The sequence below is a fragment of the Talpa occidentalis genome, unplaced genomic scaffold (assembly GCF_014898055.3).
Source record: "Talpa occidentalis isolate TD23 unplaced genomic scaffold, MPIMG_talOcc4v2.1 talOcc4.18, whole genome shotgun sequence".
NCBI lineage: Eukaryota > Metazoa > Chordata > Mammalia > Eulipotyphla > Talpidae > Talpa > Talpa occidentalis.
In genome coordinates, this window is record NW_023601851.1 from 12,152,954 (window position 1) to 12,225,042 (window position 72,089).

At 38.5% G+C, this 72,089-nt stretch overlaps 2 protein-coding genes and 2 pseudogenes across 7 annotated transcripts; 2 read left to right on the forward strand and 2 right to left on the reverse strand.

Annotated features, from left to right (window-relative positions):
• Positions 1-1,724: 1,724 nt before the first annotated feature.
• On the reverse strand, positions 1,725-22,424 carry LOC119250709 (interferon-inducible double-stranded RNA-dependent protein kinase activator A-like; annotated as a pseudogene).
• Positions 22,425-24,050: 1,626 nt separating this feature from the next.
• LOC119250783 (endogenous retrovirus group K member 13-1 Env polyprotein-like) lies at positions 24,051-27,034 on the forward strand. 4 transcript variants are annotated; one of them, XM_054697688.1, is made up of 2 exons: positions 24,051-24,807; positions 25,030-27,034. In XM_054697688.1, exons 1-2 carry the CDS (start codon positions 24,226-24,228, stop codon positions 25,348-25,350), a joined length of 903 nt encoding a protein of 300 aa, XP_054553663.1. In that variant the 5' UTR covers positions 24,051-24,225; the 3' UTR covers positions 25,351-27,034. The 4 variants fall into 4 exon arrangements, with proteins under 4 accessions (XP_054553663.1, XP_054553661.1, XP_037374287.1 ...); XM_054697686.1 differs by having other exon boundaries at positions 24,051-24,331; positions 24,661-27,033; XM_037518390.2 differs by having other exon boundaries at positions 24,051-24,331; positions 25,030-27,033.
• A 1,759-nt stretch (positions 27,035-28,793) lies between these two features.
• On the forward strand, positions 28,794-33,933 carry LOC119250784 (pejvakin-like; annotated as a pseudogene).
• A 2,159-nt stretch (positions 33,934-36,092) lies between these two features.
• On the reverse strand, positions 36,093-51,012 carry LOC119250710 (peptidyl-prolyl cis-trans isomerase FKBP7-like). Of its 3 annotated transcripts, none has more exons than XM_037518350.2 (4): positions 50,756-51,012; positions 48,931-49,082; positions 46,006-46,139; positions 36,093-36,375 (listed from the first exon to the last, which is right to left on the reverse strand). In XM_037518350.2, exons 1-4 carry the CDS (start codon positions 50,950-50,952, stop codon positions 36,214-36,216), a joined length of 645 nt encoding a protein of 214 aa, XP_037374247.1. In that variant the 5' UTR covers positions 50,953-51,012; the 3' UTR covers positions 36,093-36,213. The 3 variants fall into 3 exon arrangements, with proteins under 3 accessions (XP_037374247.1, XP_054553665.1, XP_054553664.1); XM_054697690.1 differs by lacking the exons at positions 36,093-36,375; positions 46,006-46,139 and adding exons at positions 47,312-47,324; positions 47,437-47,467; XM_054697689.1 differs by lacking the exons at positions 36,093-36,375; positions 46,006-46,139 and adding an exon at positions 47,426-47,467.
• Between the last annotated feature and the right edge of the window lie 21,077 nt (positions 51,013-72,089).

Here is a 72,089-nt window from a genome sequence, read left to right on the forward strand (position 1 = left end):
GAATCACTGCCCCTGGTGGGCCATTGCGACTGAGCCACTGCGTGGCTGATGGGTTTCCTTGAGGAATGGGTGCTCAGCATTTATCTTTGTTGCTGGCAGGCTGAACCATTAGCTGTGGGTATAACTGGATCAGTTGTTAATGTGGAGGTCCAACCCATGAGGCCAGTCCTTAGCCTGTAAGCCCGTCACAGTGGCTATCAAATGCCAGATGCTAGATGATGTCAGCAAGCCAAGTCACTTCATCAACTTGGTTGTTTAGGGGCTCTCCCAGCATGGGTGTTTAATGGTTGGATCAGCATATAATGTGAAGCTCTCCACACTTTGTACCCATTTGCGTATCATTATTTCAATTCTTCTTGTCCTTATTCATCTGGTCTATTCTTCTCAGGTCCCTAACCTCCTGACCAAGTCGGTTGCCAAGTACCATCTGACTTTGGGCCACTTTCTACACAAACAGTACTTCTGTGTGTATTGTTACCATATATTTACGTGTGTGTGTGTGTGTGTGTGTGTGTATGTGGAATCAAACTGCTCTCTTGGAGGATTTCCCCTCATCACTAGCTTTCATGGTACACTTAGTGGGGTTGTGATCTTGTCATCTATTTTCAGGTTGCACCCTTGTATTGGCCTTACCCGCCTGAGTCAAGTTCAGGCCTTTTCACATCCATGAATAACTGGCCACACAGGATCAGTGGTGATAGGTGTGAGCTCAGGAAAAGGCAGTGGTACAACACTGGTGGCTGACACATGAATCTGGGCTCCCTGCCGAAGTAGCATAGTGTCCTCTATCCACTGTTTGGTCCCACACGTAGCCTTCATCTTACAAAGGATTTCTGCACAACTTACCCACCCTTCTCGCTTGATGGGACCATTAGAATCCAGTTCCTAATAGTTTTCGCAACAAGGCCATGGAATGTTCCATTGTTAGGTGCTACATCTCTACCAAGGTCCAGCAGCATAGCAGGAGCTATTTATAGAAAGGTATTTATTTTTCTGTTACAGATGGCAAGGCCTTATTCCAGAGTCCTTTAAGCACTAATTGCCCCATTGAAACTTGTCATAAATGTCATATAGCATTTTTTCCTACCACTGATGCATCTAAAACAGGCATAGTTGCCTGTTCAGCCTACTGGGGAATTAACCTAACAAAGTTAATAGGTACAACCCACTAGATTAAGAGCCTCAACAAAAGGGTAAACAAAATGCTGCACCTGATGATACAGTCAACTTCCTTGAAAATATGGACAATCTGACAGGAGTTGAACTGTATCTTTAGAATGCATGCTTCCTAACTGATAGAACCAGAAGCAGAGAAAGCATAGGCGTGACTTGGGGGTACCTTAAACTCAGTTATCGTCAAGAATAGCCAAAAGAATGGAGCCACTGTCAAGCCAGTAACATATAAAATGAGCAGAACCCATTATAACAACAGCTCTTTATTACATGGATTCAAATACACAGCAGACTAATCATGTTCCCTGAAATTTAATAATCACATTCAGCAAGAGCCTGTTACTGTGTTCATCAACATTCTTTAATTCCTTAGAATTCATTTTACAGAGCCTTGCGCAATAAAGAGGTTAAGCACCAGTAAGAAAGACTGTTGCTAGCAGTTTTATTTTTTCACCTTAATTACCATCATCATCATCAATAATCATGCAGTTTCTTCCTTCTATGTACATGGCATTGTAAAATGGGTGCTACACTCTGCCTATTGTACAAAGTTTATAAATACAATATACCAATACAAAGTTGAAGCCATTAAAAAGAGCTTAACACAACTACTAGGAGATAATTAAATGTGGAATGTGGATGGACTCTGAAGAGAGAGAAACAACACACAAACTCAGACTTTATAGTAAATGTTTTACTTGGGAAGGAGAGAAAGGGAAACTATGTGCTACTGAAGGGTTTTCCGTGTTTCTCAAGTTTACTTTCTTTCTGCTATTATCTTCAAATATTGCAGAGCGTTGTGAGCGGCATCACTCTGTGCGTTACCACAGGAGATCCCCGAGCCATGGCAGACTGTGATGGGGCTGGTGGACTATTCAGCAAGACACTGATACTGCCCATTGGCACTCAGTTCTTCTGCAAGGACATATTTAGACATGATTGTAAATGCCAAGGGAAAAGAGAGCAGATCCTTTATAAATAAACAGCTTTTATTATCATAATATTTTATGTTCATCCTTCCATAAGTATTCATGATCTAATAACCTAATCATTATCTTTGTTATCCTTGTACAAATGAAATGAAAACCAAAGTACAATGCTCAGTTATAGCTATTCTCTAACACAGCTGAGCTTCATAATCACTTGACAGAACTTTAAAGAAATAAAGGCTGAGGTTGCATTGAACTGCTCAATCAAAAACAAAATGCAAAATTGGGGATGCAGTGGCCAGTCTTGCATTTAAAAAAAAAAAAAAAACTCCAAAGACAACTCCAAACCTCTCCCTTGGAGAACACCTAGGTTCTTTGGAAGGTAATTGCATAGAAGTTTGCCAAAATAACTGAATGTGGTTTTTAGACAACTGTTCTGAATTTATAATCACTATTTTGTTCTCGAAATTAAGAAGTATTTCAAAGACATCATTAATTCATAATTAAAAAATCACCTCAGGTTTCCTATTTTCTGGGATTCAAAATCTTCCTTAGTCCTATTCATGACAAGACATTCAGTTCTGGGTCTTAAACATCCAAAAGTATGGACACTTAATAAATACTTACTGGATGAATAGTCTCTCATGAGCTACCTTTGCTAATTTTCTGTCTGCATGCAATTCCTAGGTTCTACATCAATCTCAGTATACCTATCACACACAAACACAAATTGCTCAGCTTTTTAAACTGAATTTTAAAAATCCATCTGACTTGTTTTCCAATCTGTCTGCAGTTGTCTTATCTAAGACTAAGAGCTAGAGAAAATATAGATGACAGTTGGGCTGGGATAATCTTATACATTGAATTGTCACCATTTATCTCAGAATAGATTCGACGTGACAAATTGAAGAGACTGGGACTCATAAATTTGCTACTTGCTCTAGAAATGTGGTTGTCTTTTGGTTATGCTGCCTAATCAGGACTAGTTCAACAGTCAATCTATTGAGATTCTTTACCTAATCTGGATCTACACTGACTAGATAAGTAGCCTTGGATGAGTTTCTCAAAGGTATCTTACCTTATTTTACACACATACACACATAAATATATGGTAACAGAACTCATTTCACAAAGGTTACTCTGAGACTGCAGTAAGTTGATATAGAACAGGGCCTGGCACAGAGCAAAACTATACATCTTAGCTATTGCTGCTGTTACTATTGTAACTATATAGATATTAGCTATTTTCCATAAGAATGGGACATATTGGTTATAGATGTTACTGCTCTGGTAGTTATATGTAGTCAGAATTTCTGATGAATGAAATAAACTATGAAATAAGTTTTTATTTCTCAAACATATTTTAAAAATAAACTTGCTAAATAAATAAGATGCAGAATAGTTTTTAAAAAACATTATTTTTCTTATTAACTGTCAGTATTGTTTGTATTTCTTATTCTGATTGTATATACTTAGAAATTTAATTAGTTATCGAACATTAAAAATTGGTTCAGTAAACTAGTACTTCTCTCAGAAAAAAAAGGAAACTTGTTTTGAGATAATCCAAAAGAAAAATAAATCATACCTATATCCAAATATGTTATATTAAATCCTTGTTCCTTGGCAATTTCACTAAGCAGCTGGATATAATCTGTATTTGGAATACTAAGGAGGCTTCTTTTCAGCAAGTTGATCTTTTCACCTGGAGAATTCCTCAAGAAATGCCAAGTACATCCTAAAGAATGTCCTACTACATTTGTCTGAAAAACAGAAATATAGATTAACACTCTTAACTAGGATTGGGTTCCAACGCTGTTATTAAAAGTATATGTCCACCTACAGAGCATTTTTTTCTGTAAAGCAGTCAAAAATCCATTAAAAGTACCAAGTTTTACAGGAAATAATTTTTTTTCAATTTAATTTTTTTGTTGTTGTTGGAAAATTCTACAATAGGGCATTAGCAGAAGCAATTTTAAAGGAAATGAAAGTTTTAGGGTAAATTTTAAGTTTGTACTGAGAAGTCTGGAGGTGTGTGGTGTTTGAGTTGACTGGACATATTCAGGTTAATTACAGACACATTAATTCTGAGGAAGGAACTGTGGTTGAGCCTCATGGTGATGGGGGAGTATCTGTTTTGAGACCTCAGTTGCCTATCATTTTGGTTGTTTTGAAGCAGTAATATTTTTCTCAGTGCACATGAAATTTAGATGTTAAAGAGAGGATAGCTACCAGTTGGCTTAGACATTTTAAACTTTTGTTTCCTTAGCCTACTGTTCCTGGCTGAGTTTATTCAACAGTACATAGCTTTAGCAACCATAAAATATTTGATTGATTAAGCAAATAGTTTCAAAAATAAATGTCAATGTTAATTTTTCTTACCCTGCCCTTCTCCACAGAGCAAGGATACAAATCTAAAAGATTTCTGATTTTTTGTCACTATGCAACATGAAACACACTTGAGAGAGAAGTCCTAACTCCAAATTAGGGAGCCCTACTCTAAGTTCAGTCTACTGGCATTGTGCTAAAATGCACTCTATTAGAAAGTATACACTACTCACCTTTTTCTCCTTTACAAACTGAGTCATATGTATATAATCTAGATTTTTGTTTTCACACTTTTGCACTTTTACACTTTTTGCAGATTAACCCATATGCAAGATGACTGACTTGATCTTTGCCTAATCTGATGAATGTTACAGAGCACTTGCTGTCACTATAAATGTAAATCTTAAAAGGGGATACATGAAAATAAAGGGCTGACATTTAAAGTCATATTTTAAAAATATCACCAAATCTATTTGAAAACAAATCGATTCATGTTATACTACAATTTGGGGGGCTTTCTGGTTTCTCCTTTCAAAACACATTTCTGGAGGGGGCGGAGCAACATGGCGGTGAGGAGACGCTGCAAGTAAGATCTCCCATTAAAAAAAGTTAATAGGGAGGAAAAGCGGCAGGTCCCAGTGAGAACTGGGACACGGAAGATAAACGGGTGACGCCAGCAAACTGCCCGAAGAAGAAAGTGGCCATAAAAGAGGACCAGAAGGGAGGGAAGTGCAGAACCCTGCTCTCCTCCCCCGCCCACAGAGGCGGCACTCTCCGACCTACCTGCAGAGAGGAGGAAAACAACAAACTAAAACGACCCACAAGAACAAACGACTCAGCAAGCGGGACTGTGAGTGGAAAGGAACTATTGCAGCCACCACACCCTGTGAACAGGAGCTGAGAAGAACCCTGCAGGATCCGCCACTGCGGTGAGCGAACGGCTCCAGGCGCCATTAGAGAAGAACAACGACCCCGGGAGACGCGCACACAGCCCGGGCTGCCGGTAAGCTTGCGCGGAAACGCAGCGCACTCCACGAGCTTGAAAAGCAAGTGCAGACCTGGATCGCGGCTGCCCAGGTCCCCGAGCCTGCAACATAGGATTGTGGGGAGACGCGCGGAGGCCCTCACGGGGGTGAAAGTCCCTCACTGAGTGAGCAGGAACCAGGCGCCCAGGCACGGGAGCAGTGCAAAAGGCGCCATTCCCGCGCCACTGAACTGGGCTACAGCCCGCGTCCTGGACCTGAGGGCTTTGAACTGAGACCCGGGCCACGAAAATTCGGGGCGTGGGTTCTCCACTACGGTGGGGCACAAGGCAGACACAGCACCCCAAAGCTGTTGAGGTGTACCCTACCATTCCCGCTCTGTTCCCTGTCCCACGGGGTGGGGGGGCCGAAAAACAGCCCCCCAAGGACAATAAGAGAGATCTCTGGCGCCACCTAGCGACCAGGAAAAAAAAGTCACTAACACCCCATAGAACAGGAAATTTCTTAAGACTGCTTGAAAAGGGCAGAAGGCCTCTGGAGGACCCAGTGGCCAGCCGGGAAGTTAGCCCACCCCACGCCAGGCCCCTTCTGACCAGCAGTCTGAGCCCACAGAGGGAGCAGTCACCCACGTCCGGGGTAGACCGGGGGCGCAGAAGAGTGTGCCTGAAACCGGAGGCGCAGGGACTGCATCCCGCTTCGCCATTTTAGAACAGGGACATGTCTTCAGTAAAAACTGCCTAAAACCAGCAGAAAGCTTCCCCAGAAGACAGAGATGGCTCCTGGAAGACCCAGAGGGGAGCGGAGAAGTTCACCCAAAATGCCAGTCAGTCCGAGCAACACAGTGTCCCAACGCATACGACAAATTAGAAAACAGACAGTAGGGAGTAGAAGAACCACACGCAACCTAACAACTCCTCAGGAAAGAAGCACACCACAAAAAGAAAACCACTCCCCAGATTGCAGCGACAGCAACTTGGAAGAACTTCTGAGCCTTCCAGAAAGAGAATTTAAAATTGCCATGATTAAAAAAGTGATAGATCAGAAGAAGGAAATAGAGTCCCTAAAGAGGGAAGTAAAATAAATGCAGGAGATCAAAGAATTAATGGAGGAACTAAAGAACTCTGGGAAAAGCAATGAAAGCAGAATAGATGAAATGGAAGAACGAATAAGAACTCTTGAAGACACAGAAATAAAAAGAACCAAAACAGAAAAGGAAAGAGAAATACGAAGGAAAAAGAATGAAGAAAGACTTCGGGAACTATCTGACTCCATGAGGAAAGGAAATGTAAGAGTTATAGGAATTCCAGAAGGAGAGGAGAGAGATGTAGGAACAGAGAAAATATTCCAGGAGATAATTGAAGAGAACTTCCCAAATGCGAAGAAGGAGCTGAAAATTGATATACAAGAAGCAAGAAGAACACTAAACTTCCAGGACGAAAGGAAAAACACAGCAAGACACATAATAGTAAAGCTCCCAAGAATCCAGGACAAGGAAAAAATAATGAAGCTGACAAGAGGGAAGAAACAGATAACATTCAAAGGAAAACCAATCAGGCTGACATCAGACTTCTCTGAAGAAACACTACAGGCAAGAGAGAGTGGAGGGACATAGTCAACAGACTCCAAGAAAACAGATGCCAACCAAGAATACTCTATCCCGCAAAGCTCTCTTTCCTCCATGAAGAAAGAATATGGACCTTCCCAGACAAAGAGAAACTCCGGAATTTCATTACGAATAAACCCCCACTCCAAAAAATACTACAAGGAATCCTAAAGCCAGAACCTCAGAGGGACGAATAACAACGAAAGAAGACCAAAAAAAAAAAGTTATTAAAAGAATAAATAAATAAAATCAAAGGAAAGACAAACATAATGGCAAATACAGATGCTAACATATCAATATTAACTCTAAATGTAAATGGACTAAACTCTTCAATAAAAAGACACAGAGTTGCAGCCTGGATTAAGAAACAAAACCCAACCTTTTGCTGTCTCCAGGAAACACATTTAGCTACAAAAGATAAAAATAGGCTCAAAGTCAAAGGATGGAAAACAATCCTACAAGCAAATGGGCCAAAAAAGAAAGCAGGAACAGCTATACTTATATCAGATAAAACAGACTTCAAACTCAAAAAAATAAAAAGAGACCCCAATGGTCACTACATTATGATTAAGGGGACAATACTTCAAGAAGAAATAACACTCATTAACATATACTCACCAAACGAAAGATCACCAAAATATATCAGACAACTGTTGTCCTCTCTGAAAACAGACATCAGAGAAAACACATACGTCGTGGGAGACTTCAACACACCACTATCAACAATGGATAGATCAACAAGACAAAAAATAAGTAAAGAAACTAAAGCTCTAAATAAGGACCTAGAGCATTTGGGCTTAACAGACATCTATAGAACACTAAACCCAAAAAAAAACGAGTACACATTTTTCTCAAGCGCACACGGATCATTCTCCAGGATCGATCACATACTGGGGCACAAGACAAACATCAACAGATACACCAAGATTGAAATCATACCAACCATCTTTTCTGACCACGAAGGCATCAAACTAGAAATAAATCATAAAAAGAAGGCAAGGAACTATCCTACCTCATGGAGATTAAAAACCACACTACTGGAAGACCACTGGACTAACGAGGAGATCAAAAAAGAAATTAAAAAATTCTTTGAATTGAATGACAAGGAGGACACCAATATCCTAAATGTATGGGATGCAGCAAAAGCAGTAATAAGAGGAAAATATATAGCAATAGAAGCTCACATCAAAAAACAAGAAAGAACTCAAAGAAACAACCTAATCTCGAAGCTCAAAGATCTAGAAAAAGAACAACAAAAAAACCCCAAAACCAGTAGAAGAAAAGAAATAATAAAAACCAAAGCAGAAATAAATGAAATTGAAACTAAAAAAACAATCGAAAAGATCAATGAAACCAAGAGCTGGTTATTTGAAAAAATAAATAAAATAGACAAACCCCTAGCCAGGCTCACAAAGGAAAAAAGAGAGAAAGCACAAATACACAGAATCATAAATGAAAGAGGAGAAATCACAACGGACACAACAGAAATCAAAAGAATAATCAGTAACTACTATGAACAGTTATATGGAAACAAGTTCAACAATCTAGAGGAGATGGACAAATTCCTACAACTCTACAATCACCCAAAGCTAGATAAAGAAGAAATAGAACACCTAAACAGACCAATTACAAGCAGCAAAATTGAAATGGTAATCAAAAACCTCCCCAAAAACAAAAGCCCAGGACCTGATTGATTTACAAATGAATTCTACCAAACATTCAGAGACGAATTAGTGCCTATCCTTCACAAACTCTTCCAAAAAATTGAGAAGGAAGGGACAATACCAAACACATTCTATGAAGCCAATATTACACTAATACCAAAACTGAATAAGGACAACACAAAAAAGGAAAACTATAGGCCAATCTCCCTAATGAACACTGATGCAAAAATCCTCAATAAAATTTAGCTATCAGAATCCAACAATGTATCCATAAGATAATTCACCACGACCAAGTAGGATTCATTCCAGGGACACAAGGATGGTTTAACATCCGAAAATCAATCAACGTTATCCAACACATCAACAAAAAGAAATATAAAAACCATATGATAATATCAATAGATGCTGAGAAAGCTTTCAACAAAGTGCAACACCCATTCATGATAAAAGCCCTTGAAATTCTTGGGATACAAGGAACATACCTCAACATCATAAAGGCCATCTATGACAAGCCAACAGCCAGTATCATTTTCAATGGTGAAAAGCTGAAAGCAATTCCATTAAGATCTGGAACAAGACAAGGATGTCCACTCTCACCACTGCTTTTCAATATAATACTGGAAGTCCTAGCCAGAGCAATAAGACAAGAGAAAGACATCCAAGGAATCCAAATAGGAAACGAAGAAGTCAAACTATCACTATTTGCAGATGATATGATAATATACATAGAGAACCCCAAAATCTCCACAGAAAAACTAATTCAACTCATCAATCAATTCAGTAAAGTGGCAGGATACAAAATCAACACGCAAAAGTCAGTAGCTTTCCTATACACAAACAATAAATCTGAAGAAGAAGAAATCAAAAAAAAACATCCCTTTTATTATTGAAACAAAAAAAATCAAATATTTGGGAATAAATCTAACAAAAGAGGTAAAGGACCTATACAAAGAAAATTATAAAACACTGTTAAAAGAAATAGAAGAAGACACAAAGAAATGGAAAGACATCCCCTGCTCATGGATTGGAAGAATAAACATTATTAAAATGGCCATCCTACCAAAAGCAATATACAGATTCAATGCTATTCCAATCAAAATCTCAATGGCATTCTTTAAAGAAATAGAACAATTATTGATGAAATTCATATGGAATCACCAAAAACCCCGAATAGCCAAAGCTCTACTGAAAAAAAAAAAAGAAGGAAATGGAGGCATCACACTCCCAGACTTCAAACTATACTACAAAGCCATAATCATCAAAACTGCATGGTATTGGAACAAGAACAGACATACAGACCAATGGAATCGAATAGAAAATCCAGAAATAAACCCACAGATTTATGGTCAACTAATCTTTGACAAAGGAGCAAAGACACTGCATTGGAGCAAAGAAAGTTTGTTCAATAAATGGTGCTGGGAAAACTGGGTCGCTACATGCAAAAGAATGAAGCTTGACCACTACCTCACACCATACACAAAAATCAACTCAAAATGGATTAAAGAACTAGACATAAGACCTGAAACCATAAAATACATAGAAGGAAATATAGGTGAAACACTACGGGATTTGCACATCAAAGACATCTTTACAGACACATCACCCAAAGCAGTGATAGTGAAGGCAAAGATAAACAGCTGGGACTACATCAAATTAAAGAGCTTCTGCACAGCAAAAGAGACAATAACAAAAACAAGGAGAAACCCCACCAACTGGGACAACATTTTTGCACCCAACACTAATGATAAAGGACTGTTCACAAAAATCTGCAAAGAGCTGATGAGACTCAGCAACAACAAAGAAAATAATCCAGTCAAAAAATGGGCAGAAGATGCACTGTTGGTGGGAGTGCAAACTGGTCCAACCACTGTGGAAAGCTGTGTGGAGATTTCTGGACCTACTAAACATAGAGCTTCCATTTGACCCAGCAATTCCACTCCTTGGTATTTACCCAAAGGACACAGAAACATCAATTCCAAAGAACACCTGCACCCCTATGTTTATAGCAGCACTGTTTACAATAGCTAAGCTTTGGAAACAACCCAAATGCCCAAAAATAGATGACTGGATCAAGAAGATGTGGTACATATATACCATGGAATATTACTCAGCATTCAAAAAAGATAAACACATGCAATTTGCTGCAACATGGATGGCGCTGGAAGGGATCATGCTCAGCGAAATAAGCCAAAAAGAAAAAGAAAAATACCGGATGGTCTCACTCATAGCAGGAATCTAGAAAACTTAAATAATGGACCAGGAAAATAAATAACTATAAGAAAGTGAAAATCAAAATCAACAAAAAACTATGAACCAGAGACACTTTTAGGGGGCGGGGCGGGAGGGGAGGGATTGGGGTCAGAATGGGGGGCTGCAATTGTATGGGGAATATAACAATAAAATTTATAAAAAAAAAAAAAAAACATATGGCAACAAGCACAAAAAAAAAAAAAAAAAAAAAAATAAAACTTGAGTTCTACAACTGGCCTACTCTTCCTCTAATAAACCTGTAGCAGTAATTTTTAAAAATAAATTGCATAGTTATGTTGTGATTAGTACATTACATTGTGTTAAATATTTGTGTGCATTTTTGACCTCTACATATAGCAAGTTCACATTGTTCAACATATTATTTGAAGAATATCTACTTTCAACTACAAACATTAAAAGTATATGCAACTAAAAAAAAAAAAAAATGGGCAGAAGAGCTAAAAAGAAACTTCTCTGAAAAGGAAATGCAAATGGCCAACAGACATATGAAAAAATGTTCAACATCACTTGTAATCAGGGAAATGCAAATCAAAACTACCATGAGATACCATCTCACACCAGTGAGAATGGCACATATTAAAAAAAACTAGCAACAACAAATGTTGGCGAGGGTGTGGAGAAAAAGGAACTCTTGTGCACTGTTGGTGGGACTGCAAACTGGTCCAACCACTATGGAGAGCTGTGTGGAGATTTCTGGACCTACTAAACATAGAGCTTCCATATGATCCAGCAATTCCACTCCTAGGTATTTTTTTTTTTTTTTTTTTTTTTAAAGATTTTTTTTATAGAGGCATGCTTTATTTATTTATTTGTTTGTTTGTTTTGTTTATACAAGCACTGGGTACAGTCGGAAGCGCGGGAGGGTGAGAGAATTCACCAGAGCCAGAGCGGGGAGCAGAGCAGGCAGAAGGACCGAAATACACTGCTGAGGGGAGCAGCGGGCGGCAGGAGAGGTCTGCGCGCCATGTGGGACCCTCCTCCGGTGGCCGGGGAGCAGCCGGGGATTGAACGCGCAGCAGAGCTGCGGGCAGCGTCGCAACCCAGCGCTCAACCGCTGCGCCATCGGGGAGGCCCCACCACTCCTAGGTATTTACCCAAAGGACACAGAAACATCAATTCCAAAGAGCACCTGCACCCCTATGTTTATAGCAGCACTGTTTACAATAGCTAAGCTTTGGAAACAACCCAAATGCCCAAAAATAGATGACTGGATCAAGAAGATGTGGTACATATATACCATGGAATATTACTCAGCATTCAAAAAAGATAAACACATGCAATTTGCAGCAACATGGATGGCGCTGGAAGGGATCATGCTCAGCGAAATAAGCCAAAATGAAAAAGAAAAATACCGGATGGTCTCACTCATAGCAGGAATCTAGAAATCTTAAATAAGGGACCAAGAAAATGAATATAAGAAAGTGAAAATCAAAATCAACAAAAACTATGAACCAGAGACACTTTTTGGGGGGTGGGGGTGGGAGGGGAAGGATTGGGGTCAGAATGGGGCGTTTGCAATTGTATGGGGGAATATAAAAATAAAATTTATTATTTAAAAAAAATAAATAAAATAAATTAACTTGGGAAAAAAAAACACATTTCTGAATATATGAAAATTATCAGGTATTTTCCCCCCCACAATAGTGTGTTTTTTTTGCCTATCAATAGTAACTATTTGGATACTTCTGGTTGTGCATGACTTTTTCTTTGAGACAACAGCACAATAATGGTGCAATCCATTTGGTTTATGTAAATATTTCATTCCTGTTTAATTGTTGTTACTCAAATTTTCACACAACAGACATTACTTGTTTCATTTATGATATATTGCAGCTTAAAGTTATGTTACTATATATGGACATAACTATAGATTTGGTGCTTTGCAAAAAAGCACTTTAACTTTAAAATTTTAACTAGGTAACACAAGTACACACTTAAAAAAAGTCACAAGAAAATATAGAATCATGTGCAATAATATACTAGAAGTGTTTAAAAATACTTTTCTATAGTACAAAAGTCTCTCGGTTGAATTTTGTGATGATCACATTAAGACATAAGATATATAAGAGCACTGTAAACAAATCTGCAAAGAATTAAATCTAATGGAACAATTAAAATACAGAGCAATTTTCATCACTTTATTATTTTAATATTAAATTTCAATCATTATAAAGCAGAACATATACTATAAAAAGTTGAAAAGATTTAAAAAAAGGTATTAGTGGATATCTTTATTTTATTTCTGAAATTAATGGGGATGAATGTAATATGTAAACAAGTGCTTGATTTTTTAAAGCATATATTTTGATCAAAACAGGGATAATTTAGAAGTGTTTCTCTGTGGGGCCTCCCCTGGTGGCTCAGCAGTTGAGCGCTTGGCTGCGAGGCTGCCCGCATCCTCTGCAGTGCCAGTTCGTTCCCCGGCCACCGGTGAGGGTCCCACAAAAAAAAAAAAAAAAAAAAAAAAAAAGGAGTGTTTCTCTGTGATGAGTGCTGAGTTCTGTCATATATATTCTTGGCATCCGTTAAAAGGATTGTTTTTTTCTTCTTTAATCCTTTAATGTGTGGTTAATTAGAGTTACAGATTTACTAATCTTGAAATATCCATGCACTACTGAAATAAAGCTTCCTTGCCGGGTTGACATATTATTCTTTTAATTTCTTTTTTTTTAAAGATTTATTTTATTTATACAAGAACTGGGGTGCAGGCCAGAGGGTGGGAGTGTGAGAGAATTCACCAGAGACAGAGCGGGGAGCAGAACAGGCAGACAGACCGAAAACACTACTTAAGGGGAGCAGCGGGTGAGACAGGAGAGGTCTGCCGCGCTATGGGAGAATCCTGGCCAGCCGGGAATTGAACTTGTGCTGCAGTGGCTGCAGACAGCTTCACAGCGCTGCGCTCAACCCGCTACGCTACCAGGGAGGCCCCTTATTCTTTTAATTTCTATTGAATATTAAGGTGTTTCAACATAAGGGAGATTAATCCATAATTTTTTCCAATGGGATTTGAAATTGTCAGGTCTTGGTGTAAGTGTTATATTTGTTTTTGAGAGTATAAAAGCTTTCCTTAATGTTGTGTATATTGCCTGGAAGAGCTTAAATGGCATTGGAAATGATCTCTTCCTTGATTTAACAGAATTTAATGTAAACTTAACGAGCTTTGTGATTTTGGTGTCATTTGATTTAATTTTACAAGAAGTGAGTGTGAAGTTTTTTTTTTTTTTTTTACTAAGGTAAAACTAAAATTCTATTATTTATTTGTGTATAGTCTGATTTGTCTACAGAAGGAGCCCTTATTTTATCATAAACTCAGAGAAGACACTGCTGAAGTCCTTACTTCTCATTTCCTAGTTAATACACTTCTTTCAAATAATGTATTTCCCAAGCTCACTTACCTGGTCACACCCATGTCCCTGGCTTACAAATAGGATGCAACAAGGGTAGCATACAACAGAACAATGAAGAGACTAAAAAGAAAACTGCAACTGCGAAGCATCTATACACGAAATCAAGGGAAGTTTCCTACAGCAAGAGATGCTTAATCACATTAGCATCATAGCTGTAAGATCACTACTCACTAAAGAAATGTGGTTCTCTGGAGAAATATTACTGAATTTGGCAAGAAATTTCTCAGCAGCATTTCTCTTGGCTTGTTTTTTTGATGCCCCCTTCCCTAAATAAAGAAATACAAATGATAGATTTAGAAAAGGAGTTTGTGACTATAAAGGATGATAAAAGCATAAAGTATTGGGTTTAATTAGAGAACAACCTCTTGATTTTATTTCCTGATTTTATGCTCATGGTTTTCTGATGACATATTTTCTTGCTGTGCTTCATACAATTATTAATACTTACATTTCTGAAGGCATTTCTTTTAACAGTTTTCTTTAGTAATAAGTCATAATTTCTGTTTTTCTCTGACAGTTATACTTCCCTATATCCGACTTAGTGAGCTATATTTAGTTTTATTAGGACCAAATATTAAATTTAATCAAGGTACATTTGAATTACTCCCTTATCTCTCAATTCCTATTTCTTATTTACCATCTCTTAAAACTGACTACCATGTGGAATTTCTTTGTTTAACATGAATAAGGGCTTAGAAGATGGTAAAATAAAAAGCCATCTATTTCCATGCCTTTGTTTTAAAGCTTTAAAAATTGAGGCTCGACGAGGCTAAGTAATTTATCTAACCTTGCCAATAAAAGACTGTATCAAAAATGGAAATTGAGGTCCCTGCTTCTGCACCAGCCCAGGCTACCTTTCAGGGGCAAACTATTGCTTATTATTTGAAACTAATATCTAACCAAGGTACAGTTACATTTCAAGCCACTGTAAAGATGATAAAAAGATGTGAGAGAAGTTAAAATAGGAATTCTCACTAGTTCTTTTTCAAGTACCTATTTTTCCTCAAAGTTTATGGTCTTTAAAACAGAAAACATGCTATAATTCAAAAGGATAATTTCTACCTTATTTTTCTCTTACTGCATTTTTTTTGTCATTTAGCCTCTTATTAATCATTTTGTTTTCAAATGTAATCTTCTGTTCCTATTTTTACAATAGCTACAAGAATCTAAGTGATTTACTAATTTTTCCAAAACATGTTTTTTAAAAGTCAATTATCCATCAATGAAGACTTTTAAAGGTCCATTATTTGTTTTCTTATTAACAACCATGATGATTTTTATAAATATCAAATTACAAAGTAAAAGTATCTTAAGCCAAATATTTACACTTAAATTCAATTGCAGAAAAGTGAGAGACAGTAGAGTAGCAGAGTGTCATTTTTTTTCCCACAGAAATATTTGAAAAAATAGCACAACAGATATTTCTGTGGTGATACATCATATGAAAATATTTCCAATGTCTTCAACTGTGTGAGAGTAAAAAGAAGTAAGTACCCGTCTCCATAAATGACTCTAGCCTGCAAATTGTAGTATATTCTCTCTTATGAGCAGGTCCTACCTCCTGGGAAAGGGCATATTCAGGAAGTCTCCAGCCGTGATTAATAGCCAGTTCCTATGAAATCAACAGTGATTTTTAATAGTAATTAGCAGTCATTTTTATTATATATTGGTTCAATCACATAAATGATATTCCTTCATGACTTTGATTTCCTTTCTAATTATATATTTGAAAAGAATGATATTCTGCAAAGAAAAAATGAGGACTGAACCTCATTTGTTTCCCAAAGATATGCTTGCATTTTACATTTTATAAGACTACAGTACTGAAGTTGACATTGTTTTCTGCTCTAAGTGCTGTTCTTCCATTAAGCCACAGTAAACTGATATCAATCAAAAGGGTTCAAAAAGAAAGGCAAGTTACTATCACCCTTTTTTGGGAACATCATAGAAATCCACATGTCTCACTACCCTCAGTTCCTAAAGCCTTTGCCCTCCTAGCTTTTTTTTTTTTAAGATTTATTTATGCATACAAGAGCTGGGGTACAGGCCAGAGTTGGGGGGGGGAGTGAGAGGATTCACCAGAGATAGAGTGGGGAGCAGAACAGGCAGAGTGACTGAAATACACTGCTGAGGGGAGCAGCGGGCAAGTCAGGAGAGGTCTGCTGCCCCATGTGGGTTGCTCCCTGGCCAGCTGGGGGATAGAACTCATGCTGCAGAGGCTGCGGATAGCTTCATAGATTGTGTCTTAACCCCTTGTGCCACCAGGGAGGCCCCTCCCCTCCCAGTTTTATACTTCCACATCTATAGCTGGCCAACCACTGCATTTAGTCAAAAGCAGATGACAGCAGAGACAGCAACCAAATAGACTTGGATGCTGTTAAAGAATAAGGGGAAGAAAGCTACAGAAGAAGTCACATAGCAAAAAAGAGACCAAAGGACTAGTTGGATAACAGGTAGGGGAATTGTCCAACAGAGCACATGGATAATTTGCAAGGAGGATATTCTGCATGCTGAAATTCAAAGCTGAATATATTTTTTTGGTAGAATAAGCAAATAAACAGACTACTTCCCTTTTCTTGAGTTAGGTTACCCGGCTCGGGTCCTTTTTAAAGTCTTCTGTTTCAACAAAAGTAGAAAGGTTTGTCATAGCGTGGCAAGAAATATTCTTAAAGTATAAAACACTCTACCCATGTGCACTGAGGTCCTCTTGATCTCAAATGAGAATTCCACAAACCAAAGGCAGATACTGTATATGGAAGAATATCCAAAATGTAAATAAATAGAAAAAATAACTTCAAGTTAGCACTGTAATAACTAATGATAATTTGAAAAGAAAATATACTATCTTATCTTTAAAATATTAATTCATTGTTTCATCCCCATGTGATACTATCAATTTATGACATCTTTTTTCAGTAGACAAAATGTTAAGTGTGAAAAGTCTAAGAACTTACCTGTAATGAACCAATAGGATTAAGCTGGTTCTTTGGTTGCTTGGAAGGATCAGGCATTAGGGGGTCAAGAACTGCAAAGCTAAACATTTTTTTAAAGTATTATAAAGCAAGATAATTTCTCCAAAGTATTAAACAAATAGCAAGCATTTCCATTTAACCCTCTATGCCTTGCTGCTCATTTCCCAAGGAAAGTCCTTTCCTCTCATCTCTTCTATGATCTGATCTGTCTATGACCCAAGGTATATTTCAAATGCTACTTCAGCTAAAAAGGCTATCCTTTCACCCAAGTGGTACAGAATTTCTCCCTCCTTTATGCAATTTAAATACTGGGTTTAACACTTTCTTCAGAAATCATTTTACCATGAATTATATATCCTTACAAATATATCCCTCACCCAAACTCACCCTTCCCCACCCCTGTTCAGATGGTTAAATCCTTGATGGGGATTTTAAGATCTATGAATTACTTACCTTTATATGCCCTGTAGTATTTTGTATAAGGTAGGGGTTCAATTAAAATGTATTTAAATAAAGTATACTATGTTTACAACTACACAAGAAAGGGAAGACTAGCCAGGAAATTTAGCCTGGCAATGTGTGTGATACAAATCATAAATGTGTTACATCCAGGAACTATGGAAGAAAGATCTGTTTGACCTATTATCTGCTCAATGCTAGGATAATCCTCCTAATGTTTATAGGTATCCTGCATAAAATAGATAGCCTGCATGGATCTGGTTTCAGCATGTGAGGATATGATTGCAGGAAAAGAGAACAATCTCTTCTAAGTAGTTGGAAATTACTAGTTATTTGGGAGTTCAGTGCTTAACACTAAATAAGCTATATTCCAAGGTTACTACTACCAAGGCAACTGAAGAGTCATTTCTTCCCTGATTAATGAGGTCTAGTTACTGCCAATTCCTCAAGTTTCTTATCCAAGTGCCAGAATTTGAAACTTTACATAGACTGATGAAATATGAATATTCACTTACAATGAGGCACGCTGAATTGAAGCTACCCAAATAATTGTGATGAAGTGAGAAAGTCTCTGTATTAATTAAATCAGGCCACTTTAGGCCTGATTACAGCTTAGTGTTCCCATCTTATCTATCAAGAAGCACAAATATATAGTAGTTAGCCTTTTTTGCTGACAAAGTGAAGTGCCCAAGTGCATAAAGGACATTCTGCACACTCATTTTTACAAATATATGCAACACTTTGGGCTGCACAGAAATAGCGTGGCCATCAACAGCAAGGGGAAAATCTAACACCTGCCACACCATTTAACATGTCATGAAAGCTAGCATAAATCAATTATAATTGATGACCTGCAGAATCAAGCATCATTTTGTGAGATCCAAAGCTTGTCACTGGTTACTTCTAAACTTCTCAAATGGTTCAGAGTGACTAAGAAAAAGGGAGGAGTGCTGCATGAGAACCTCAATAATCTCTAAGCTATAAGTCCTGCTATGACCAAGAACAAAAACACATAGTCTATATTCCCAGGAAACTCTCCTATAGGCTATGAGCAGATTATATCAGATTGAACTCCAAGATATTTGAGTGCATGTGGAGAAGAACTTGAAGGCATGCCAGGCCCCAGGGCATACCTCTCAGGAAACAAAGGATGCCACTTTATGATACATGAAATGCTTTAGAACTGACACACCATCAGAAAGCACCTAAAGTGAAATAAATTTAATTTGGATAGATATATCAAGAATTAACATCTCACTTCACTATCCTCTTATATTTGTATATATTCTATCATGTGAAGAAATACCTTTGTCTCCTTCTTCTAAACTGGAATTCCTTAAAGAATACTTTTAGATTATCCATTGCTACCGCACAGTTTGATTTTGTCAGTGTAGAAAAAACACAATCTTTTTTTTTTTAAAGTCTGCATTTTTTTTAATATTTATCTATTTATACAAGCACTAGGTACAGTCAGAAGCACGGGAGGGTGAGAGAATTCACCAGAGCCAGAGTGGGGAGCAGAGCAGGCAGAAGGAACGAAGTACACTGCTGAGGGGAGCAGGGGGCTGCAGTAGAGGTCTGCATGTGGGACCCTCCTCCAGTGGCCGGGGAGCAGCTGGGGATCGAACCGGCGCCGCAGAGGCTGCGGGCAGCTTTGCAACCCAGCACTCAACTGCTGCGCCACTGGGGAGGCCCAGAAACAACACAAAGAGAGTTGTCAGAAAAACCCTGGCTTTGTACTACTGTACCCTATAAGGGGGGCTAATTCATGAGAATCTTCATTTCATAGTTAATTGCTGGTTTTAATTTTTAAGAATAAACTTGCCTTTAATGGATAACAGGTCTTTACAAAGAACAGAATTTTAGAGCTAGACACGAACAACTGTTTACTTTGTTGCTTTTGTGAGCATGTCCAAACTTTTAATCTTACCTCAGCCATGATATTTTTGAGCTGCAGAATACAAAGAAATTTAGCTCACCAAATACTTGCATTGGCTTTCAAAATGTTTATGGCAGCCTCTGCAGCTCTATGTTTTGCCAACTTCTTACTTGTACCTTCACCTGAATTAAGATGAAAAAAAAAATTGTATAGACTATATGTTGTGAAAATATGAAGCATATATAGATGATTTTATAATACAAAGTCACTACAGAATTTATATACTTAATAGACTAGATAAATACAAATATAAAGTCATAGTTACTAGGTAAATACAAATACACACTCATAGTTACACACTATAATAAAATAGTCCCCACATGAAATTAATACATTAAAAATCATGATTTAATGTTTCATATATTTAAGTATATGCATGTTCACATAAAAATCCTTATTATTTCTACTTAATGTGTGTCCATTACATAAAATGGTAATGAAGTAGACCATGGCATATACACCTTTGGAAAAAATGCAACTTAGTATTTTACTCTTCCCTTATTCCTAGAGGAAGAAAATTCTTCTGTAGCAAAAAGTTTTCTTTAAGGGAGTTACTTACAGCAATAGTCACTGAAAAAGGTGCACAACTGTACTCAAATGGCCCATCCTATACTAGATAAAATCTATTTGCTTGGCTAAGCTGTCACTGACTTCAAGTTAAGTGGAGAATGTTTCAGTAGGGAAGATTGTAACAGCTTCTGTTATGTGTGTTCCACATCCCTACGTGGGTAGCTAAGAGGGATAATGGACAAACCTGACTAATCACTTAGACTGGTATCTAAATTTCAGTGACCAGTCACACATGGCATTTTTCTTTCTGATTTCAAATTAGGTATTGAGAACCCTGTGGAAGTGGTATCAGAATCCAGATGTCCATTGCTCTGTGTGGAAGAAACAAAAGGCACATGGATTAAGTTTCAAGTGTGACCCTCAAGTATCAGAGGACACACATTTATCAAAGGATACTCGAGGATATTCTTTTACCCATTAACATAGGTGTTAGGGATACAGCAGAGAACAGAGTCTCTGCCTTGAAAGAGCACACAGCCTAGTGTGGGATTTTGTCTATAAAGAAGCTTCAAGGTAAATAATGGACTTCAGATTTCCAGGGATATAAACAAATGCCTTCAGGTTGCCATGGTGGACGTTCAGCCTTCCTGAATATTTTTCTTGCTAGTATTCCAAATTAAATTTAGTACCCACTATTTCTTATGCTTGTGATTAATAGATAAGGAATACAATATCTACATTTACAAAGGGGCAGTTCAGTTATTTTCTTAAACTTACAGAACATAATAAGCTATGAGTATGAACTCTGAAATGTAATTTATGAGCTCTCCAAATCTGTTCCCTCATGTATAAGAAAGGGGATAATGTCTTATTAAAATACCCGTACAGTTTCAGAAACTGTAGACTCTAGACTCTACTAAGCAATACATTGTATTTGAGCCTTCTGGACCCCTCATTTTGCTTAGATACAGAATACAGTGTTGTATAATGGGCCCAACGGGCCAAATTGTGTATTCACAGAGTGGAGAGACTCTGAAAGTTCTCAAATCATGCCTCCTGACCCAGATTTAGCCATCTGTGTTTACAAAAAAACTATGAAATCTGATAGCCCCTACTGATCCAGTACTGCTCCAAGAACAACTTCTGCTTCTCCTTGAATCTTGGAAGTATCCTACCATCCCTAGGTTATGTTTCTGAGCTTCTCTTGGTATCTAGGGAAGAGAAAATTCCAATGAAGTTGGTCTCAGTGACCTGAGATCAGACATCTCAGTTTCAAGTGCCAGCTCCCCACAAGCTACCTCTGGTGAAAAAAAAAAAAAAAAAAAAGGCACTTCTCTGAACAGAAAAGTAATGTCAAGTCTTGACAGCCAACTCTGCATGGTCATGTGGTTAACTGTGCATACAGACCTGTGCAGGTTATGTCACCAACGGTTACTCTGAAGGTGAAAGTGGGCACGTGTATTTGCACATCGGATCATTCACACTCATAGGCAGGGATGTTCTTGGTCTTCATGCTATATTCGTGTAATACCTGAATCGGCGTTTTCCCTGGTTTAGCTGTAATCAACTTCCCCAAACTGCAAGAACCAGAAAGAGGTGTGCTTTGTGTGCATGCCAAAGCGGGAAGGAACAGGATCTCAGAAGCCAGTTTTGACAGCTGCCAAGGGCGCCAAGGAGGTACTCAAAGCTCCCCAGTGGCCAGGGCCAGAACTGGCAAAGGACACCATCTACCTGCCCCAATGCGGCGGGGCTGGGGAGTGTGCGGGGGTCTTTAGGGTGATAACTTAAACGCAGGCAGGAAGGCTTCCCAGAACAGGGAGGTCACCCGTGCAGCTATCTCTCTGGACCAAGTCCACAGAGCTCTTTCCCACGGACTCGCCACCTCCGCGCACCCCACCCCTAGTCAGAAAGAGGGGCGGGGCCAGGCCAGATCCCCGCCGGCGGCGGCCGGGAGGGCAGGGCCGAGACCCACGGTCCCCCGCAGCTGCGGGGGCGGGGACGCCCCGAAGGGGCTTTACCCAGAATGCCGCGTGAGAGCCGGCTCCCGCTCCCGCGCCCCCGCCTCCCCGGCCCCGCGTCTCCGGGCCCCGCCGGGGCCGCCCCTGCTGCCCGAGGCTGACCTGAAGTTCCCGCTGTCCTCGCGCTCCAGTGGCGGGGCCACGACGCGATGCCTGCTCTGGGACATGGCGAGAAGGGACGGCTCGGCGCGGGAGGAAGGGCTGTGAGGAGCGACGTCTTCGCTCCCCGTGTTTGATGTGTTAAAAGGTGATTCTAACCCTAACCCCCCTAGGCAATTAACACCTGAGGCTACACTAGCCTTACAAAAGGTCAATGATGCCCTCAACAATCAACTGTTGCGGCTAGATTATACTAAGCCTTGGGAGTTCATAATTTTGGCCACCCCACACAGGCCAACAGGTGTTTTGTGGCAAAAGGGGCCACTGGAATGGTTACATTTACCAGTTACTGCAAAGAAGGTTGTTTGTCCCTATGCTTCCCAAGTGGCTGCGTTAATTGTTAAAGGAAGGCATAGGAGCGTTGACCTTTTTGGCCGAGAATTTCCTGTTCTTGTTTTACCTTACAAGAAAGAACAACTTAATGACTTGCTTAGTTTAAGTGATGACTGGCAAATAGCCCTGCAATCTTTTTCGGGTGAAATAAAGTTTCATTTGCCTCCCGACCCTGTGCTTCATTTCTTTAAGAAACAGGCTTTTATTTTTCCAACCATTGTTAGCGCTGTGCCTTTGCCAGAACCTGCTGCACTTGTGTTTACGGATGGCTCCTCCAACGGTAGAGCTGCTTTCGTTATCAATGACAAACCAGAGTCCATCCAGACAACAGAAACCTCAGCCCAAAAAACTGAATTATTTGCAGTTCTCACAGTATTTAAAATTTTACAAAATCAGCCATTTAACCTTTTTACTGATTCCCAATATGTAACCAGTTTATTTCCTGATATTGAGACTGCTGTAATTGCTGATGCTAAGACTACCATTGCTCCACAGCTATTGGAGCTGCAAACTTTAATAAGATCTAGGACATCCAGAGTGTATGTTGGCCATATTCGTGGTCATTCTAAATTACCAGGTCCTCTAGCTGGAGGGAATGAACTGGCCGATTTGTTGACTCGAGCAGCACTATTCACAGTACAGGAGGCAATTAATGATCATGCCCTTCATCACCAAAATGCCGCTTCATTGCGGAAACAATTTCATCTGACTCGAGAAACAGCCCGAGAAATTGTTCGCAAATGCTCGGCTTGCCCCACCACTCACCCTTCACTTCCGATGGGGGTGAACCCACGAGGCCTCAGACCAAATGATCTCTGGCAAATGGATGTCACTCATGTTACTAGTTTTGGGAGACTCAGTTTTGTCCATGTTTCCATAGATACATTTTATCATGTTATTATGGCTACTGCCCAGACAGGAGAAGCTTTTGAAGATGTCTCTCAACACCTAATGTTTTGTTTTGCCTACGCAGGCAAACCTCGTACTATTAAAACTGACAATGCTCCTGTATATACATCCTCTGCCTTTAACAAATTTTGTGCTTCATTTCAAATTGATCATTCTACAGTAATTCCTTATAATCCACAAGGGCAAGCTATTGTTGAAAGAGCCCACCAGACTTTAAAGTCTCAGATATATAAACTACAACAATCTGATTTTAAACATAGTTCGGCTCATCATATTTTAACTCATGCAATGTTTGTCATCAATTATTTAAATCGTGATTCTCAAGGATTGTCACCAGTTAATAGACATTGGGGCTCTGACCAAGTGGCCCCCAAACCTCAAGTTATGTGGAAAGATCTCCTTTCCAGAACATGGAAAGGCCCTGATGTGTTATTAGCAAATGGGAGAGGGTATGCTTGTATCTTTCCACAGGATTCGGACAGCCCGATTTGGATTCCTGACAGACTGATCCGACATCATGTCTCAAAAGCCTTCACCGACACGCCCCCCGTCAGACAACTGACGCTCCAAGATGCATAGGTGCAGCCCTCTGGGACACCACCCACCTCCTCCAAGATGTCATCGCTCCAGATCCCCTGTTGGAAGATTGTCCTCTTCCCTGCACCACCTTCGAGTTCGTAAGACGTCTTATCATGACAATTGGAATTTGCTCAAAAATCTGGCCTCTAATTCTGAACAGCTACTTATGCAGCAAAATGCACGCATCACCCTGGAGACTATGTTCCTTGCTGTGCTAGCAATCTTCTCATACAGCATATCACCAGCTTCTCCTGCTTCTCTCATGCCTTCTGTTTCCTATTGGGCTTACATCCCAGATCCCCCCTTTCTCCATCCCACTCCTTGGGGATTTCCCTCACCCCGTGTGTTCACTAATTATTCTGATTTACTAGGTGGAGATTCAGACTCTTTTGTTTTATTTAAAAGCACTAATAACTTTTCTTTTCAGGGACACATGGATTCGCCTCCTATGTGTTTTACATCCAATCCTGTCCATATGAAGTCTCAACTACCTGGCTGCCTACCTATTAATGATAAATATTTTTTGACAGTAACTTCAAAGCCTTCCTCCTCCGGACCTAACCGTGATTTATGGGTACTGCTTATATCTCTCCTTGGTCCTTGCAGCACTAATGAAAACATAGCTCGAGTTTCAGTATCCTCCACTCTCCCAGCCTGTTCAATTTATAACTCAGATAATTCCCAGAATATTATTAACACAAATCACAGATTTCCCACCTGGCATAATTGTAGGTTTCCCTCTGCAGGAATTCGTTACCAGCCTTACCAACTAATCTTTCTATTTATGATTTTTCAGTTTTTGGAGCAGTTACATCTGCCACTAATGTCCCCAAGGATTGTAGGTTTCTTCTGCAGGACGCGCTCATCTACAACCGGTCAAATCGCCTCATCCCACCCCTTGAACCTATCACTCGATGGTATTCAGCGGGATGGATTACTCCCACCTACATCATCAACACTTCGAATGGTTCCCGTGCATACCCGGACTTATTTTGCCTCCTTGCCGCCACTTCACCTGTGCTTTTTCGCTGACCTGGACATTCTGTTCATGCTGTCACCATGCGGGCTTGTGTGGGCCCCCCTCATGCCCTCCTCATTGAGGGCCCCGGACATTTAACCATTACTTATCATCACCATACTTTTCATGTTAATTGTACTGGCTGTATTCTCACCAACTGTATTACCTCTGTTGGCTCATTGTCTAAAGCTACTTTTGTTATCTTACATCAACCTCCTTATGTCATGCTCCCTGTAAGCTTACAACAGCCGTGGTATGATGACATTGGACTGTATACTCTTCAGCTTGTGGGACAGGGACTGCGTCGCTCCAAAAGGTTTGTAGCGGCACTTATACTGGGTATTACGGCACTTATTGCTATTATTAGTTCTGTTGCTGTTTCTACTACTGCTCTCGTGCAACAAGTTCACACTGCCTCCCATGTTAATGATTTGTCTCGTAACATCACACACGCTTTGATTATCCAAGACCACATTGATAATGAGTTTGAAGCTCGTTTAAATGTTCTTGAGGAATCACTTTTACATATTGGCAATCAAATTCAACACATAAAAACGCATTTGACAACCAAATGTCATTCTGATTACAAATGGATTTGTGTCACTCCACATGTTTATAACTCTTCTTCTGTTTCTTGGAATAATGTCAAAAATCATTTACTGGGTGTTTGGAATAATACAAATGTTTCCCTGGACCTTACTGCTCTGCAGAAAGATATTAAGGCAATTAGTTTAGCTCATTCCCCCTCCTCCACACCTGCAGAAGTTGCTGCTTCCTTCCTGGCTTCCTTGCAACATTATACCACTAAGGCTGCCTGGTTCCCATCATTTATTACTTTAGGTGTTGTTTTGCTTGTCACCATAATTATATTGATACTCTTCCCATTGTTTATTAAATTGCTTTTCCATGCTATCAATAAGACACATGTTGAGTTGCAAACTATGTGAATGATGGCCAAAAACAAAAAAGGGGGAGGTGCTGCAGGAGGCCTTGATGCCCCAGCCAGATAAGACACTGGCAAGCAGCGAAGCCCAAAGGGCCTCACACTGTGGGGCCGAAGCCAAAGGGCCTCACACCGTGGGGCCGAAGCTAAAGGGCCTCACACCGTGGGGCTGAAGATTCCTTGTGCCTCACACCGTGAGGTTGAAAATCTAACATTCCTTCACTTTTTGTTCTTGGTCATAAATAAGAAAAAATTTCCCAAAAAAAGTACATTAGGCACTATATTATATGCATCAGTATATTGCAAGTAAATGGCATGGAAAATTAGAAACTAATTATTAAACGATTTGGCCTACTTGACAATGGAAGACAACTTATTGAGCATGCCTGACAAGCATTACAATACAATAATCATAGTAGGTCCTTCTATTTTGTTTTCTCTTGAAGTTTCTTGGGAAAGTTTTTAATATGAAGCTATTTGAGTTAAGGAGTTTCTAGGTAGAAAAAGTTCTGATAGCTGAACAGCAGCTGGTCTCCGGCTGAAGGTCATGTGAATAGAATAGTCCTTTGATGCTTAGGCTTTAGCTGATAGGTATGCACTGGCGGTTTTTCACTGTTTTAAATAATTGTCTAAATGAAAAAATAAGTAGCTTTAATGTTAGGTTTGGTTTATTATCTGTTAACCTTGAAAGCTGCCGTCTAGCTGAGACCTGTAGGGGCCAGTAGTCTATGGGAAACATAATATACTAATTGTTTATGCTTTACACATGATAATGTATTTTGTTATTATTATTACTAATAATGAATAAATAAAGACCTGCTGAGTCTTTCGGCAGAAGATACTAACACCTCACCAAGTGTCAGTGTCTCCTCATTCCCTTTCCCTCAGCCCTTTCGTTTTTGCCGATGCCGTCTCATCCTTTCAGGAACCCCTGACACGACATTTTGCCGGAGGCTGGTCCTCGGCAAAGAGGCTTGTAGGGCAGGCATGAATCTGTGAGCCCTGACTGAGCCTCACATTTTTATTTGTTGTTGGTGCTGATGGTGGTGTTAGGGAGGGGGCTGCGTCACTTAAGAGAAAGATTTAAAGATTCCTAACGCAAAATTGCTAAAGAGCCTCCTAGGGCTCCGAAGTTGGAGGCTCCGGGGACAGTCGTCCCTGAAGGCTGCAGTGGGCTTTGCTCCACGAGCCCAGCCTGTAGGAACTCGCGGCGACGTCCGGGGTTCCCCCTCCTGTCCTGGCAGCTGGGTCCATTGTCTTCGAGGCTGTGCGACAGGGTGAATGCTGGGCCCGCCAACCCCAGGCAGGCACGATAGGTTGTAAAGGAAGGCTTGTCTGTGGACCGGTTGCCGTTGAAATGCGTCTACACACCTGTGTTGCGGGCTGTAATGGCGTTTGAGATGCACCCCCTTTGGTGGGGATCAAAAAGAGAGATTGGATGTGTCGCTTCTCGAGCCACTTGTAAAAATGACTCCTGTGCTTTCTTCGTGTTCTGGGAGATTGCGCAATACTACTATGCGTACCTAGGGGCATTATTTAAAACCATGGTTACTCACGAACCCTGATGGTACTTAAACCCCGGTACTTAAAAGCAAATGAAAAAAAATATATTATTTGGATCTTGAATTAAGTCTATGCTTTTCCTCCTACTCCCTCTACAAATGTATGCATATTAATTACTATGGGCGATGTTGTTACGTTGCTGAAAGTACCATGTAACCACTCTTTCAAAATATTAACAACCACATAACTATATATAGCAATACACTATTTCATCACTCACATTTGTTTGCTAAAATCTATTTTAGCCGCAGAATTCATTAAAAAGAAGGCAGAACCTTACATAGCTCTCTTTAAAGGTTGAGTAAGTCAGATAATGAAACAAAAACAAAATAAATGCAAGCATGACTCTATCTCAAAGAAATGTCTGTGTATCGGCTTCAGAGTAAGAAACTCCTAAGTCATAGTAAACAGTATATATAATTTGACTTTTATTCCGTATTTTCTAAAAATCTGCATGTAGTTTTAAAAAATGCTGTGAAATTACATTTTACATTAATTTTGTGCATACAAGGAAAATGAAAGAAATGTTCAATGAACTGTATATCAGAAGTATTCAAAACCACACTTCTTGTTGCTAAAATTAGCATGACTGGTTAAAGAAGGAATTCCCTTTGGGCTTAGGTCCAAGGTAGCATGATGTCCAGGGCTAACATTAATCCCTAAATTGCATTGTGCCCTCAAAACTGGCAAACCACTATCAACAGGGACACTCTCAAGGACAGTGGTAGTATTTTAGAATTATTACTTTTCTCTTTATACCTTTGTGCTATAGACTGAAATTCCAAATTGAAGTTTTTTTTTTTTTTATCAATAGTATATCATTTTACATCGTTCATCTATAATTCATTACCTGAGTGCAGCAAGGGAGGCAGTGTTGTGAATTGTACACTGGTAAACTACTTGGTGGAACCATGCTTTCTTTTAAGGTGTATAATTATATTTAAAATCAACATTTAGTTTTGTGCCTAATTTTCTTTGAAAATATGGATTTATTATCTGAGGGTTGCAGTTGATGACGTTTTGATACCATATTAATATGTTTGCTGCCGCTACCAAGAGCTTTGTCAACCAAGTTGGAGATGGAGGGAGATTAGTTCCTGTTCCAAGTCTCAGTGAGGCTGACAGATACCAACCTCTAAGTCTGGTGGTAAAAAAGAAGTGGTGCTTTCTGCTTCCTAGATATAAATTTACTTCCACGCCTTTTACACTGAAAGATATTCTTCTAGGAGACAGAGAAATTTCAACTGGTAAGTTTAAATATCTGCTTGGTAGTAACTATTCATTCAGCTCTTTGTTATAATCTAAACATAGCTGTGTAAACACTACTTATGTTTGTGATATTGTATCTCACTTATAAAACCAACTTTTGTTACAATAGTAGTGTAATATTAATAATGCCTAACGTTTATATAGTATTAAATCTTATTGGTTGAATAATCTTCAAACCTATTTTATAAGATAATTCATTGTATAGTTTTATTTCAGTTGTTTTATAAATTGTATTAGCCAAATGAACTGAGAATATGAATTGATGTATTTCTTCATCTGTAAGATAGGGGTATCATTTAGTCTTACCTATCTCATTGAGTCAAATGATATGAAAATAATGTGTTTATTTTTATGATTCAGCTATTACAATTGGTAAACTGAAATGTATTTTCAGGATAGTTAGAGATAAGTGGGCATTTTGACAAATTATTTCTCTTAAACATTTGTTTTTCTTTCAACCCACCAGTGGATCTTGATGCTTAAAAAGTTGTTGAGTGAATTTTAGTTTAAGTATTCCAGGTATTTATTTTTGTTGTTAAATTAGTTGATTTGCTATTTTGATCTTGGTTTGAAGTGGTATCTTTTCATTAATATTTAGGTAATCAAGTCTTGCATAGTAAATTAACATGCTATTTTATATGATCTACACTAGAAAATTCAAGACATTTAAAAATATTAATTTCATTTTCTGAAAGGTATTTCATCTTATCAATTACTGAATTATGAAGATGAATGAGATGTGTCTCTTTATGGAAGGCGAGGCAACCATATTGTCAATGATGTTGGGATTAATGTTTCTGGATCAGATTCCTTTGCAGTAAAAGCTTCATTTGGTGTAGTAAACAAATATGAAGTAGAAGTACCAAATTACTCAAGGAAATTACTACCCGGTCAGTATAATTGTACTTAATGTATTCCAATGTTTTCATTAACTATTTTAATTACATAAATTATATCAACTTTATTACAAAGAATGAAATGTTCTCTGTAAATAAAACATTCAGGTTATATTTAATAGAGTAATTTGTTTTGATTTGTTTGAAATACTACAAATTATATCCAAACTTTGGATAAAGGTAGAAGTCTAAAATCATTTGGTTTAAGCAGAAATTTTAATTATTCCACACAATCGCTCTGGCTCTGAATACATTTGCTGAATTATTTGATTGCTGAATTATTTGATTAAAAGAATATAGGAATCTGCTGCAGCAGACATGCTGAATGCAAAGTCCTGTAATAAACATGTTTTTAAGAAATAGAGAGGAAGATTATTAAATGTCTTTGGAATATACTTTCTAATTTGTATTAGGCCTGCCTTGATTTACTTTTAGTTAAGATGGACCATGACCAAGTTAACACATTATATCAAATATGTACTTAATTATAACTGTAATTAGATGTCATAGATTCTTGTGAATGACTCTTTATTTTAGAAAAATTAATTTTGACCACAGCTTAATACGTCAGTCAAGGAGCAACAGAAAGGCAGTATTATGCGTGGTCATGGAGAGCATTCGAACCACACGACAGTGCTCACTGTCTGTGCATGCTGGAATTCGTGGAGAAGCTATGAGGGTACATAAACCACACTCATTAATTTATTTTACTAAAAAGCTGCAATGGGAATTTTTCAAAAGTACTTTTCAGTGAGAGTTGTGCATTTTGTCAAATGTTGAGATAATGGAGTTGTAATACTATTGAGAAGCATCTAGGATTTTGTACAGAAATGGTTTCGTTTTAGATATGAAAGAACATTTATATAAAATACATATATATTTATATATATTATTTATATATTTATATTATATTATGTAATATAAGCAAAACACTAATCTTCGTGAATTAGTGTGCATACTGGAGTCCCTTCTATTGCTATTCAAGTACTGTTTTAAGCAAAAAATCAGAGGGTGATGTTGAATTCTTTGATTTTATTTTTAAGTGATGTGGTTTATACCTGTATTTTGGAAAGTTGAATTTATATTTTTACATTAATTTTTCTAAAATAATATTGTCTTTAAAAAATAATATTGTCAATCACCAAACATATTTCATTCAGCATTAAATCCTTTAAAAAATTTTGAGATTTAATTTTTATTTCAATTATATTATTTGTCCTTGTCATTCGGTGACACATAATAATGACTTGGTTTTATGAAAACCAATTGTTAGAAAGAGAGTTCAGCGGTAATCTTTGCAAATAAAGGATTCTGTTCAGTGGCTACATTCAGCTGCCCACCAAATTGATTACCTTTGAATCATTTGGGGGGCAGGAACTGAAATTTTTCCTTAATTTTTGGTGATTGCTTTGGAAAATAAGCTGAAGATTGCTTGAGAAAGCTTTGGAAAGCTTGGGGGGCCTTGAAACAAAAGTCCAAAGTTTTAGTTCAAGATTTGTAGTCCAAAGCAAAATACTGCTAGAGTATTACTGTTTGAAGCACTAATCATTGATTGCAATACAATGCAAATGATAAAGTGGTTGAGGTTTTTCTTAACAGAGATTATGAGTCCAATGGGACTATTTGTACCTTTGCTAATAAACAGTTTAATTCAAGTACGATAATTCTTTAAATGAGGGGCTGTGTGTGTGTGGTTGGAGAATAGTAGGAAATGTTTTTCCTGTTCCACAAAGCTATCCTTATATAACATGTACATTAATATTATTATTTATTTAATATAGTTTCATTTTATGGATGAACAGAATCCCAAGGGAAGGAAAAAAGCTATTGTTTTTCCAGCACACACAACCATAGCTTTCAGTGTTTCTGAACTCTTCATCTACTTGGATGGTGCCTTTGGTAAGTGAATGATTGCATGAAACACTCAAATGATTTTACTTTTAAGAAGAATTTAATGACAAGCTCTCTCTTCTAATGATTATAGAATCCTGTGCTAGAGTGAAGTGCCTGGGAAAGATCCTCTTGTCCCTATTTTCTTCAGTTTTGCTCATTGTGGAACACCCCTCCCCCCACCTCTCCTTATGAAATAACTTTAAAAGAACAAATACTTCTGACGTCATCACCTGGCTTAGCACCTCAGTGTAGCTTTAGACTTCCACATTTCATGTCTTTAAGATTAGGAAGCCAGTTGCTCAAGTCTAGGTTAGCCCAAAGAAAATGCAGGGAGCCCCTAGCCAGGGTAATTTATAAACATCTTTAAACCTCATTTAGTTTGCTTCTGCAGTTCTGTGGAAGGAAGGATTAGGGAGTCCAGAAACAAAACTACATGCCAAAGAAATTCTGTTTGGAAAACTTTAGGTATAGGTTTTTACCATGGTACTGATTGTTGGCAGAAGTGTAAACTGACATATAGATACATCCATCAAAATTTATCATGTATGTATACTGTAGTCTCACACTTTTAGGAATTTATCCTGCAGGTACACTCAGGAAATAACCTTAATATCTATTATTAGCAAATGGTTAAAAATGGTGCATCCACACAACAGAATACTATGAAGACAGTACTATGAAGACAGTAAGAATGAGGAAGCACCATAGATCTTGACATGGGAGAGTCTCTAAGAGATATTTCAAAGAAATGTGTACAGTACATAATATTTGGACCTAAAGAATTTGGTATACATTCATACATATCCCTTTATGCTGCAAAAGATATGGACCTCCCTGGTGGCACAAGGGGTTAAGCACAGCGCTGTGAAGCTGTCCACAGCCTCTGCAGCGTGGGTTTGATCCCCAGCCAGCCGGAGAGCTACCCACATGGTGCAGCAGACCTCTCCTGCCTTGCCCAATGTTGCCCTCAGCAGCGTACTTCAGTCTATCTGCCTGTTCTGTTCCCCGCTCTGTATCTGGTGGATCCTCTCACCTCCCACACCTCTGGCCTGTTCCCCAGTTCTTGTATGCATAAATAAGTAAATTTTTTTTAACAAAAAGATATGGAGCATATCTTGAAAGTATGCACAAGAAACTTAGTCATGGTAGTTACCATCTGGGGTGGCAAACTGAGGTTGGGGCCAGGGTATACTATGACCTCATTTGTCATAGTATCCCCTTTTTATTGTATTTGGATTTTGTAATGTGTCAATATTATCTTCTCCAAAAACATGTAAAATTTAACTTAAAACAAATGGCATGTACCAGAATTCATTGTCTGTAACCAAAATTTTCAACAAATTGTTGCTCAAGTAATAATATCTTCTATCATTTTTTATAGAACTTTGTGTCACTTCAGTGTCAAAAGGAGGATTTGAAAGGGAGGAAACAGCAACATATGCACTGCTCTACAGATTGAGAAATATACTATTTGAAAGAAGTATGTCCTTTGAAGACTATTTCAAAGTATTTTTTTTTCTTCTCGGATTCAAGAATGCTGTCAAGAATTTAAAATTAAAAGCTAAATCATTTCATGATGGATTCATGTATTTATAAATACAGTTTGGTGATAACCTTTTTAATTTTGATTTCTGACACATTTCTCTGTTTTTGTTCTTTTAGACAGAAAAGTGATGGATGCCATTTCTCGTTCACAGCTTTACTTAGATGATCTTTTTTCTGACTACTATGACAAACCTCTCAGCATGACTGATATTTCAAAGAAGGGACTCATATTCGAGTTAATTTACTTAATCACAATATCCCAAAAGGGCCTTGCATACTTCGTGGAATGGGGAACTTAAAAAGGGAGACAGTTTATGGGTGCTTTCAGTGCTCTGTTGATGGGCAGAAGTATGTGAGATTTCATGCAGTTCCTTGTTTTGATGTTTGGCACAAGAGAATGAAATAAAATGAAAAGTATACCAGTTGCTATTTGGGTGCAACTATGCTACATACCTTTCCAAAATTCTCTAGGGTTGCTTTGGTGAATTGCAGCAAATTGAAGGAGAAAGAAAAACTAACATGTCTGGGCATCATTTTCCCATCTATAAAATGGAGATGATAATTGTGCCTACCTCATAAATTGTTATGAAGTTTAATGTTATTATTTATGTTTAAAAAGGTTTAAGTATAGAATTCAGAATATGAAGGTGTTCCTTCATAACACCTGCTGGTCACTTGAGAAATGTTTTTTTAAGATTTAGTCTATTGTTTTAGATAGCTTTTTACATAGATTTTTCTAAATATTATTTGTAATCTGCATTTAATTCAACATTTAAGGATGACAAGCGTGCACTAATGGTGACTTTATGGTTTAACTATTGCCCCATGTCTGGTAAAATGAGGAAAATGTGTTAATAATTTAATGCAATCTTAAATGTTTAATTGTAGTATCAAATTAAAAGCACACTGAGCACAGTTTGGGGTTTTATGTACACAGTTAACAGGGTGATTGATAGTAGTAATGGGCTGCCATTATGTGGTGTACATATGCTTGCTGGGTTTGTCTTCATACAAACTCACTGCTGTCATTTTAAAGTTGAGGCATCTAGGACACACTTATTTCTTTCTCCTTTGAAAATATTTAAAACATTTAATTCTCAGAGTTTTTTTTCCCCATCTATTGTGTGAGACATCTGAATTTTTCCTTTACCAGTTTCTTAACCTAAATTATTTATCTACCATATATTCTTGTTAAAATCACAGCAAAAATAGTTTATAAAATCCAAAATCTATAATTACAGTAAATCTATAGGTATTTACTGCCTGACCATATTTTCCTACATACACAGAAGAAAAAATCTTTCATGTCTCAATAAAGATGTACACTTTCTTTGGCACCAATGAAATCTTCTATAGCATATCTTACCTCCTCTTCTTAACTTGACCATGTCACAAAATCCCCACAGCACTCTATGTCCTCATTTGTATTCTCATTTGATATCCTCATTTGATATCCTCCCCCTGCAGTGACCTTTAGGGTTAACCGTCCCTAGGTCCGGCTGGGCAACCAGTGCGCAGGGGGAGAACAGCAAAACCCTACCTGCTGCAACTCCCCCCCGCAGTGATCTTTAGGAATGGCTTTCGCCATGGTCCCTAGATCTGGCTGGGCAACCAGCGTGTGGGGGGAGAACAGCCTGAAGCAGAGGAAGTGCAGCAGAAGTTCCCTGAAAAGGCAGAAGCTTATCAAAAGATAAGACCACCAAGAACCACTACAAGAATGCTAAAAATCTTATCCCGTCTTTCTAGAACTACGAACTTTAATCCCTTATCTGTCTTTCTAAACTTCCTTCTTTCTTCTATAATGGTCATTGTTTGTTATGTAGATCACCTCCCTGATGGTGATAGACTGAGCCCATGGGCAAGCTAATTTCTTTGATATTCATTCCTGTGCTTTTGGAAAACATATATATACTGGTCACAAACTCAAGGAAAATTACACTCAGATTTTCACTCTTGAAGTGTGTCTGTTTGTCATTTCTTTCGCAGACGCCCTGACCACCCTGCACGCTTCTCTCAACCCTGAGGTGGCCTCATCGTCTACTGCTGTGCTGGTCCGCTGGTCCGCGGCAGGTGGCGCCCGAACGTGGGGCCCCGACATTTCATTTCATTTCATTGAGTCTTCCACCCATTTATCAAATATTTGACAGCACACCAGCTTATAATGCTCATCATTAATAATAACACTGTGATATGAAGTGACACAGAAAGGTGACGCCTAGAGAAGGGGACTGGAAACCACTGTGGCATTGATTTAAAACAATTAAGACAAAAAGTCTATATTGATGTCTGAAGGAATACAAGACTCAGAACAATATAGACTTTATCATGCCTGCTTTAAGAGGCAGAACATCTTTAGTCTGTTAAATATGTTTAAACATTCTTCATTGGTACAAATACCCAAAAGCCAGAAAACTGTACCAAAAATACCAGAGAGTATGTCGAAGCTCTCTTTGGGACAGCGCTATACTAACATCTTACTGAGTGCATAAACTATGAAATGTATAAGCAAATGAAATGTTAATTCCTGGGGCATTTTAACATAAATGGGACATATGCATACTTATTTTATGCTGTTAAGGTTAGAATTAGGAATTGCTTGTAGATTTTGCCATATATGTTCCAAAGGGGGAAAACTGCCCACTGGGACACAGAAGTCAATAAAGCAATAGGAAATTCAATAGAACGTTTCCTCAAAGTTAAACTTGCAAAACAGTCTCACATTTACTATAACATAATTACATGTAAAGGAGGTCTCCAAATATATTCTCATGGGTGAAAAATAGAAAATACATCTTGGAGAAAAGTGACTTCATTTTATAAAGCACAGTAGAGAAATTCTGATAGAAAAATAAACTATAGTTCATCATGTTGATATACATTGTATTCCTTGGAAGAAATGAAGCCATCACCATCATGGTCATTCTTCTTAAAAATATCTTCTAAAACTGCATTCTGGTATGACTTGTCACGTGGCTTCTCATCTTTTTCAAATTCCCTTTCCAAGTACTGATTTATCTAGAGGGTCAAAATAGTATTTCTTAATAAAGAGACATGCTGGTACACTCCTAATGACTTTGAGGAATGTTTACATAAAGACATATCTGAAAGTCTTATATTTATAAGACTTATATTTGAAATTGATACAAAAAGTTTAAAAGATATTTGAGGTTTTATTTTCATAACTGAAGCAATTTTCTGTAGAGAAACATTTCACTTTAGCTTTCCAGAGATTATAGATGGTTAGTGTACAAACACAAAGATTACATTTCAATTGAATTTTGCTGAAACTGAATGTCTACATTGCCTACATTATCAAAGGAAAATCACTCTCAAGGATTTCCATTAGTAAATAAAATCCAAACTGGTATTTATAATCTATAAAAATAATGAGAAAAATAAATTCCAGAGGGGCGGAGCAACATGGCGGCGAGGAGACGCTGTGAGTAAGATCTCCCATTAAAAAAAGTTAATAGGGAGGAAAAGCAGCAGGTCCCAGTGAGAACTGGGACACGGAAGATAAACAGACGACTCCAGCAAACTACCCGAAGAAGAAAGTTGCCATAAAAGAGGACTAGAAGGGAGGGAAGCGCAGAACCCTGCTCCCCTCCCCTGCCCACAGGGTCGGCACTCTCCGACTGGCAGAGAGGAGGAAAACAACAAACCAAAATGACCAACAAGAACAAACTACGCAGCAAGGGGGACTGGGAGTGGAAAGGAACTATTGCAGCCACCACACCCTGTGAACGGGAGCTGCGGAGAACTCTGCAGGATTCGCCGCGGCGGTGAGCTAACGGCTCCGGGCGCCATTAGAGAAGAACAAAGACCCTGGGAGATCCGCACACAGCCCACACTGCCGGTAAGCTTGCACGGAAAAGCGGCGCACTTGGCGCGCTTGAAAAGCAAACGCAGATCAGGATCGTGGCTGCCCAGGTCCCCGCGCCTGCGACCTAGGCTTGTGGGGAGACACGCGGAGGCCCTCCTCACTGATGTTAAAGTCCCTCACTGAGTGAGCAGGAACCAGGCGCCCAGGCACGGGAGCGGGTGCAAAAGGCGCCATTCCCGCGCCACTGAACTGGGCTACAGCCCACGTCCTGGAACTGAGGGCTTTGGAACTGAGACCCGGGGCACAAAATTTGGGGCGTGGGTTCTCCACGACGGTGGGGCACAAGGCAGACACAGCACCCCAAAGCCGTTGAGGTTTACCCTACCATTCTCGCTCTGCTCCCTGTCCCACGGGGGGGGGTCGAAAAACAGCCCCCCAAGGACAATAGGAGAGATCTCTGGCGCCACCTAGCGACCAGAAAAAAAAAGTCACTAACACCCCATAGAACAGGGAAACTTCTTAAGAAAAGACTTCTTGAAAAGGGCAGAAGGCTTCTGGAGGACCCAGTGGCCAGCTGGGAAGTTAGCCCACGCCAGGCCCCTTCCGACCAGCAGTCTGAGCCCACAGAGGGAGCAGGCACCCACGTCCGTGGCAGACCGGGTGCGCAGAAGTGTGTGCCTGAAACCGGAGGCGCAGGGACTGCATCCCGCTTCGCCATTTTAGAACAGGGACATTTCTTCAGTAAAAACTGCCTAAAACCAGCAGAAAGCTCCCCCAGAAGCAAGAGATGGCTCCTGGAGGAGCCAGAGGGGAGCGGAGAAGTTCACCCAAGATGCCAGCCAGTCCGAGCAACACAGTGTCCCAATGCATACGACAAATTAGAAAACAGACAGTAGGGAGTAGAAGAACAACATGCAACCTAACAACTCCTCAGGAAAGAAGCACACAACAAAAAGAAAACCACTCCCCAGATTGCAACGACAGCAACTTGGAAGAACTTCTGAGCCTTCAAGAAAGAGAATTTAAAATTGCCATGATTAAAAAAGTGATAGAAGTCATAAAGGAAAACAATGATCAGAAGAAGGAAATTGAGTCCCTAAAGAGGGAAGTAAAAGAAATGCAGGAGATCAAAGAATTAATGGAGGAACTAAAGTACTCTGGGAAAAGCAATGAAAGCAGAATAGATGAAATGGAAGAACGAATAAGTACTTTTGAAGACACAGAAATAAAAAGAACCAAAACAGAAAAGGAAAGAGAAGTATGAAGGAAAAAGAATGAAGAAAGACTTCGGGAACTATCTGACTCCATGAGGAAAGGAAATATAAGAGTTGTAGGAATTCCAGAAGGAGAGGAGAGACATGTAGGAACAGAGAAAATATTCCAGGAGATAATTGAAGAGAACTTCCCAAATGCGAAGAAGGAGCTGAAAATTGATATACAAGAAGCAAGAAGAACACCAAACTTCCACAACGAAAGGAAAAATACAGCAAGACACATAATAGTAAAGCTCCCAAGAATCCAGGACAAGGAAAAAATAATGAAGCTGACAAGAGGGAAGAAACAGATAACATTCAAAGGAAAACCAATCAGGCTGACATCGGACTTCTCTGAAGAAACACTATGGGCAAGGAGAGAGTGGAGGGACATAGTCAACAGACTCCAAGAAAACAGATGCCAACCAAGAATACTCTATCCTGCAAAGCTCTCCTTCCTCTAAGAAGGAAGAATAAGGATCTTCCCAGACAAACAGAAACTCCGGAATTTCATTACGACTAAACCCCCACTCCAAAAAATACTACAAGGAATCCTAAAGCCAGAACGTCAGAGGGACAAATAACAACGAAATAAGACCAAAAAAAAAGTTATTACAAGAATTAATAAATAAAATCAAAGGAAAGACAAACACAATGGCAAATACAGATGCAAACATATCAATATTAACTCTAAATGCAAATGGACTAAACTCTTCAATAAAAAGACACAGAGTTGCAGCCTGGATTAAGAAACAAAACCCAACGTTTTGCTGTCTCCAGGAAACACATTTAACTACAAAAGATAAAAATAGGCTCAAAGTTAAAGGATGGAAAACAATCCTACAAGCAAATGGACCAAAAAAGAAAGCAGGAACAGCTATACTTATATCAGATAAAACAGACTTCAAACTCAAAAAAATAAAAAGAGACCCCAATGGTCACTACATTATGATCAAGGGGACAAAACTTCAAGAAGAAATAACACTCGTTAACATATACTCACCAAATGAAGGAGCACCAAAATATATCAGTCAACTGTTGTCCTCTCTGAAAACAGACATCAGAGAAAACACATACGTAGTGGGATACTTCAACACACCACTATCAACAATGGATAGATCAACAAGACAAAAAACAAGTAAAGAAACTAAAGCTCTAAATAAGGACCTAGAGCATTTGGGCTTAACAGACATCTATAGAACACTAAACCCCAAAAAAACGGAGTACACATTTTTCTCAAGTGCACACGGATCATTCTCCAGGATCGATCACATACTGGGGCACAAGACAAACATCAACAGATACACCAAATTGAAATCATACCGACCATCTTTTCTGACCACGAAGGCATCAAACTAGAAATAAACCATAAAAAGAAGGCAAGGAACTATCTTACCTCATGGAGATTAAAAACCACACTACTTGAAGACCACTGGACTAACGAGGAGATCAAAAAAGAAATTAAAAAATTCTTTGAATTGAATGACAAGGAGGACACCAATATCCTAAATGTATGGGATGCAGCAAAAGCAGTAATAAGAGGAAAATATATAGCAATAGAAGCTCACATCAAAAAACAAGAAAGAACTCAAAGAAACAACCTAATCTCGAAGATCAAAGATCTAGAAAAAGAACAACAAAAAAAACCCCAAAACCAGTAGAAGAAAAGAAATAATAAAAACCAAAGCAGAAATAAATGAAATTGAAACTAAAAAAACAATCCAAAAGATCAATGAAACCAAGATCTGGTTCTTTGAAAAAATAAATAAAATGGACAAACCCCTAGCCAGGCTCACAAAGGAAAAAAGGGAGAAAGCACAAATAAACAGGATCATAAATGAAAGAGGAGAAATCACAACGGACACAGCAGAAATCAAAAGAATAATCAGTAACTACTATGAACAGTTATATGGAAACAAGTTCAACAATCTAGAGGAGATGGACAAATTCCTACAACTCTACAATCACCCAAAGCTAGATAAAGAAGAACTAGAACACCTAAACAGACCAATTACAAGCAGCGAAATTGAAATGGTAATCAAAAACCTCCCCAAAAACAAAAGCCCAGGACCTGATGGATTTACAAATGAATTCTACCAAACATTCAGAGACGAATTAGTGCCTATCCTTCACAAACTCTTCCAAAAAATTGAGAAGGAAGGGACAATACCAAACACATTCTATGAAGCCAATATTACACTAATACCAAAACCGAATAAGGACAACACAAAAAAGGAAAACTACAGGCCAATCTCCCTAATGAACACTGATGCAAAAATCCTCAATAAAATTTTAGCTATCAGAATCCAACAATGTATCCATAAGATAATTCACCACGACCAAGTCGGATTCATTCCAGGGACACAAGGATGGTTTAATATCCGAAAATCAATCAACGTTATCCAACACATCAACAAAAAGAAATATAAAAACCATATGATAATATCATCAGATGCTGAGAAAGCTTTTGACAAAGTGTAACACCCATTCATGATAAAAGCCCTTGAAATTCTTGGGATACAAGGAACATACCTCAACATCATAAAGGCCATTTATGACAAGCCAACAGCCAGTATCATTCTCAATGGTGAAAAGCTAAAAGCAATTCCATTAAGATCTGGAACAAGACAAGGATGTCCACTCTCACCACTGCTTTTCAATATAATCCTGGAAGTCCTAGCCAGAGCAATAAGACAAGAGAAAGACATCCAAGGAATCCAAATAGGAAAAGAAGAAGTCAAACTATCACTATTTGCAGATGATATGATAATATACATAGAGAACCCCAAAATCTCCACAGAAAAACTAATTCAACTCATCAATCAATTCAGTAAAGTGGCAGGATACAAAATCAACACGCAAAAGTCAGTAGCCTTCCTATACACAAACAATAAATCTGAAGAAGAAGAAATTAAAAAAAAATCCCTTTTATTATCGAAACAAAAAAAAATCAAATATTTGGGAATACATCTAACAAAAGAGGTAAAGGACCTATACAAAGAAAACTATAAAACACTGTTAAAAGAAATAGAAGAAGACACAAAGAAATGGAAAGACATACCCTGCTCATGGATTGGAAGAATAAACAATATTAAAATAGCCATCCTACCAAAAGCAATATACAGATTCAATGCTATTCCAATCAAAATTTCAATGTCATTCTTCAAAGAAATAGAACAATTATTGATGAAATTCATATGGAATCACCAAAAACCCCGAATAGCCAAAGCTCTACTGAAAAAAAAAGAAGGAAATGGAGGCATCACACTCCCAGACTTCAAACTATACTACAAAGCCATAATCATCAAAACTGCATGGTATTGGAACAAGAACAGACATACAGACCAATGGAATCGAATAGAAAATCCAGAAATAAACCCACAGATTTATGGTCAACAAATCTTTGACAAAGGAGCAAAGACTATGCATTGGAGCAAAGAAAGTTTGTTCAATAAATGGTGCTGGGAAAACTGGGTCACTACATGCAAAAGAATGAAGCTTGACCACTACCTCACACCATACACAAAAATCAACTCAAAATGGATTAAAGAACTAGACATAAGACCTGAAACCATAAAATACATAGAAGGAAATATAGGCGAAACACTACGGGATTTGCACATCAAAGACATCTTTACAGACACATCACCCAAAGCAGTGATAGTGAAGGCAAAGATAAACAGCTGGGACTACATCAAATTAAAGAGCTTCTGCACAGCAAAAGAGACAATAACAAAAACAAAGAGAAACCCCACCAACTGGGAGAACATTTTTGCACCCAACACTAATGATAAAGGACTGATCACAAAAATCTGCAAAGAACTGATGAGACTCAGCAACAACAAAGAAAATAATCCAGTCAAAAAATGGGCAGAAGAGCTAAAAAGAAACTTCTCTGAAGAGGAAATGCAAATGGCCAACAGACATATGAAAAAATGTTCAACATCACTTGTAATCAGGGAAATGCAAATCAAAACTACCATGAGATAGCATCTCACACCAGTGAGAATGGCACATATTAAAAAAACTAACAACAACAAATGTTGGCGAGGGTGTGGAGAAAAAAGGAACAATTCTGCACTGTTGGTGGGAGTGCAAACTGGTCCAACCACTATGGAGAGCTGTGTGGAGATTTCTGGACCTACTAAACATAGAGCTTCCATATGATCCAGCAATTCCACTCCTAGGTATTTACCCAAAGGACACAGAAACATCCATTCCAAAGAACACCTGCACCCCTATGTTTATATCAGCACTATTTACAATAGCTAAGCTTTGGAAACAGCCCAAATGCCCAAAAATAGATGACTGGATCAAGAAGATGTGGTACATATATACCATGGAATATTACTCAGCATTCAAAAAAGATAAACACATGCAATTGCAGCAACATGGATGGCGCTGGAAGGGATCATGCTCAGCGAAATAAGCCAAAAAGAAAAAGAAAAATACCGGATGGTCTCACTCATAGCAGGAATCTAGAAAACTTAAATAAGGGACCAGGAAAATGAATATAAGAAAGTGAAAATCAAAATCAACAAAAAACTATGAACCAGAGACACTTTTTGGGAGGTGGGGGGCGGGAGGGGAGGGATTGGGGTCAGAATGGGGCGTTTGCAATTGTATGGGGGAATATAAAAATAAAATTTATTATTTAAATTAAAAAAATAATGAATACTTTTACATGCATAATCAATAAAACCTATCATACATTTTGAAATCAAATTCAAATTTTTAAGTCCCCTATGTTTTTATAGCTCTCCCAAATATACATAACTATGACAAACTAATAATAGTGTCAAATACAGAACAGGTATCTTGCTTTCTCTATATAATAAGACATTTCTCTACACAAAGACACTCTAAGTACTACCTGACATAGTAGCTACTAGCTACACATGATTACTAAACATGTGAAATGAGGGCAGAGTGAAGTGAGATACGCTACTTTTAGTTTACTATACATAACAAATTGGAAGATAATAAAGTTTCCTATGGTAATGTTTATAGTGATTTCATGTTGAAATGGTAATATTTTAGATATATTGAATTAAATGAAATAGATCACAAAAATTTCACTTGCTTTTTTTAAAGTGTGACTACTAAAAATTTTCAAATTATATATGGGATTCAATCATAATTCCATTGTTAAGTGCTAATCTATTTAATAACTAAGAGAGCAAAGCACAATTATCTAGAGAAAATGTTTGGCAAGGCTACGGCATTTTAGGGGCAAGAATATTTTTAAAGGCTAAAGTTGAACCCTGAGCAGTTTTGAACAATACATATCCCAAACTTAGTCCATCACAAGCTGATTTTATTGTAGCATGATCAATGAATCTTAACAAATATATCAACTGTTCTAGAAAAGGGAGATGTATTTTTTTTTCTTTCAACTTAACTATCTTATGTAAATGTAAAGATTTTAGTCTCAAATATTCCTCACTTCCTAAGTAAGTAAATTACCTTTTCATAACCAATATTGCTGGCTCTCAAAATGTAATTTTCTAGTACACTCTAGTGAAGAGGTAAAAAAAGCAGTGGGAAAGAACGTGACCTTAAATTTGCTAGTATTGGATCCTATTTCCACATAGCCATTAAGAAAATAAATACTTCTCCCCCACCTTACTTATCCTGAAGAAATAGCTGACTAATTCTTCTGATAAGGAAGTAAAGTGTTTCTTTTAGTTCATGTTTTCAATCCAGGCCTTGCCATGTAATGGCTGTGTGGTCTTCAATTAATAAATTAACCTCTCTGAATCTTAGATTTGTCACCTATAAAAGGAGGGAAATATATCTATACTGTAGGATTGATGTGAGGATTAATGTTTGTGGGTGTCGATAAAAGATATTTTTTTTTTTTATTATTCAGGCATGCACAAAAATTCACTATCCATTTAGTGAAAATGCAGTTACACCTGATAACCTGAGAAATATCTCGGCAAACTGTAGCTAAGCAGGTCACTATTTTTGACTTTCTTTAGTTTCATTTTCCAGAAAAGAACAGAAGATCACCTAAGGTCTAGTGGAAACCAGTCTCACTGCAGTATACACTTCTTGCTGTGCAAGTAATTTTGGATGGTTTCTGTGCACAGAGTGAGACTTGGGTGCTATATGAATTCATCTACTGTTCACTCTACAGGTTGATCAGGAGCCAACAGAAAGTACATAACTGCCCTTAAGAAACAGGGGATGTTCGCATTCCTTTATTTCTCCATCAGCTGACTAGCAGAGCTTCAAGGGAAAGCCCTTAATAATTTCTTGAAAAAGGGAGCAGAATTAGGATGGGGAAAGGATTGTAGAGGGAGGGGGGAAAGAAACAGAGAAAAGGGGCTTCCTATTATCACTTGAAAGTAGTGATTCAGTTGCCTATCTTTACTTATTTAGGTGAGAGAATTATACATGTTTAATTGTCTTCAAGCAAGAGTGGAGATAACTGGGCTAACTCAATTTAAGCAAAAGTGTACAGTCATTGGGACTGGGTAAGATACTAAATTTCAACAAAACAAACATTAGCCCTGACGCATTCATGATGGAAATTCCCTGTAAGAGCCAAGTTTGGTCCATAGTTAAGAGAATAATAGTGGAGTCAGATTGCTGGGGTTGCAATCTGGTTTTGCCTTTTAGAGATGTGTGGCCTTAGGCTAGTTACTTAATCTGTCTGGACATTATTATTTCCCCCTTCTATAAAATGAAGATGACAATAGTGTCTACTTCATATACTGTCATGAAGATTAAATCGGTTCACACACAAATGTGCTTATAATAGTACCTGTTACTGAGAACATGGGCAAAACATTTTATTATCATTCAAGTTCTCCATTAAGCCCTCAATCATATATAAAATTAACTGGTATGTGAAGGCTAGGTAGCTGAATTCTAAACACCTGTTTACTAACTTTCTAGTCTAATAATTCAGGTTCTTGCTAGATTTCTTCATAATTTCATGTATTCTCACAATCCAGATGGGAATTATTTGCCATAATATAAATTCCTATAGTGCTGCTTAAAAGAGATCTGATGCTCTTATAATTTAAGAGATGGAAATGCCCTATAGAGATTAGTTTGGTGTTTTAATGATCCTCTTGCAATAGCAAGGCAATTAAACAGGATGATTTGGTGGTGTTTTATATTGAAAATGCATGTGTTTTTATAGAGCTTAAAGTTTTTAGTAGCTAGCTCCATAAAAGCAAAGTGATCAGAGCCTTCCTGGTGGCGCAAGGGGTTAAGACGCAATCTCTGAAGCAATCTGCAGCCACTGCAGCAGAAGTTTGATCCCTGGCCAGGAAGCTACCCACATGGTGCAGCAGATCTCTCCTGACTCGCCCGCTGCTCCCCTCAGCAGTGTACTTCAGTAGATCTGCCTGTTCTGCTCCCCACTCTGTCTCTGGTGAATCCTCTCACCCCCATACTTCTGGTGTGTACCCCAATTCTTGTATGCATAAATAAAAAAATAAAAAAAGCAAAGTAATCAGCCCACATGAGGCAGATCTAAAAAATAATAGTTATAACAAAGATGCAGTTAGATTGTGACGGGAAATTTAGATACACACAATTTGTTTAAATTACCTCAGTTTTAGAGAGTTGCCTGCCATTGTCAGTGTCTATCTGTTTAAACGTTTCAATGCTTCGTGGTCCTTTGGTTACAACATAAAGTTCGATCTCAAAAACCAATGTTACATCCGGTGGAATCTTGCCTTCTGCTAAGAATATAAATTTTAACAGTTTAACTTATATGACAATAATGTTCAAATATTCATTTATACATAGCTATAATAGCATGATTGCATAATTTCATGTTTTTAAAATTTGCTTTCTAAATACTTTTAAATCAATTTTTCCCATGTTTTCAAATGAAGTCAGTTCAAAGAACCTAGGTGATTATCATTTCCTGATTAAATAAAAATAAATTTAAATTGTGCATTATTTATTAATATGCCCCATCATTATACAGGATAGAGCAGGTGCAGAGAAGAAATGCAAGGGCAGAAAAACTTGAAAGTATAGATCAGAAATCTCTTAGAAAATGACCTTATGTAGCTTTTGGAATTGTAAATAAAATGTGTTAATACTTACCTTTCAAATTCTTTGTAGACATTAAAAGCTAAGCACAATGGAAACAAAATAGTCCAATGACAGTTTTATGAAGAAATTTCTCATCACAACAGAAAATTAAGTATTAGTTGAATAGTTCTCTTTAAAAAAAATCTATTACCTGCTATCACAGATGATTCAAGCAAGCAGTGGGGTTTTTCATATGACCATTTCCTAAAAATGACCTGCAGAAATGACTTGCTAAAAGGCAGTGGGTAGATTTTGTCACCAGTATATTTCCAGAATCTGATACAGAGCTTGATCCATTACAGACACTCAAATATTTGTTGAATGAATGACACTTAACATTTATTTTAAAAAATGGTTGTTTATCCTTTGGAGAACACAGTAATTTCTTTAATGAAAAGTGCAGAATTCTTGTTAAAGTGTTTATATAACCCAAAGAGAAAAGAACTTAAAAATTACAGCCAAAAGAGCTATATCAGTCATTTCAAAGCCATAGAAAAACCTACCCATGCACTATATGACTAATGTGACAATCCTCACCACCATTGCATGTTACTAGAGTAAGAGTAAAAGAGCTAGAGAGTGATTCAATAATTACTTTTACAAAATTCATTCCTACTCTTTCCAGTTCATGATCTTATGACAGAAAAAAAACTTTTCCTGATAACAAATTTAAATTTCTTAAGAGGAAGTTTCTGCACAATTCTACCATAAACATAGAAAATATTGCCCATTAGTCTTTTTCTTGCCAAAAAAAAAGAAAGAATAAGAAAGAGAAAAACATGCATTTTTCCATAAAGTTACTTGTATTTAGAGAAGCATATCAAGTATATAGGAGTTAAAGAATCTATACATACCACATTACCATTAATTAAAGCACTAAAAAGGCACATGCATTTCAAGACATGCAGAGGTATCTGTGACATGAGGCAAGGATATTGTGCAGAGGAAAGACTTCTTCAAGTCCTACCTAAAATAAAGTTATAGTTAATGTTAGACCTTAATAACTTATTTTAAAAAGTGTATTTGATCAAGAAGTCATTTGTTAGGTTACTTATGGCCCACACTGCAACTTTTAAAATAACCTAATCTAAGCTATTGCAATGCAGGTAGGTTAGCATTAAATACTTCCTAAGGAACACACTTTGGCAGGGGGAACCTCAGTTTCTTTAAGTGTAAAACAAGATGTTGGTGCTGTTCCTAGTAGGATTCATCATTTTTGCTTATTGGAGACACCTTATATTGAATATGAACTTCTCAAGTTAAACTTCAACATCTCTGTAGCCAGGGTCTGGTTTATTAACAGCTTAGGCACCTGGTTAGTCATTCATATTTAAGCATAAATTAGTTTATAAAAAGGATAAATTAAGTAGGCATTTGCCTTAGAGTAAAGGTACCCAATAGGACAAGCACCTATTGGTGAGGGATATGGGTATCCTAAGCAGATAAAGCAGTGGATGTTCCAGTAATGGACAGAATGTGGGGATATCTGATGGGAAAACACATGAGACAAAGGGAAACTTTGAAAAAGAGATTTAACAGATTGAAAATTTGCTTATATCATTTTGCCTACAACTGGCCTCAATCTATGACAACATTGTCACAGGTACTGCATTAAAATTATCTTTCATTTTCTCTGTCTTCTGGGATCCTGTACAACTAAAATAGGACATACAAATTATGGTTCTGTGGTAACTGGCAAAAAAAACATTAAAATGCTGTAGTTATGTGGAACTGACTCTTTTTCCCAATGATGTCTGACATTCTCCATGAGTATAAAGAGGTGACTGAGTTGGACTGGACTAGATACAGCTGAAGTTTGTTGGCCCCTAAACTTCTGCAATTAATTCCTCTATCATATTTCATTTTTTTGAGTAATTTAAAGTTTAATTCTGCGAAAATACACATAACATAAACTTTACCATTGTAACCATTTTAAGTGTATTGTTCAAACTATCGTACAACCAATCTCCAGAACTCTGTCATCTTGCAAAGTGGAAACTATACCCATTAAACCACAACTCCCTATTTTACCCTCCTCCTAGGCTCTGGCAAACAACCTTCTCTTTCTGCCTCTATGAGTTTGACTATTGTATGTAACCTTAAGTTGAATCATACAGAATTTCTTTTTTATGACTGGGTTATTTCACTCAGCATAATGTATTCAGGGCTCACCCATGTTGTAGCATTTCAGAATTTCCTGTCTTTCTAAGGCTGAATAATGTTCCACTCTATGTCTATACCATATTTTGTTTATACATTCATCTGTCAATGGACACAGATTATTTCTACCTTTGGCAACTATGAATAATGTTTCTGTCAAGCTGGGTGTACATCTAAATCTTTAAGACCTGCTTTCAATTCTTTTAAATGTATACCCAAAAGTCTAACGATTTTTAAATATAACTTAGAAGAAATTTAAAAACACCTTACCATAGCCTTCTTTTCCATAAGCGAAGGAAGGGGGTATAATCACTTTTCGCTTTTCTCCAGGGCACATATCCATCATAGCAATGTCTAGGCCTTTTATGACGTGTCCAACACCAAGAACAAACCATTTGGGGTGGCCTTCATTTTGTGTCTGGCTATAATCAAAACAACACTTAGGTAACGTGACTTCAAGAAAATTAAATTCAAACTTTGAATTACAGATGGGTATTTAGTTATAACTGAAAATTGGAGTCTTCTCTATCCCTCTATTTTCCTATATTAGCACTCATTCTGAACACCCTGATGGAGTGTTTGGCACAAATTTCTCTCATAATAGCCAGAAAGAGACATATATTATTTGCCCAAAGCTAGTCATTAACAGTCATCTCATTTTCTTTTTTATTATCTTTATAAAAACTATTCAACTGTTAACATTTTAATGGGTCTCCTGGTCCTGACAAGCTGCACAGCTTGTCCAAATAGCTCATTTAACCTCTTTAGGTTTGTTCTAAAAAAAAAAAATGATGGTATAGATTTGGCCTCAAAAAGTCGTTTCAACAGTAATTAAAATTTTAATTTTTTTCTTATTGAATTTCCTTATTTTCTTCTAAAGGGAAATAGCTAACTTTCCCCCATTCTATCTTTTTTTTTTAATAGAGGCATGCTTTATTTATTTACTTATTTATTTATTTATTTATTTTTTGTTTGTTTGTTTGTTTATACATACACTGGGTACAGTCAGAAGTGCGGGAGGGTGAGCGCCATGTGGGACCCTCCCTTGGTGGCCGGGGAGCAGCCGGGGATGGAACCGGCGCGGCAGAGGCCGTGGGCAGCTTCGCAACCCCGCGCTCAACCGCTGCACCACCAGGGAAGCCCTCCCCCATTCTATCTTTCTATAGTAATAGTACAGATGAATAAAAAATACAGATGAATAAAAACAACATTCTCCCTTGAGTATAATAAATCAACAATTAAATCTGAACCAGGAGTGGTGGCATGCAGGCGAGAGAGTGCAGGGCTCAGAAGTCATCTGTCACTGTAGTTAGTAGCTTCCTGGTACAACTGGATAGTGGCTCCTGGCTTGTAGAAATCGTGCTTCGGAAGATCTCTTAAACTACCTAATCCTCTAAAAACTCCAAGCCAAGAAAAATAAAAGGGTGAACATCCTCAAGGCAATTCTACTGAGTTCTATAGGCCCCAAGGGTAGTGGTGGTGAGGGATATGTGTGGGTGTAGCATATTTTTGATGACTTCTTGGGCAAATATTTTTCTTAAAGATTATTTATGCATACAAGAGCTGGGGTACAGGCCAGAGTTGGCTGGGGGGAGTGAGATGATTCACCAGAGACAGAGCGGGGAACAGAACACAGGCAGACTGACTGAAATACACTGCTGAGGGGAGCAGTGTCGAGTCATGAGAACTCTGCTTCGCCATGTGGGTTGCTCCCTGGCCGGCTGCAGGGGCTACAGATAGTTTCATAGGTTGCCTCTTAACCTCTTGCGCTACCAGGGGGGCATTGGAAGAATATTTTTTAATAATTTAAAAAGTAATGCTCAGACTATAACCAAGACGAAAACGCATACATTATACAAAAAATGGAAAATGATGTAAAAATATATAATAAAATAATAAATTAGATCAAAAATAAAAAGTAATGCTCAGTTTAACAGGGAGTAGGGAATCTAACCTTATTCTCCCCTATACCCCACACCCAGGCTCTTCTTACCGATAAGAAACAACATTCAAAACAACCAACCAATTAGGTTGCTGGAGGGATGCTAGATTTCTTGCATCACTGGATGCAGAAGCAGTTCTTGGCATTTCCTACCTGCAGTAGAATTTCGAGCCATCTTTAGCCAAGTAGCCGTCGTAATGGGCATTTAGCAGATCTCCCTTCTTGCTCGTCTTAGAGCAGTTTTCTGGACGATGCAAAACTTCTATTTTCACCTCCTCTGGGCTCTCTTTCTGGGCAGTAAAAACGTCCCACACACAAAAGAAAACGACTACTCTGAAGAGGACACACATGATGCCCGAATTCTGCCCGGAGGCCCGCCGCACTCCCCGCCTTGCGTCGCTGTGGCCCGGGGCAGCTCCGGCGAGTTCCGACGCGTAGCAGGCATTGTCCTACGTCACAAAGGTCTTGTCCTACGTCACAAAGGCCGGGGCCGCCGGCGGAGCCCCGCCCCCTACTCGCCGCACACCGGCCCTGGAGCCGCTACCGGCTGGGGCGGCCCGCGCGCTGGTCCCGGCGTCCTGGTCCCGGCGCCCGGGCGTCCCTTTTCTCCTTGGGTGCCTTTTCTCCTTTCCAAGTCCGCGTATTTCACAGACGCTTTTCTCGGGTTCGGGAACACTCGCTTTTCCTAAAATGAAACCGGCCAAAGACGAAATAAAACAGCCTGGGTTAGGACGGCGTGGTCAGTGAATGTGGTTGTCATTTCTAGGCTTAAAAGTCTGCTCCTCGAGCTGGAAGGGATCATGCTCAGCGAAGTCAGAAAGAAAAAAAATACCGGATGGTCTCACTCATAGCAGGAATTTAGATAACCAAAATAAAAGGCCAGGAAAAAGACTAATTAATACAAAGTGAAAATCAAAATCAACAAGCAACTATGAACCAGAGACACACTGCGGGCGAGTGGGGGGCGCGGAGAGGAAGGATTAGGGTCAAAATAAGGGGGGGTGCAATTGTATGGGGGATATAATCAGAATGAAAATGCATACATTGTGCAAAAATGAAAAATGATCTAAGAATTACATAAAATAAAATACTAAAAAAAAATTCTGCTTCGCGGCACCCTCCCACGATTCTGGCCTGTACCCCGGTTTTGTATAAATAAATAAATAAATCTTAAAAAAATGCTCCTCAGGTCCCAAGAAAACTTGCGTATTGAGGGTTATTCTAGAAGTTGAGGGTAATAAGTTAGCTTGTGATGTCTTTAGGGGTGCCTCAGGGGTGTCTCGAATTGCATTCTAGGAGTCGGAGTAATTGAAAAAGCAAAAAATGAAGAAGAAACAGAAGAAGATGAAGAAGAAGAAGAAGAAGGAGATGTTGAACTTCAAGAAGAACAAGAAGAACTAGAAGAACAAGAGGAACAAGAAGAAGGAACAGAAGAATAAGAGGAAAAAGCAGAAATAACAGAAGAATAAGACGAAAAAGCAGAAATATCAGAAGAATAAGCCGAAAAAAGCAAAAATAACAGAAGAATAAGCAGAAAAAGCAGAAATAACAGAAGAATAAGCTGAAGAAGAAGCAGAAGAAGCAGCAGAAGAAGAAGTAATGGAAAAAGCAAAAAATGCAGAAGAAACAGAAGATGAAGAAAAAGAAGGAGATGTCGAACTACAAGAAGAACTAGAAGAACAAGAAGAACAAGAAGAAGAAACAGAAGAATAAGAGGAAAAAGCAGAAATAACAGAAGAATAAGCCAAAAAAGCAGAAATAACAGAACAATAAGACAAAAAAGCAGAAACAACAGAAGAAAAAGCAGAAAAAGCAGAAATAACAGAAGAATAAGCTGAAGAAAAAGCAGAAGAAGCAGAAGAAGAAGAAGTAATTGAAAAAGCAAAAAATGCAGAAGAAACAGAAGAAGATGAAGAAGATGAAAAAAAGGAGATGTAGAACTATGAGAGGAACAAGAAGAACTAGAAGAACAACAAGAACAACAAGAAGAAAGAGAAGAATAAGACAAAAAGCAGAAAGAACAGAAGAATAAGCCGAAAAAGCAGAAATAACAGAAGAATAAGATGAAAAAGCAGAAATAACAGAAGAAAACGCCAAAAAAAGCAGAAATAAAAGAAGATTCAGCTCAGGAAGAAGCAGAAAAAGCAGAAGAAGAAGAAGTAATTGAAAAAGCAAAAAATGCAGAAGAAACAAAAGAAAATGAGGAAGAAGAAGAAGGAGATGTAGATCTACAAGAAGAACTAAAAGAACAAGAAGAACAAGAAGAAGAAACAGAAGAATAAGACGAAAAAGCAGAAAGAACAGAAGAATAAGCCGAAAAAACAGAAATAACAGAAGAATAAGCCGAAAAAGCAGAAATAACAGAAGAATAAGCAGAAAAAGCAGAAATACCAGAAGAATAAGCTGAAGAAGAAGCAGAAGAAGCAGAAGAAGAAGTAATTGAAAAAGCAAAAAAGGCAGAAGAAACAGAAGAAGATGAAAGAAGAAGAAAAAAAGGAGATGTAGAACCACAAGAGGAACAAGGAGAACTAGAAGAACAAGAAGAACAACAAGAAGAAACAGACGAATAAGAGGAAAAAGCAAAAATAACAGAAGAATAAGCTAAAAAGCAGAAATAACAGAAGAAAAAGCCAAAAAAGCAGAAATAAAAGAAGATTCAGGTCAGGAAGAAGCAGAAAAAGCAGAAGAAGAAGAAGTAATTGAAAAAGAAAAAAAATGCAGAAGAAATAGAAGAAAATGAGGAAGAAGAAGAAGGAGATGTAGAACTACAAGAAGAACAAAAAGAACTAAAAGAACAAGAAGAACAAGAAGAAGAAATAGAAGAATAAGACGAAAAAGCAGAAAGAACAGAAGAATAAGCCGAAAAAGCAGAAATAACAGAAGAATAAAAAAATAGCAGAAATAACAGAAGAATAAGCTGAAGAAGAAGCAGAAGAAGCAGAATCAGAAAAAGTAATTGAAAAAGCAGAAGAAACAGAAGATGAAGAAGAATAAAAAGGAGATGTAGAACTACAAGAAGAACAAGAAGAACTAGAATAACAAGAACAAGAAGAAGAAACAGAAGAATAATAGGAAAAAGCAGAAATAACAGAAGAATAAGCCGAAAAAGAATATATAAAAGAAGAATAAGCCGAAAAAGCAGAAATAACAGAAGAATAAGCTGAAGAAGCAGAAGAAGAAGAAGTAATTGAAAAAGCAAAAAATGCAGAAGAAACAGAAGAAGATGAAGAAGAAGAAGAAGGAGATTTAGAACTACAAGAAGAACAAGAGGTGTAGGGGGATGAGAGGATTCAGAGACAGAGTTGGGGAACAGAACAGGCAGACCTACAGAAATACACTGCTGAGGGGAGCAGCAGACAAGACAGGAGAGGCCTGCTGTGTCATGTGGGTTGCTTCCTGGCTGGCTGGGGATCCTGGGGATGGAACTCCTGCTGCAGTGACTGGTGATAACTTGATAGAGCTGAGACTTTAACCCATGTACCACCAGGGAAGCCCCTGAATTATAGTAATTTTAATTAAAATAATGGGATACTTAATTTGTGTGAGGAACATTGGTTGGTCTAATAATGAAAATATTCTAGCTAAAATAATGATTACACGGTAGTTTTCCAGTTTCCACCAAGTTGTATGTGCAGATTTTTGTGAAAGCGTTACTAACTGAAACATTCATTGCTTGGTGTGTTTTAGCCATTTGACCAGACCAAGTTGGAGAGTCATGGTAAAGAGGATTTTATAACTGAATCAAGCAAGGGGACATGAGATTGACCTCAAAGCACTGTCTCTCTTTCGAAATGGAGTTGGGATTTTTATAGGACTATCAATATTTGGACAGGGCCTGCACCACCATTAAAATTTAGTGTTACACGCCTAGAGGTGCTAAACCATGTAAAGGCACTGTAATCGAAGAGACCTTCCTTTAGGAAGGAGAAGCAGAACATCAGGCAGCAGGCTTGGGATTCTAACCCCACACTGCTGCTGTGCCCTTAGACAGGGCAGCATCTCTTCTCTGGTCACCTTTCATCTCCATGATAAGGGAATTGCACTAATTCACTTTAACGCCTTTCCAAGCTAAATGCAAATATACCTAATTATAGGGCAGGGCTGCCAAATAATTTTTTTTTCCTTGATGGTGACTTTATGTTTTATCCCTTTGCTCTCCTCTCAGCCAGTGAGTGATAAAGGCCCCTTGGCATGCTTTCATGCTTTAATGTAAAGCGATCTTACTTAACTAGTAGACACATCTCTTTTCTTTTTTCCAGTGATTTCTTTCTTTCTTTTTAATATTTTAAGAGCTACTCTTGTATGATAACTATTAATAAGAAGTCTGGTTTATGTATAAATTTTAACAATTTTTTTAAAGTAATGAATAATTAGCATACATCTTAATTAGCAAGTAGCTCTGCATATTTAGGGTTGGAACAATTCTTGAAAGATGGTACCTTTTTATTTTTGTTATTAAAAAGCATTTATTAAATATTCATATATATGTAAGACTGAGTTGTTTAAAAATCTATGTAAATGTGAGCAGTGATACTACAGTTTGCAATCTAAAAGAATCTATTGACTTTAATACTAAAGCTATAAAATTGTAGGTACTAATTGATTTTTCTTATTGAATGGCATGGATTACATTTTTCCTAAACTAAAATAAATCTTTTTTTTTTTGGCATAGAACTGGGCCAGAGGTGCGGGGGTGGTGGTAGAGGGGTAAGAGGATTTACCAGAGACAAAGTAGGGAGCAGAACAGGTGGGTTTACTGAAATACAATGCTGTGGGGAGCAGCAGGCAAGACAGGAGAGGTCTATTGTGCCATATGTGGGTTAGCTCCCTGACTGGGGATGGAACTCAGCCATAGTGGTGATAGCACTGAGACTTAACCCCTAAGCTACCAGGGAGACCCTAAAATAAATCTAATTATGAAAATTTCCAATATTATTAATCTCTAAAGTTAGTGAAAACATACTTATACAGGAGAATAAAAATTGAAAGAAATTTAAGATTTAATTTGTCTAGACTGCCTACCAGTTTGAAATTTCTTTGACTTTATCCCTAGTATTTGATTTATAAATCAGCTTCTGCTTAAGAAGCCTTAGGGACTTGAAGTACATGAGACACAATTCTTACTTTTCTTAGTCCTGCCTTCCCATGATTAGAAATCATGGTTCTTAAATGATTCCTGTTTGGCCTTATCAGATAATACCTCCACTAGACTGGATTCTACTTCCTTTACTCAGCACATGGCTGGATTGTAATAGACTCTTACACATTTATTTTAAAAACTGCTTGAGTACTGTCTTGAGCTCTGTCGAGCTATGGGGATATAGGCAGTGGGACTATTGTGTCAACAAAGGACATTATCTATTCTTAGATTATAATCCATTGGGTAAGATAGACATTGAATAAAATTTTACAAATATTATGTTATGATGATGTTCTAATGGAGAGGTACAAGGATCTACCATGTGAGAATTAAATAGACAACCTTGTTTAGAAAGATTTCTAGGAGGGGATTACATTTAAATTGAACTCTGACAAATGATATATAAGTAACTGGTCAATATACATGAGAATTATATGGGAATTTAATAAATATTCATCTTCAATTTATTTACGTATTATTGAGTAGCTACCTGTGCCATGTGGTGAAGTAATTGTGGGGGGTGGTAACTGAATGTCATAATAGAACACACTTTGTATGTGTTATGTGTTACAGACATATCAAAACAAAAGGTGAAGTTTTGGGTGTGTTTGTATCATATAGAGGCAAACTGAAGAAATACACCACTGAGGGGAGCAGTGAGCATGGCAGGAGAGGTCTGCGCGCCTTGTGGGACCCTCGCTGGTGGCCAGGGATTGAACCAGCGCTGCAGAGGCTGCAGGCAGCTTCACAGCCCAGTGCTCAACGCTGCGCCACCAGGGGAGGCCTAGTGAATTTAGAATATGTAGACTGCTTGATACAGTCTTTTTCAGGGGGGGAATGACCTAAGGAGATGCTTTCCAATGCAGAAGAAATCTTCGAGTGTGACAGTACTCACTAGCCGTGTCTTCCAGCAACAAATCGCTGGAGACGATGTGTAAGTGCCAACCGCGAGGACGGTTGGACAGAGGACAGTGGACCGTGTCCCTGGTGCGCTGGGTCAGCTGCAGGTGGACAGTGGAGCGGGCTGAGGAGGATGCGGGGCCCAGCAGTGGTTCGGTAAGCGCAGGACAGAGAAGAGGCCGCCCCGCCGGGTGCCTGGAGGTGGGGATGCCGTGCACGCGGGGTGGCGAGGGCGCCAGGTGTTGCTGGGCCGGGGAGCCTGGTGCACAGTGCCCCGCCTGACGGGCACAGCGGGCCCACCTGTCTCTCCCGGGAGGGCCGGTCTGGCGCGTCCGCGGTCCCCGCTGAGGAATCCCGAGCAGGTGTCCAGCTCGGGACAGACGCCTGTCGCCCCTTGAATGGCTCCCGACGTGTCCGTGGGCGTGTTGGGAGCAGACACGGGCCATCTCCTCCCTTCCGGCGGAGCTCCTCGATGGGCCCCCTGCGGGATGCGCCCAGGTGTGCCGGCCCCACGCACCTGCCGGCCGCACCTGCATGTTCCCGCCCGCGCGCCCCACCTGAGCCCCAGAGTGAAGTCGGGGCCGGCGGGACCCCAGTTTCGGCACGACCCCAGTTTCGGTGCGACCTGTCTTGGGCCTGGGGCCTCTGCGGTCGCAGGAGTAGCAGGTGAGGGGGGTGGGGGGGGCGTGGGAACACCTCCGTGCGGCTGCCCGCAGAGAGGGGCCTCGAGGGCCCTGCGGGGGTGCAGCGGGTGGGGACTGGTGGGCTTGGCTGGCTTCTTCCCGGGCCAGGACTCTGGGGGTCGGGGCTCATTCCTGAGCGTGTCCCTCCGTGACCCGCCTCCGCAGACGCGTCTCCCGCCTCGTCGTGCCGAGTGGGTGCACCTGTCCTGCTCCCCACCCGCGTGTTCATCTCAGGGAAGCGCCTCAGGGTTTGAGACCGCGGGGTGACAGTCCAGGGCCGTCGCCCCCTCCCCGCCCCCATCTGGCTGGCAGGAGAGCACCCCGCCACCAACAGGGTCTGAATGGCTGCCCTGAAGGGGAGCCGGTCTCTCCACCCCACCTTGTGCCCTGGGGGCAGGTGATGAGGATCTAACCCAGGGCGCCCAGCCTCTGCCCTCCAGAGAGGATCTTCAGGAAGGAGGCCACAGGGCCTCCCTGGGGAGCAAGGGTCAGACGCAGCTCTGTGAGGATGTCCGCAGCCTCTGCTGCACGAGTTCGGTCCTGGCCAGGGAGCTGCCCACTGGGGGCGGCAGACCCCTCCTTTCTCCCCGCTGCTCTCCTCAGCAGTGTTTCAGTAGACCCTCCTGTTCTGCTCCCCACTCTGTTTCTGGTGAATCCTCTCACCCCCCACATCTCTGGCCTGTACCCCAGTTCTTGTATGTGTAAAAAATGAGGAGATAAACCCTCCACATGATTAGGTCACGAAGGGCGGGAGGAAGTCCCTCCGTGCTCAAGCTTTTTCTCTAGTAAATTCAAACTTTTTTGGAAGAAAGTGAATCAGGCGTCTTCGTGGGTGCAAATCGTCACTTTTTTTTTTTCAAAAATTATTTATTTATACAAGCACTGGGTACAGTCAGAAGCGCGGGAGGGTGAGAGAATTCACCAGAGCCAGAGCGGGGAGCAGAGCAGGCAGAAGGACCGAAGTACACTGCTGAGGGGAGCAGCGGGTGGCAGGAGAGGTCTGCGCACCTTGTGGGACCCGCCTCTGGTGGCCGGGGAGCAGCCGGGGATCGAACCTGCGCTGTAGAGGCTGCGGGCAGCTTTGCAACCCAGCACTCAACCACTGCACCGCCAGGGAGGCCCTATTTTTTATATCATTGTTCATTCTTAAACAAGCCCCCCAACCTCAGGTGTAGTCCCCTTATAGTTTCCTTCCCCAGGGCACCCGTGCACCATCACCTCAGTCCCCTGTGCTCCTCCCTTCCTCCCTCTGGTCCCTCTCCCTCCTCCTCCCCTGCAGGATGTCTCTGGTTTATAATTGTCTAGTTTTGTTTAGTTTTGTTGTGTGTTGTATTGTTATTATTTTTTTACACTGATGTCTTACTTGGTTTCCCTATATTCCTGCGATAAGTGATAACTCATGCCATTCACAGCAACATGGATGAAGCTAGAAGGTATTATGTTCAGTATAATCTTGATTTGTACTTTGATTTTGCTTCGTTTATCCCAGAATTACCTGGTCCCTTGTGTCCCCTTCCTAAGGTGACTTACACTTGTGACAAATTTTCAGGTTTCAGTGGCTCATCTTTGAGATAACCCTGTTTGTCTAGATACTTACCCAATAGAGGGTGGGTAACCTTGGATAATATTATCCTTTCTTCTCTTCTCTGTAAGCACACCAATCCTTTTAAAGGTCTTTTACACTTTGTCTTTGTGCAGTTGTTGGCAGAACCCCTTTAATGTGCAGATGTGGGAACCCCAGAGTACCCCTTAGTCTGTATACTAGCATTGGTGGGGCTTGGCATGAGCAACTCCATTTTGGCATGCAAGACGAGTGGAAGCCTTTCCCAAAGATCAATGCCGCGGCTGCCACCATTTATCATCTCTAACACAGGCAGGATGTAATCAATGGTGATCCATGTCTTTCCCATTGGATAATTGATTTTTTCAAAAATTTGTGGGATTGATCTCTTTTTTTTTCATTTTAAGAAACTCATTGCATAATACAGTAGTTGTGAAGGTTGAAGGAAAAGGCTTTGGTTGTTTCAATGAAATTCTAATGACACTAGATTTAATCATACTCCCATTCATGGTTTGCTCTGGAAAAATTATGAAGTCTTTGTCTTGGATATTTTCCTATGTTCCTATATTGTCTCTTTCCCCTTCCCTTGCTATCATGTATCACCCTTTTAGGAGCTGACCCTGTTTTCCATTTGTGTTGATTAACTCACATTACATTATCTATTATTAAGATGTTTCCAGTACTAGGGACTTCCACCCTCACAGAGGACTTCTGCAAAATAAAAACCTATGTTACCCTCAGCACAGCACCTTAGGAACGATGATAGCTAATACTATTTAACACTTTGAATGTTTTGAGTGAAGACTTTCAGAAAGAAACAAATATAGTATCCAACCAGACTTCTAATTTTCTTTGTCAACTTTGTATTTCTAGTACTTACTGTAAGCAGACTTCATGCTATTCATTCACCCATTCAAAAGTATTAATTTCATATCTTCACTGTTCAGTGTAATGGATATACATTACATTTTTAATAAAAGTAGTTGATTTCTTTACTAGATTGAGGGCTATTCAGGCTATTATAGTGTCAGTTTCATTAAATTGTGTGTTTCAAGAGGTATCTTTATTTTATTTTGATTATCATATTTATAAAGTTTTCTCTACTTGTCTCTTATTATTCTGTAATGACTATAAAATTAGCAGAGATAGTCCTTTTAATGTTGAGATTGACAATTTGGCTTTTTATAGCTCTTCTGCAAACACTATTGCTGGGGATATTCCATTGTATCAGTTTTTTGGAAAAGACTTAGAAGACTGTCTTTAGAATTTGTGTTTTGTCACATCTTCCTGCAGCTTTTGTGTATCAGAGAATGTAGTTATGGAATTTAGGGTTAAAAAGTGTTTGCTTTGTTGATTTTTCTCTATTATTTTCCTGGAATCTACCTCACTGATTTCTGTTCTTTATGATATCTTTTCATTTATATATTTTGGACTAAGTTTGTTCTCCTTTATCACTCATTCAAAAACATTAATTTTATATCTTCACTGCTCAGTGTACTGGGCATACATTAAATTTTTTAGTACAACTGGCTTTACTGAGGAGGTAGACTCATGGCAAGATTTTATAGTTTAGTGGCCCTGTTTGGGGCCAACCCTGTTGAGCCAGGCATTTACCTATAGGGAATGGATAATTCTAGGGTGTTTTACTGTGACATTAATATCTTTTCTTCTCTTCTCTCTTTATATGCATAAATTGTATTAAATTTCTTTCACACTAAGAGTCTCCTTTACCTTTGTGCACACAGATGACTGGACCCTTTTTATAGCATGGAAATTAGAGGGCTGCAGGGTGCTCCTGGGTTACCTACCCCAGAATTTCAATTTCTATTGTGCCCCAGAATTTCAATGGGCCCTCACAGTACTGGTCTCAGATATCTTCCTGCACATTCAGAGCTAGCCTAGTTAGCTTAGCTAGACTCCTGATTTCTGCATAGGTTTCATCTCTCCATGCCATGTTCTAGAAAGTTCCCCAAGGCAGTAAGTCCTATATTAGTTCACCATTTCTCATTAGAAAGAATGTAGATATTACTATAGTAACTGCTATAAGTATAAAGCTCTCAGAAAGTAATTTGGACTTTGCTTTCTTTTATTGTAAAGAAAATCTTGCTATGATATGTAAACTAAACACATACACACACACACACACACACACACACACACGGCAGGTCCTTGAATAATGCCATTTTATTCAAGTTGTTTATTTATAATATTGGTGAAGAAAGACATTCAATGACCTACCAGGGGTCACTGTCTGTGTGGGGCCTGTACATTGTCCCCATTTCTGTGGGTTTTTTCTGGGTGCTCTGCACCCCTCCTATATCTCAAAGAGGTGTACATGACAGTCTTTTTCATGTCTAACTTGCTGCAGTCTCAGTGTGAGTGTGTCCTGTGGTGGGAAGACTTCCTATCCAAGGTTGGTCCCAATGCTGGGCCTTGAACTTCTGAGATACCATCTGGCAAACCCAGATCTTGAAGAAAAAAATAAGTTGCTTGGAAAAATGAATGAATGAATAAAATTATTGTTTAATATTACAAGTGCTTTGGTTCTTTAGAAGTTTGGTAATGTTTTTGTGAGCAGAGATATGTCATAACAACTTCACTTTTGTTTATATCAATTAACCTATGGTGAAGTTGATTTCCTCATATATGTCCTTCGCCTAAATCTCTGCTTCCAAGGACCTATCAATAATGCTAAGTAAAGATTTACTACATAGGACCTCCCCTGGTGGCTCAGTGGTTGAGCGCAGGGCTGTGAAGCTGCTGGCAGCCTCTGCAGCACCAGTTCGATCCCCAGCCACCTGCGAGGGTCCCACATGGCGTGTAGACCTCTCCTGTTGCACCCACTGCTCCCCTCAACAGTGTATTTCATCACTCTGCCTGTTCTGTTACCTGCTCTGGCTCTGGTGAATCCTCTCACCCTCCCACGCTTCTGACTATCCAGTGCTTGTATAAATAAATAAATAAACAAACAAACAAATAAATAAATCTTTAAAAAAAAGACTTACTACATAAAATAAAACATCTTCCTTCTTTCCTCCCCCCTAAAAATATAACAACACTAGGGGAGGGCGATTCAATTTGCAAACATCTCAATGTTGGATATATTTTCATCAGAATATGTTAATATTTAAGACCTTAATCTCCTTCTAATAGGGCCCATTATTTGGTTCATCTTTGAACCTACTTTTCCAGTATGATAGTCAAGAAATATTTGTGTTCAATAAACAAAAAAATATTTACTATATAGATCATCTCTCTATATATGGACACATTATATATGTCCTAGAAATCAACCAAGATGTTTGTCCATATCTTCATCTTGAAGAACTAGGAATAGGGGCCTCCCCAGTGGTGCAGTGGTTGAGCGCTGGGTTGCAAAGCTGCCCGCAGCCTCTGCAGCGCCGGTTCAATCCCCGGCTGCTCCCCGGCCACTGGAGGAGGGTCCCACATGGTGCGCAGAATTCTCCTGCCGCCCGCTGCTCCCCTCAGCAGTGTACTTTGGTCCTTCTGCCTGCTCTGTTCCCTGCTCTGGCTCTGGTGAATTCTCTCACACTCCTGCACTTCTGACTGTACCCAGTGCTTGTATAAATGAATAAATAAATAAACCTTAAAAAAAAAAAACTAGGAATAGGTAGGAAGTGTGTTCCCAGTGTTAGAGTTAAGCAAGTACGTTAATATTACTTCACCTTTTTTTTTTTTTTTTTTTTGGGATCCTCCCCGGCAGCTGGGGAACAAACCAGCGCTGCAGGCTGCCCAGCGCTCAACTGCTGTGCCACCAAGGGAGGCCCCCTACTTCACCTATTTAAAAATTGGCACATGTTAAAAAAAAAAAAAAACTATCAACAACAAATGTTGGCGAGATTGTGGAGAAAAAGGAACTCTTCTGCACTGCTGGTGGGAGTGCAAACTGGTCCAACCACTATGGAGAGCTGTGTGAGATTCCTCAACCTACTAAAGATAGAGCTTCCATATGATCCAGCAATTCCACTCCTAGGTATTTACCCAGAGGACACAGAAACATTAATTCCAAAGGGCACCTGCACCCCTATGTTTATAGCAGCACTATTTACAATAGCTAAGCTATGGAAGCAACCCAAATGCCCAAAAATAGATGACTGGATCAAGAAGATGTGGGACATAAATTTGGAATATTACTCAGCATTCAAAAAAAGATAAACACATGCCATTTGCAGCAACATGGATGGCGCTGGAAGGGATCATGCTCAGCGAAATAAGCCAGAAAGAAAAAGAAAAATACCAGATGGTCTCACTCATATCAGGAATTTAGAAAACTTAAATAAGAGACCAGGAAAAAGACTAATCAATACAAAGTAAAAATCAAAATCAATAAGCAACTATAAACCAGAGACACACTGTGGCGGAAGTGGGTAGGGAGGGATGGGGAAAGGAAGGACTAATGTCAAAATAAGGGGGGGGTGCAATTGTATGGGGAATAAAACTAAAATGAAAATGCATACATTGTGCAAAGATGAAAAAAATATGTAAGAATTATATAAAATAAAATATTTAAATTAAAATAAAAAATAAAAATAAATATTTTGGGTACTTAAAAATAAATTATCAGGTGCTAAACCAGAATGTTTTAGTTGATAAGATATAAATGTCCATTTATAACCACTATGATTCACAGGAGAGAAAAGTTATTCATTAAGATGACATTGTTATAGGTGTTTCTGAGTTCTTGCAAACAAGTTTAATGTTTATGCCATTATAGAGAAAATAAGATGGCATATATTTCTCCCATTGGAGGAAGCTATTTTTATTTTTTATCCTCTTTATGAAATTACTCAGCCAAAGACTGTGGAGTTTACTTTCATTTTAGTTCCAGATGTAGAACACAGATTTTAAGGTCAAAGAACAAAATATGAACATGGAACTTCGAGGTAAAAAAATCAAAGAAACATGGAAGTCATTCTTAAACAGAGCAGGCATCCAACAAATTTGACCATTTCAGAGGGAAAATAAAACTTTCTGAGAAATGCAATGAGGAAGCACATACTTTGAGCATCCTCTATATTAAAGATTAGGGAATTTTATAAAAGTAAACTAAGGATTGTGACCTGGACCATTACACACAGCTTGGACAAGAACACACTTGTATGGAATAGTCATGGTGTTGGGATCCCAAGGAATCAACAATTATGGACTGTTTGTTTAAAAATGCAATTCATTTTCAATGTGCTACTCATTCAAATTGAATTGGATATTTAAAATTTTCTAAGGTGTATTTGTTATGGCATGATTATTCATGGATTGGATCTGCATTTACTCCCTTGCAAAACTCACTCATAAAGAATTTATTGAGCACAGATGAGCACGTATATCGAGTAGAATCAATGGAGTCTATTACTCTATCCAGAAGGAATACCACCATTGTTAATATCTTACAACTAGCTACCAGGTTGATTTAGATTAACAGCCTCTCAGAAGAGTATGGGTATGAACAGTTATTTACCTAAGACAAATTACTCCAAAGCAATTATGTTTTTGACCTTCTGTTTCTACCCTATTCAGAACTCTTTCAGGATACCAAGTACCTGTAGGATATTAAAGAACTGTAAGATGCTTTCTGGTGTTCCAAGGAGCAGTGAGGCTTATGTTAATGAACTATAAATGTCATCATCTTCATAGCTGAATCAACTCCTGCTCCCAATCCTGCCTCCTGCACACCTCAACCCCCACCCAACTATTTATGCTCATCCTATCACAGAGCCTTTGTTTTGTTTAGCAAAGAATAGGTGTCATTGATTGAATTTTTTTTTTTTATTTTTACCCTGTGGAAAAATCTCCGTATACTTTCTAACTCCCTTACCAAAAGAACAATTTTAACTGTTCTCAATGATTCTATGTTAGAATTCATTAAAATCTGCCTGAATTCTCTATTGGTAGCCTATATAGCTGATTTAACTTCATAGTTGTGAGATCTTTTGAATGCTAATCCTTCGGATTCTGTTTGCTCATTAAAAAAAATGATTTTACTATCTTATGAGGGTGTTGTGTAGAGAAATTAATTCAGAGGTCATTCAGAATATCACCAGTCATGTAATAAATGCTCAGTAGGAATTAGCACAGTGTCCCTATTAGTTACCATCCAAATAGAAACAACTATGAGAATAAAGAGGTACAATTAATAATATACAGGGACAGCAGGTATAAATTTGAACTGCCCAAAGCAAATGGGGATGTATGGTCATCCTGATGATAAATCATATTTAGCTAAGAAATTCTTACAATGTAGTATTTATAATTCAGCACTATTGATACAAATTGATTGATTCTAATACTTATTTTCTTTCCCAGTGTGAATATACATTAGTAGTTCTTTTTGGTTTTGAAAGTGAAATATCAGACATTTTGTTTTTTCTTTTGTGAGGTCATATTGGTTGACAACACTGGATATGATTTAGGGGGTTATGTTCACACCTCTTCAGATGTATGTTACCTCCCCAACTACCAGCACCTTCTGCTGTGCTTACCAAACATATTCCCCAACTGTCTATATCACAACATAGAAGACTTTTATTACTTGAAGTGATTAAGGTCATGAAAGTCCCCATTTCTGGAATATTCCATCTTTAAAGCCCACATTTATGGATCCTGTCACCTCTTACATTTTTTTTTTCATTTGTGACCTAACACCACGTTCCTAATCACATCCATATCAACATCTCTACAGTCAGTACATAGGTACTCAAATTCCATTGTCATTATGGTCAACTCCAATATACAGTGAAATCGAAGACATCTGAGTCAGAACAACCTGGAAACACTACCAACAATTGCCCCCAAAATTCCATAGAATAGGATTAAGAATTTACAATCTGTTTCCCCTCCAATGACAATACCTTGGGCATCATCTACCAAAGATCAATCTGTGCAAATCCAAAAATTACTCTCTCCTTCCAAATTACAATACCAACAACATACTATAGATACCCCAAACACTTCCTTGGTTCCAAGCCTATAGTTTTCTTAATATGGCACATTCCATGACTCTTCCCAGATTTTAACAGTACCTTTCTATATCCCATTATTTAAACTGAGAATGCCTACTCTTGTCCCCAATGCTAACAAAACCCTGGATATGAACTGCACCTCCAAAGCTGGGCAGAATTTGAACAAATTGCAGGAAAAGAGAGAGCACTGCTAGGGAATGACTGTCTAGTAAGTGTCACTGATAACATCACACAGTGCATAATAGTGCAGGATACGCAGATAGGGGGAGGCTCTGTATATTAGTGAGTAGGGGGTATATCTTTATCCAGCGAAGGTGAAAGTTGATTATAAAGGGACTTAAACACAAATGGAAGGTCAAGATTTAGAGTAACAAGAAACATCAATAGGAGACTTGATCTGGAAAGCAACAAATGAGTGTTCTCAATAGTTGCAGCCTCTAAAAGAAGACACAATTTAAACACAAAGTCTGTTTCTTGTTAAAAAGGTAATTTGTTATCTCAAATCTTGAATCAAGGGCACTGAAAATTATTTGCTTTCAGCCAATTATTTTGGGGTTATTCTTAATGCTTACTGCCATGTGTTCTGTAAACACATCCAACACACACTCCATCCTTCTTTTCCTTAGAGCTGGGCAGTCATGGCAGGGAAGGGTGCTAGAAAACAAAGATGTTAATTTTAAAAGTTCAATGTAGCTATTTCTTCAATATTCAATTTAGAGAAAGAATTTTACACAAAAGTACTGATTGAATATCCATCTGGTAAGTCTTTTGCATTATCTAATTTCTTTCCACTCTGTATGGAGCCGTGGAGACACCTCAGGGAAACAATGCACCACTTCTTAACCTGGAAAAGGAATTTTCTAAATCACAATAGTTTTGGGTGGCAAAGGAGCACTCTCTGATGGCTACCTGTAGTACAACCTTTCTGAAAAGCATCTTTGTCCCATCCTGGCACACAGATTATTATAACAGGACTTTATCAAGACACTGTTGCAGTATAGACGAATAATACCAGAGACTAACGGTCAGAGATTTTCTTTTTAAAAATGATCAAAAATCCCCACCCACTGGGAGAACATTTTTGCACACAACACTAATGATAAAGGACTGATCACAAAAATCTACAAGAGCTGATGAGATTCAACAAAAACAAAGAAAATAACCCAGTCAAAAAATGGGCAGAAGAGCTAAAAAAGAAACTTCTCTGAAGAGGAAATGCAAATGGCCAACAGGCATACAAAAAAATGTTCAACATCACTTGTCATCAGGGAAATGCAAATCAAAACTACCATGAGATACCATCTTACACCAGTGAGAATGGCACATATTAAAAAAACTAGCAACAACAAATGTTGTGCAAACTGGTCCAGCCAATATGGAGAGCTGTGTGGAGATTACTTGACCAACTAAGTATAGAACTTCCATATGATCCAGCAGTTCCACTCCTAGGTATTTACCCAAAGGACACAGAAACATTAATTCCAAAGAGCACCTGCAGCCCTATGTTTATAGCAGCACTGTTAACAATAGCTAAGCTTTGGAAACAGCCCAAATGCCCAAAAATAGATGACTGGATCAAGAAGATGTGGGACATATACACCATGGAATATTACTCAGCATTCAAAAAAGATAAACTCATGCAGTTTGCAGCAACATGGATGGAACTGGAAGGGATCATGCTCAGTGAGATAAGCCAGAAAGAAAAAGAAATATATCAGATGGTCTCACTCATAGCAGGAATCTAGAAAACTTATATAAGGGACCAGGAAAAAGAATAACTATAAGAAAGAAAATATCAAAATCAACAAACAACTATGAACCAGAGACACTCTTTGGGGGTTGGGGGGCGGGGAAAGGAGGGCTTGGAGTCAAAATAAGGGGGTTGTAATTGTATGGGGAATATAAAAAATACAATTTAAATAAATGTGAAAAATAAAATAAAAATGATCAAAAATCCATACAGAATATAATGCAGTTGCTAAGATCATTTCTTAAAAGCATGTTTGATGGGGTCCAATTACGCTTGTAAATTCTGAAATTATAAATTCAGAATAAAGTCATGTCATTTCACCCTTTATTTTTCTTTTTTTTTTTTTTTTTTTTTAAATATTAAATTTTATTTTTATATTCCCCCATACAATTGCAAACGCCCCATTCTGACCCCAATCCTTCCCCTCCCACCCCCCACCCCCCAAAAAGTGTCTCTGGTTCATAGTTTTTTGTTGATTTTGATTTTCACTTTCTTATATTCATTTTCCTGGTCCCTTATTTAAGTTTTCTAGATTCCTGCTATGAGTGAGACCATCCGGTATTTTTCTTTTTCTTTTTGGCTTATTTCGCTGAGCATGATCCCTTCCAGTGCCATCCATGTTGCTGCAAATTGCATGTGTTTATCTTTTTTGAATGCTGAGTAATATTCCATGGTATATATGTACCACATCTTCTTGATCCAGTCATCTATTTTTGGGCATTTGGGTTGTTTCCAAAGCTTAGCTATTGTAAACAGTGCTGCTATAAACATAGGAGTGCAGGTGCTCTTTGGAATTGATGTTTCTGTGTCCTTTGGGTAAATACCTAGGAGTGCAATTGCTGGATCATATGGAAGCTCTATGTTTAGTAGGTCCAGAAATCTCCACACAGCTCTCCATAGTGGTTGGACCAGTTTGCACTCCCACCAACAGTGCACAAGAGTTCCTTTTTCTCCACATCCTCGCCAACATTTGTTGTTGCTAGTTTTTTTAATATGTGCCATTCTCATTGGTGTGAGATGGTATCTCATGGTAGTTTTGATTTGCATTTCCCTGATTACAAGTGATGTTGAACATTTTTTCATATGTCTGTTGACCATTTGCATTTCCTCTTCAGAGAAGTTTCTTTTTAGCTCTTCTGCCCATTTTTTGACTGGATTATTTTCTTTGTTGTTGCTGAGTCTCATCAGCTCTTTGCAGATTTTTGTGATCAGTCCTTTATCATTAGTGTTGGGTGCAAAAATGTTCTCCCAGTTGGTGGGGTTTCTATTTGTTTTTGTTATTGTCTCTTTTGCTGTGCAGAAGCTCTTTAATTTGATGTAGTCCCAGCTGTTTATCTTTCTCTTCACTATCACTGCTTTGGGTGATGTGTCTGTAAAGATGTCTTTGATGTGCAAATCCCGTAGTGTTTCGCCTATATTTCCTTCTATGTATTTTATGGTTTCAGGTCTTATGTCTAGTTCTTTAATCCATTTTGAGTTGATTTTTGTGTATGGTGTGAGGTAGTGGTCAAGCTTCATTCTTTTGCATGTAGCGACCCAGTTTTCCCAGCACCATTTATTGAACAAACTTTCTTTGCTCCAATGCATAGTCTTCGCTCCTTTGTCAAAGATTAGTTGACCATAAATCTGTGGGTTTATTTCTGGATTTTCTATTCGATTCCATTGGTCTGTATGTCTGTTCTTGTTCCAATACCATGCAGTTTTGATGATTATGGCTTTGTAGTATAGTTTGAAGTCTGGGAGTGTGATGCCTCCATTTCCTTCTTTTTTTTCAGTAGAGCTTTGGCTATTAGGGGTTTTTGGTGATTCCATATGAATTTCATCAATAATTGTTCTATTTCTTTGAAGAATGCCATTGAGATTTTGATTGGAATAGCATTGAATCTGTATATTGCTTTTGGTAGGATGGCCATTTTAATAATGTTTATTCTTCCAATCCATGAGCAGGGGATGTCTTTCCATTTCTTTGTGTCTTCTTCTATTTCTTTTAACAGTGTTTTATAGTTTTCTTTGTATAGGTCCTTTACCTCTTTTGTTAGATTTATTCCCAAATATTTGATTTTTTTTGTTTCGATAATAAAAGGGGTGGTTTTTTTGATTTCTTCTTCTTCAGATTTATTGTTTGTGTATAGGAAGGCTACTGACTTTTGCGTGTTGATTTTGTATCCTGCCACTTTACTGAATTGATTGATGAGTTGAATTAGTTTTTCTGTGGAGATTTTGGGGTTCTCTATGTATATTATCATATCATCTGCAAATAGTGATAGTTTGACTTCTTCTTTTCCTATTTGGATTCCTTGGATGTCTTTCTCTTGTCTTATTGCTCTGGATAGGACTTCCAGTATTATATTGAAAAGCAGTGGTGAGAGTGGACATCCTTGTCTTGTTCCAGATCTTAATGGAATTGCTTTCAGCTTTTCACCATTGAGAATGATACTGGCTGTTGGCTTGTCATAGATGGCCTTTATGATGTTGAGGTATGTTCCTTGTATCCCAAGAATTTCAAGGGCTTTTATCATGAATGGGTGTTGCACTTTGTCGAAAGCTTTCTCAGCATCTATTGATATTATCATATGGTTTTTATATTTCTTTTTGTTGATGTGTTGGATAACGTTGATTGATTTTCGGATGTTAAACCATCCTTGTGCCCCTGGAATGAATCCAACTTGGTCATGGTGAATTATCTTATGGATACATTGTTGGATTCTGATAGCTAAAATTTTATTGAGGATTTTTGCATCAGTGTTCATTAGGGAGATTGGCCTGTAGTTTTCCTTTTTTGTGTTGTCCTTATTCGGTTTTGGTATTAGTGTAATATTGGCTTCATAGAATGTGTTTGGTATTGTCCCTTCCTTCTCAATTTTTTGGAAGAGTTTGTGAAGGATAGGCACTAATTCGTCTCTGAATGTTTGGTAGAATTCATTTGTAAATCCATCAGGTCCTGGGCTTTTGTTTTTGGGGAGGTTTTTAATTACCATTTCAATTTCGCTGCTTGTAATTGGTCTGTTTAGGTGTTCTATTTCTTCTTTATCTAGCTTTGGGTGATTGTAGAGTTGTAGGAATTTGTCCATCTCCTCTAGATTGTTGAACTTGTTTCCATATAACTGTTCATAGTAGTTACTGATTATTCTTTTGATTTCTGCTGTGTCCGTTGTGATTTCTCCTCTTTCATTTATGATTCTGTGTATTTGTGCTTTCTCCCTTTTTTCCTTTGTGAGCCTGGCTAGGGGTTTGTCTATTTTATTTATTTTTTCAAAGAACCAGCTCTTGGTTTCATTGATCTTTTGGATTGTTTTTTTAGTTTCAATTTCATTTATTTCTGCTTTGGTTTTTATTATTTCTTTTCTTCTACTGGTTCTGGGGTTTTTTTGTTGTTCTTTTTCTAGATCTTTGAGCTTCGAGATTAGGTTGTTTCTTTGAGTTCTTTCTTGTTTTTTGATGTGAGCTTCTATTGCTATATATTTTCCTCTTATTACTGCTTTTGCTGCATCCCATACATTTAGGATATTGGTGTCCTCCTTGTCATTCAATTCAAAGAATTTTTTAATTTCTTCTTTAATCTCCTCGTTAGTCCAGTGGTCTTCCAGTAGTGTGGCTTTTAATCTCCATGAGGTAGGATAGTTCTTTGCCTTCTTTTTATGATTTATTTCTAGTTTGATGCCTTCGTGGTCAGAAAAGATGGTTGGTATGATTTCAATCTTGGTGTCTCTGTTGATGTTTGTCTTGTGTCCCAGTATGTGATCGATCCTGGAGAATGATCCGTGTGCGCTTGAGAAAAATGTGTACTCCGTTTTTTTTGGGTTTAGTGTTCTATAGATGTCTGTTAAGCCCAAATGCTCTAGGTCCTTATTTAGAGCTTTAGTTTCTTTACTTATTTTTTGTCTTGTTGATCTATCCATTGTTGATAGTGGTGAGTTGAAGTCTCCCACTACTTATGTGTTTTCTCTGATGTCTGTTTTCAGAGAGGACAACAGTTGTCTGATATATTTTGGTGCTCTTTCGTTTGGTGAGTATATGTTAATGACTGTTATTTCTTCTTGAAGTATTGTCCCCTTAATCATAATGTAGTGACCATTGGGGTCTCTTTTTATTTTTTTGAGTTTGAAGTCTGTTTTATCTGATATAAGTATAGCTGTTCCTGCTTTCTTTTTTGGCCCATTTGCTTGTAGGATTGTTTTCCATCCTTTGACTTTGAGCCTATTTTTATCTTTTGTAGCTAAATGTGTTTCCTGGAGACAGCAAAAGGTTGGGTTTTGTTTCTTAATCCAGGCTGCAACTCTGTGTCTTTTTATTGAAGAGTTTAGTCCATTTACATTTAGAGTTAATATTGATATGTTAGCATCTGTATTTGCCATTATGTTTGTCTTTCCTTTGATTTTATTAATAACTTTTTTTTTTTTTTGGTCTTCTTTCGTTGTTATTCGTCCCTCTGAGGTTCTGGCTTTAGGATTCCTTGTAGTATTTTTTGGAGTGGGG

Excerpts from the sequence above, each read along its gene's own strand:
- LOC119250710 (XM_037518350.2), bottom strand. The coding sequence starts at position 50,952 with ATGTGTGTCCTCTTCAGAGTAGTCGTTTTCTTTTGTGTGTGGGACGTT. Across the intron at positions 46,140-48,930 it reads TTATGGAAAAGAAGGCTATG|CAGAAGGCAAGATTCCACCG; the intron begins GTAAGGTGTTTT and ends TTATATTCTTAG. Across the intron at positions 36,376-46,005 it reads GGCAACTCTCTAAAACTGAG|ATAAATCAGTACTTGGAAAG; the intron begins GTAATTTAAACA and ends TTGACCCTCTAG.
- LOC119250783 (XM_054697686.1), top strand. The coding sequence starts at position 25,293 with ATGCGGGCTTGTGTGGGCCCCCCTCATGCCCTCCTCATTGAGGGCCCC.